Source organism: Aedes albopictus, unplaced genomic scaffold (genome assembly GCF_035046485.1).
Source record: "Aedes albopictus strain Foshan unplaced genomic scaffold, AalbF5 HiC_scaffold_88, whole genome shotgun sequence".
Classification (NCBI taxonomy): Eukaryota; Metazoa; Arthropoda; class Insecta; order Diptera; family Culicidae; genus Aedes; species Aedes albopictus.
Window position 1 is genome coordinate 3353 of NW_026917731.1, and position 72089 is coordinate 75441.

At 42.7% G+C, this 72089-nt stretch overlaps 1 protein-coding gene across 1 annotated transcript; it reads right to left on the bottom strand.

Annotated features, from left to right (window-relative positions):
* Positions 1-2417: 2417 nt before the first annotated feature.
* LOC109431460 (uncharacterized) lies at positions 2418-53197 on the bottom strand (the record flags this gene model as incomplete). Its single annotated transcript, XM_062844082.1, is given in 2 exon segments — positions 2418-2699; positions 50835-53197. Coding segments are annotated over 2 exon segments (373 nt in total), but the record flags the coding sequence as incomplete, so codon positions are not given.
* Between the last annotated feature and the right edge of the window lie 18892 nt (positions 53198-72089).

Here is a 72089-nt window from a genome sequence, read left to right on the forward strand (position 1 = left end):
GTAAAACCACAGACAAACAGATATACTACTTAGAAAAAAAATGTTTCAAAATCATCGTTTGGCATCTCACTAGCACCCTCTATAATGCTCAATCCGAAGCATTCATTTGCAGGTGTTGTTTCCCTCGGTTCGATGTAACAATTTAGCAGGTGACGACTCCCTCGTGGCATTACCCATTCATAAAACATGGATGAAGGTTCATGATTGAGTTATTTTATGTAAACATTGATCGGCGTCGCGTTCATTTCTCTCGAAAATTGAGAGGTGATGTAGGCACAGCAGCGCCACCATGACACATGCGAGCACAGTCCGAACCACACTGCATTTTTGAAATGACCGTTAAATCGTGCGACGATAGCGATTTGAGTGGTATGTCTGTTTGTCTGTGGTAAAACGGTGCAGGAATTTCTAATAAAAACGAATTTCCGATAAATAGTCGATGAAACCCAAAATTTCCGGGTAAAATTGGTGCAGTGATCACCCGTCAGTTTCAGTTCACGGTTCTAAACGAGCAGGATACCGGTCAAGTCAATGTAGCGAAAACCATCTTAGGTATCATGACTCAATTCAGCCGCTGTTGTGTCTCACTTTTACTGAATCGGTAGTGTTATTCAACAGGACACTTCAGATAAGAAACTTAACATTACGAAGTAGTGTCCGATTTTCCAGGAATTGAGTAACCTAGCGCGGAACTGCACGAGTTTCACGCTCCAAAAAAAGAGGCTTTTATCCAACAAAAACGATTTCTTTGTCGGAGAATCAGTTAGAGGGTGCCTGCTAATCGTGTCTAGATAACGTGTAGTACTCGCTCGCTGCTCGTAAAGTCAGACAATAACAATAACGCGAAAGGTAAACATTGTAGTGTCACCGTCGTCAGCCGGTGTTATAAAATGACGACATCGCAGCGACGAGGTGCGAATTGAGATAACAACACGGATTTATGGATAATGCTTCGCCGTGATAAAAAGCGACACGGCCAGCTCTCCACAATTCAGATCGAAACATCTGCGGGTATTTTGACCCCAAATAATGATCACAATATCACATCAAATTATAATCGTTTGTCTTGACAGGTCATGACAGGTGGTGACTTTCCAGTCCCGCATTCGAGCCCCGTACGGTCACACACGGCGTTATGCAGGCAACCGAGAAGGTGCGAGATTTGTCTCCCATTTGGTCTATCGGTTGCTGCTATGGCAGCAGCAGCCCTCGCACACTTCAAGGCCTCCTGAGTTACCTGCCATCCGCCCGTCCATTGCCTCACCTCGCGACGGCGGCCCCGATCAACCGAAAAGATGTCACTTTTTGCCTCACCCCTTTCGGTTGTTGCTGCGGTGCTGCTGCCCTACCCTGCCCTGACGCGTGTTTTGACGAATGAGGCACGGGTGTCGACGTAATTGTTATGTAAACTTCGGTACGCAAAGATGAATTTTTATTATCAGTCTCTTCTTCGTTGCGGTTGCGGGTCTACCGAAGGCAGTAGTGGTGGTGGTTGCGCGCTGTTCTGCATTGTGGTACGTGACCTTGTGCTGGCGATCGCAGGAGCGCAGCTGTATGGTGCGTGCGTTTCCAATTTTGGGTGTGAGTGTTTTTGAAATGTGACCGACCGCAAACAGTAGCAGTAGCAGCAGCAGCAGCCGTATAGGTCATGCGAGCAGTTAGGCCAACCATAACCCACGAGAATGATAATGCTGTTTCAATTAGCGTTTCGAACACGTTTTTTTTGTTTGGCGAGCAATGATGCACAGAAAAAACGTGTGATTAAACTTCGGCGGGTGAGCGAAAGAATCTCTGACGTTGATGTATTCAATATGATTATAATGGCTGACTAAAAGTAAATTGGTAGACCCCTCGCGCGCCGCTAGCACGCCTCCAAGTGTAGAGAATCCAAAATCTTTGATGCAAGTTTGATCAAAGTAGTCGATCGTGTTTAAAGTAACGTGGAAAATTAACTCGGAGGAACAAAAAAAGGCCAAAAGCGTGCGATTTAAAGCCTCTTAAGCAGCTTCCCGGTCAAAAGTTTAACATTGTGACTGGACACAGGCATGTGGAGAGCTGCCAAAGACCTCCGATATCTGTGGTTGATTTGAAAGCCCTGTTGAAGTTTGAGTTTCGAGACAAGCTTTTATATCGCCGTAAAGTTGTATGCAACTCATGACTGTATGTTAGTGTGTATGTACATATGTATGTATGTGTGTTGGTATGTATGAATAAGAGGCTGTTTATTGCAAGCAAACAATGGATGCAACCAACGGCACTCGGAAACAGCTGTTATTTCATCCACCATAACATTGTTGGGAAGGAGGGGGCGTTTTGGAGGTGAGAATGATAGGTTAAACCACCGGATGGACAGAAAGCGTGCAACCGAAGATAATGGAAATACATATAAAGTAGAGAATCAACCCTACTCGACTCACCTTCTGCACATGTCGCCAGGTATTTCCCATTCCGGGAGAAATCCATATCGTAGACCTGTCCGGTGTGTCCTTTCAGGGTCGTGTACAGCCACGGGTGCTGGTAGTTGGCGTCGGCCGTGCGTTGCTTCTTGACGTTGGTCGCCGCGTTGGAAGCTGCGGTTTTCCGGCTGGGCTTGCCGCCGCCGCTACCAGCGGAAGCAGCTGCAGCCGGTTCGCCCGTTCCGCTGCCATGCTTCTGCTGTTTGCGATCGTCGTTCTTTTCGTTTCGGTTGGATGCGTCATCTGCAAATTGGAGGAGAATGGGAGGGTTGAAATGGTTAATTAGATACTTGGTTGGAAGGCAGCTGGTTGGATGGAAGCTCCGGTAAGAAGAGCCCAATTACGGTCATGAACGTGTTTGCAATACTTTTCAGAATCTCTGAACTCGGCTGTTAGCTCAATATACATCGAGTCGGATGAATCACAAATGTAACGAATCAGTTTGTAGGATACAAGATAAAATGGAATGGCTTTATGTGTCGGGATTAGAAAAAACTAAACTCGGATGTAAACAAAAGGAACAGACCTTCTCATAGTCTAGTGGAGCAGGAAACCCGTACTTGGCAATCGATTACTACACGGAGAAAGTACTTAAATTTGAGTATTTTTAAACTCACTTTTGAGTTCTTTTTGTCTTCTCTCTCATCCACTCTCATTGTTGATGTTAGAGAGCGAAGAGCAAAACAACTCAACTTTGACAGTTCGGTGCGGAAAGCCAACATTGAGTAAACAGCATTGAACTCAAATTTGAGTATTTTGAACTAGCAGTTGGGTGAAAAAAACTTAGCCGGTAGGTACTTTGCCACACGGGATCAAATGTAAAAAACCCGCTTCAACATCGCTTCCACGAACTCAAATATGGGTTCCCGCACGCAACCCCGAAGTTGGGTGAAATAAACTTATCACAGACAAACAGACGTAACACTCTTCAAAACGGTTTGGCACATGCATTTAACGATCAATTCAAATTTCATTTGATTTGCGCGATTGTTCCACCAGAGGCGCTAGTGTTCGATCGCTTTGACGTTTGGCAGTGTACACGTTGCTGAATGATGCAAACGAAAATTACAGGCAATTTGTGTAGTAGTGTGCGTGTCAGCAAAACGTCAAATCGAAATCCATCATGGCCGACAGTGTCGCGCGCGGTTCTACCAACAGGTGGCAGTGTGCTCATGAAAATGACACTGGGCAAAAGTTTTTGATGAATTTCCTCTAAGAGTTACGTCTGTTTGTCTGTGAACTTATATTTGGGTTCTGTGTTGCTCTAAATCCGTCCACCAAACAATTTACGCATGAACTCGCACAAATGCAGCTTTATTGTCTGTAGTGGGCGACCGGTTGCATCATCATTGCCTGGTTCTTCCTTGACCTGCGGTTTGATGATACAGTCAGTGGTGTTATTGCACAATCTAAATTAGAAAAAAAATATACAATGAATCTACATTCATTCTACACTCATTGTGAATCAAACAAACGATTCCTCGAATCGCAAACCGACGGAAATGCACACCAAACCAAATCTATTATTTATAGAATCGATGGCACACATTCCCACGAACTTTGATTTACATCGATGAAAACGTATCTTATCAGCAAACAGACAATCTACGAAATTTGCGGCTTGGAGCATTTTTACGATACGTTTCTGTTGTTGTTGTTGTTGTTGTTGTTGTTGTACACCCAATTCCTGAGTAGAATCGGCACGTTTACGTTGGCCGTGCGTCATATTTCCTCCTCTTCAATGTTGTTCCTAAAAGTGCCTATCAACTCCTGTCACAGCGCTTAACTTAGAGACGGAGACGCAGAGAGGAAGAGGCAAATCTGTTCACAACTGCCTCGTGAATCGCATTTCGACGAGTCAACAAACAAATTTGCGCACTAATCACAACCCGCCCATTTGTTTTTATTTTTAAAACCCAAAACGTAAAAATAAAACAACAGAAAATCAGCGACGACGTCGAAGTTTTGCTGTTGCTGTTTTGGACGCCTTTCGATTGTGCGTCCGTGTTTTCGTAAACATTGCGACCTTTGAAAGTTGATGATGAAGTGCGTACGCGTACTTTGCAGTACCAGTTGTAAAACGAGTGTCGTTCCCCTTGCTTCAAGGCCCCCTTTTAAAACAATGGGTAATTGATAGCTTTCTCAAACGAAGTACGCAGTTGGAATGCGCGGCAGTTTGGGACAGCCTTCGTCGCGAATTATTTATTACAAAAATAAGTCACAGTCTGTTCGTTCTAAATCGTATAACGCTGAGGCATTATTGATACTGAAGAATCAAGTGCAGGTGGCGTGATTTGTCACACTCCTTGAATCGTAGACGACTGACGTATTGTATCGGACAAGCAGAACGTCACTGTAAATATTTTACGAGGAAAATGTGGGTGTGTTTATTGCTCATTCATTCATATCGCTAGGTTTTTGTATCAGCTGATCATTTTAAGTGCAACCACCAACACCACCATCAGGTGAGGTGAGCGAATTGGTATTGCTACATGGCTGTGATGATTTACTAAAAAAAAACAAACATCAAATCCAGTGACTCATCTGAGTAATCGATGTTAAAAGATGATGCTTTTTAACTCAAATGGTGAGCTCGTTTCATGTTTTTGTGTAAAATTCGAATCAAACAGAAAACTCCATTTAACGATTTTATGATCATTCGTTAAAATGCGGTGTTGGATATTCTGGAATTCAAATTGACGTTTAAAATTCGCTGAATTTTTTTCGATCACATTGTCGGTTTTTGTATAAATACGTAACCAACCTTTGTTTTTTTTTCGATTTTGCCTGTATGAAAAGTAAAAGTGATCCAACAAAAACCAACTCACAATAGCGGACACTGAGAGAGAGCGGCAAGCGTTCGACAGGCATCCACTGACTCTTGGTGACGATTGTGATGCAAGTAGAAGAGCTGGTGGCAGAGCTAGCTACCTATTAAGCTACCACGAGAATAATATTTATCTTTTTGGCAAACGTGCTTCTCTGCTCAGAGTCAAGTGGGAATGTCACCACCATCATCATTGACGGACTTTGACAAATGATGGTGGCCACCAAAGAGAGAGCGAGACACAGATAGAACAAGACGACAGAGTGAAAGGAGGAAGAAGTTGTGTTTGGCAAGGTTATGCAAGGAACGCAGCGAGTGATTGATGTCGTTCTAAAAATAATCAAATTTTGATTATTGCTCTTGACCTGTGCGGTTGCTCTCCTTTGGGGAATTGGGAGATTTTTTTTTGAAAGGCAATACCAATCAAATAATAAGTGGTGTTCTACATATAGTAAGTAAATGTGGAGAATCATTTGTTCTAACCATTCTAACAACAGCCAACAGCTGTTGTCAAATTCTAGAAAGATTGAGTAGATTTATTTATAATAAAAAGTGAAAGCAATCCGAAGTTGTCCATCAAGAACCATATTGCAGACTCAACATCTTTCGAAAGTTGCAACCAGATAGAGGCGGGTAGCATAGGAAAAAAACAGGTTTATACTGTACCAGGAATTGAGAGGTGGATTATGGAAATAGGAATCGTTATCGAAAATAAATGGTAATTTATTTGGGGCGATCACCGATCGACAGGTCGCACGTGTTTCTCCACCAAGAAAAATCTAGAGGTTGTGGCTAGACGAACAGGTTCGATCGATCGCGGAAAGCGTGATTGGATGAACCGGAACATAAATGTGGGAAGCGGATGGATTCTTGGTCGCATTCTCTTTCAGTTCTTTACAGTTTCAATGCACTTACGGTTTTTCAAGAATCAAACTTTCTTTATATTCTAGGGTTCCCCAGTTTACATAAAACTGCAGTAAACAACCTCTGAAATCATCCATGCACAGCACAGAAGCACGTGTTCGATAGACGACATATCGAAATTTGAATTGCGAAAAGAAATCCAAGTGCCTCGGTGTGAATCGAACTCATGACTCCCGATTCGCTAGACGGGCGCTTTTTATTCCTCCAAGCTACGGAGCCACTTGACTGTCTCTTTCGCCATTTGGCTAAGAGCTGAACTTGATTCCACAATACTGCCTGTAACTGTCGCATATTAATAGGATACCCTGTGAAGTAGGGATTTATATTGCGACATTTGCACCCATTTAGACTCGGCCGAAATTCATTTTCATCACAGTCGAATTTCGCACACGACTTCGCAGCGGCTGGTATACACAAGTTCGGTTGAGTTCATGACAGGGGCGTCGGATGCACGACAAGTATACAAAATATTAGTATGAAATTTCGCAAGGAAATGATGATTCAGTAGATTCTCAAATTATCACAGTAGTCTAAACATTAACGAGAAACACAATATGCAATTACAGGCAGTATAGCACAGGGTTTGCTTCTTTTCACAAACTTTTCGGGCTTCAAGAAAATCATTGATTGTGAATATGAAGGGAAACTCCAAACAATTTCCAAACAACAAAGATTGCTTACTAATATTCTATCCCTTCCTCACCCCATTGCCCCATTGGAAACGCATAGCCGGCACCGTATCTGAGCTCTTAATGCATGGAGTCACTGAGCTATGCACAGTGAAAATGATATTAACAAGCTGTCAGTTGATGCATAAGCCACTGCTTTGGGGAATGACGGACCAGTTGCTAATTCAATAGCTTTTATAAAGTGGTTTCCGACTGACCTATTGCAATTTCTGGAGAGATTCGGAGAAATGTAATTTGCACTGTGACACAGCATCGTTAAGTCGTCTGGTGTCCACGACATCGGCTATCCTGAAGATGTTTAGAGGTCCAGATCCTTTAGCTCTCTAGGATCCAACCAACGAAACGTTCAGAAGGATAGTGCCACAGCTTGGTAGTGCCCACCCTTAAGCCAGGTACTCACACGAAAGCTCCACGTTGCTTTAAGCCGATATCCCTTACCTACTGTCTTCAAAGTGGGGGCATAGATATAACTACGACCTAGGTACTACCAATACTCAAACGGCCCACTGGACCATCGACTACATGTTTTTAGGCCGGGACACGGTTCAAAACGTATTTGGCCGTTCTCGACGAAGTTGTGTACGCAGCAAAGGCTCTATCTAAACAACCATACCAATATTGTGTTTCTAGATATTGGGTTTCTTGTTGATGTTTAGACTACTGTGATAATTTGAGAATCCACTAAATCATCATTTCCCAGCGACATTTCACACTAATCAAACTGATTTTGTCTACCTTTTGTGCATCCGACGCCCCTGTGATGAACTCAACGAAACTTGTGTATGCCAGCCGCTGCGAAGTCGTGTGCGAAATTCGACTGTGATGATAATGAATTTCGGCCGAGTCTAAATGGGTGCAAATGTCGTAGATATGCTGAAGGCCTTCAATTGGACGTGAACAATCTAGAAACTCCACAAGCTTGTTACATGGGGTTCTGCTAGCAATGAACTTCCCCTTCTTAAGGACTTCATTACAAACAGTTTCATCAAAGTTGTCAATGATAATGAGAAAGCGGGATCCTTCCGCGAGACTAACGTAGGCTGGTGTTCTATGCAGGTCAGTAATCCGGGTCATTGTGACCTTATTAACCGCCTGTAACCAGCGGTTACAATTTTTATTTGTCGGCTCCACCGCAATTTGATATTCCCTCTTCCCAAAAGAATAACACGCCCTTTAAACAAATAGACCTCCTACTAACACTAAATGGGTCAGTGGCTGCACACAGTGGCTTGATGTGTGTAGTGATCGCTGCTCCACTCACAACACACCTTCAGTTTGTATGTGTACTTTTTGAGCATTGTAAACTACTCTCCGTGACGGGGTAACGCATAAATCCCGCCCGGATTTGTACTACTTGCTCGTAGATGGAACCCCAAGGCGATTATGGCAAACCACCATGTTAGGAGCATAAATGTCAAAAATCGTTCGTAAATTTTATTCACGAACGATTCTCGGCAGAACTTCGGCTCCCTCGAGAATTTTCAATTTCGATAAAAAGGTCTTCGCGACCAGGAAAAAATCTCTTTTCCCTGGAAATCTCGAAAGTTAGAGAAGTGCGCGAAAGTTAATTTAAAACAAAAGTTTGTGGCAATTGTTATTAGGACAATTAGTTTTGTTAGTTACAATAAAGATAAAAGAAAGCATGTTAGTAGTGTGAAAAGTGTAAAGAAACATAATTTTTCATAAAACGCTATAAATCACGAGAAGAAACCGCTACTGTTAGTGTATAAGCAGAAGAAAAAGTTTCTTGGCAGACGACGAACCGGAAGCAACGAAAGTGGAGACAGTGTACTCGGAAGTGGACAGGACCTAAGCGCATCCAGGTCGAGAACAGCACCATTCGCCCTTTTGCTGTTGGGGAAAAATCGATACCAGCCCTGGTGGCCGTCGAATGCCACCGTCGCCATCTTCCAAGCCACCAAACCTCCATTGTAATTCTCTGCTACCACCTGTGTCGCCAACCCTGCACGTGACCGGTTCCTAGTGGTGAATCCGGTACCCGAACACCATCTGCGGCCCCTACGCCGGAAAGCCAGCCCCGCAGCGAGAAAATAATCGCCGTTGATCACCATCCAGCGGCCAAAGCAACCATCCATCGGTCCGTTACCGCCGAGTGTTGTGAACGTCGGCAACCGGCCGGCCAGCCCGAAGTCATATCCTCCAAGCCCCGCATGTCACCGTAACCGCCACCAGCCCTGTCAGGATCGCGATCCGAACGCCGAAACACGCAAGTACCCCGCATGACGTCATGAATAAATTGTAACACTATTATGAAAATTTGGCCTCAGTAGCTATTTGTTCAAAGAGCATAGCCCTGGTGATTGATATTTCCACTCCTTTTCGTATCTCCGCTTTGTCGGGTTCAGAAAGGAACCAAATTGCTTCCACTTTCGGATTTCCAAAACTTATTTTGAATTTGAAATTTCTCGGTGTTGAACATTTTGGTTAACTTCCGTTTAATCGACGAAAGGTGAAGTCAGTGGGCAGTGGTTCAATTCGAGCAGTTTCTGCTTATGGTGAGTACCTTTCAGCTGTGTGTGTGTTGCGTGTACAAGCCGATAAACGACCCTGTGATCCCTTTAACCCTGAGCTGGCAAGTAACACGCCAGAGTCAGTTATACCAGCTAAAATCTTTATTTGAGCCAGATTGTAGCAACAACAGAGGAATGAATTATTGCTGAAACGACCAGGAGATTATAACTGCCGTCGGACGCCCTCATTAACTGACTTGCGATATTTTTAAAAGACTTTCCTGCAATTCCTCTAGGAGTTCTTTCTACCCCTGAACTTTCTTTTAGCATAACTTCTGCAGTTCCTTTTGAGATTTTCCAGGAACCTAAGTTCCAAATTCAGGAACATCAATTCATACTTTTCTTCTGGGATACTCGGAACTGCAGCAGTTTCTTCTCAAGGAGCGCCTATTGGGGTTCTACTTAAAGAAGTTCCGTCAGGGATTATTCCTGGAGATCGAATTGGTTGTAGTTCTCTAGTAGCTCGTTGTGGTATTCCGCCTGGAGTTTCTTTAGGGTTTTTTTTTCCTGGAATTACTTATAGAACTTCTCCAGTCCTTCTGAGATATGTCAAGGATTACTTTTTGGCATTTCTGGCAGAAAGCTCTTACGGTTCTCGTCTTGGAGTTCTTTCTGAGATTTTTTTTTTCATAATTTTCTTCTGTGGTTCTGCAGGATATTTCTTCTGGACTTCTTCCAGATTCGTCTGATTTTATTTTTCAAAAAGTGCCTACTAAGGTTTTCCCATGTTTTTCCTAAATTTCTTTAGAAGTTTCTTTTTAGGGCATTTCTGAAACTTATCCAGATCCAGAAGGTACTTCTAAGTTTCTCTGATATGTCTCAAGCCTATTTTTCAGGAATCTATGGTAGACTTTCTTACGATATTGCTCGTGCAGTTCCTTCTGGGATTTTCAGGAATTGCTTCTGAGATTCCTCCAGATATTTATTCTGAAATCCTTCTTGAAGCTCCTTTAAAGATTTTTCAAGACGCTACTTCTTGTATACTCAAGAAATTTCTTCTACGACTATTCCACAAGGCCCTTCCGAGATCGTCTGGGGTTTCTCTTGGACTTTCTTCTGGAGCTCATCCTGTTTTTTTTGCATGTCCTAGAACGAAGTACCGATGCTAGTAGCTGGCAGATAAACCGTTACCTTCGGAAGAACGATGAATTCGAGGTTGATGGAGTACTCGCCAACTCGAGAAATGATACGTGAGACGAATTTAGTTTTTGCGTAGGCTGCTGCTTGGCCGATTCCAGTTATTATGGGCAGTTGGTTTTTCTCCGGCGGCTGTGACGCGTTGAGGAAACTGTTCTGTACCTGAGTCCAGGAGCGAGCGGTAGCATTGCTGTGTAGTACCAGCAACAGCACAGCTGATTGATTCAAGAAGAGTGGCGAACGCTGATATCAATGGTGAAGCGCTGGTCATAGGTTGGCAAAGGCGATTCAGACGATGTTGGAGAATCGCTTGGTCAAAATTGCGTGTGCTGTCGACCTCGGCATTGATCCATGACGAGCAATCCTTCGACAGCTGACCCGTTCGCAAACAGTTGTGGCACAGTTGAAGACGACGCATTTCAGCCTGCTTCTCCTCCAGTGATTGTTTTGCGAAGCCCACACACAGCTAGCTTCCTCGGCAGAATGAACGATTGGGCATCGATGGTCTTCGGTTGGGTCGATTGAAGAAAGGTTACTCGTCGTTGTATGTAGCAAGTCTACTCCTCGAATGTCACCGCTGGCTTGGCGGTAGAGAATTCTTCCCAGTCTTGACGGGTTGTCGGATCTAGTCGAGTGCTCAGTAGACAGATGAGCAGAAGATCACAATGCTTGATGTGCTCTCCCAGTTGTTGTAAGACCTTGACGTTTGCCTCAAACTTCTCCCCTTGACTGTGAAGTTGATAACGGTGATGATAGTCGCCGATGCCGATGATGTAGAGTAAGAAAGGGAGCACCGTTGACAGGACGTCTTTTATAGGTCATGGGTTCTCCATCTTGTTAAGGTTGTCGGAAAAGCGGAACGCATAGCTCCGAAGGGAGCCATGTTCATCAGCCATAGTAGTTCGTGCTGTGAGTTGATTTGGCACTCACGAAGATTTCACTTGGAGTTTCTTCTCGGTCATTTTTTTCAGAAATTTATTCTGGAACTCTTCCACAAGAGCATTCTGAGATCATCCGGGGTTCCTTTTGAACTTTCTTGTGGTGTTCCTTCTGGAGATCTTTCTGTTTTTTTTTCTCAGAAGTATCTCTTCTGGTTTGTTTATTCTTTCTGGTTTTGTTTATTCTCACAAACTCGTAGGTGGTACAGTCCACTGTTGTGAGAATTGCATCCGTTCCGTTCGTTAGCAAAGCACAGAGGTTTGAGGCTAATGACTGACTCTTAGACAAGATTGATGCAATCCTCCAACAAACATTTTCGCTGTACATCAGATGCATAAGCCGCTCTTAAGCTTGATTTAGAAAATTTTGGCGGAATAAGGTGTTACCCAGCTGTCATTTTCACTTGAACGGCAACGTCCTTGTGACAGATGAGGGATGGGAAAGGAAGATAAGTTGGACACCTAAGAAGGGTATATAGAGACCTCTTAGGCCTAGGTGCACGGCAATTTAGGTATTGTAAGTGGGAGAGTTAAGTCCAAAGAATACGTTTGGTCAACGTTAAGTTATCAAAACAATGTACAGGAACAAACTCATCAAATTATACGAGGGCCAGTACACTCAAGACGAAATTGTTGACTTGCATTTGCGTCAGCCGGACAACAATCGCGAATTATTCTACTAAACACAACGTGATCCGCTAAATCGTCAGGTAAGAGAAATATGCTGAACACCGAAAGATCAATTTGCAAGCACCTTTCGAGGTAAAATTTGCAGAAGGCACCTGCCGTTTCTGAATTCGGCCGGCCGTATGCAAAGCAACACAGAGCAAATGAAACGCGTGACAGTTTTGAAAACGCAGCCGCTCGCGCGCACAGCCTGCTACGATCGTCTCAGTATAGCGTTTTGTGCAACAATTCAGCAGGGTTGCTGTTGTTAAACAATTGCCAAATTGAATTTTGCATTGAAATTTGCAAATTGAGTAATTAAGTATTATGTTTTAGCATCAATGATTAATATTTTATCGGTGCTATGATCGTGAATATATTAATATGTCTTATGACACAGAATGGAGTTTCTTTAACTTGCAAGCGTTCCATCTACTGAGAATGAATTCAAATCACATTATAATCAGCATGTTATAAAAATACTATCAATATTAAACAACATCTCCCAGTGCCACTGGGATAAACACCAAGATAAACACTTACATCGAACGTTGTTTTCGTCCAAGCTTGTCAACAGTCGGCAAACCAGTTTAATGGCGCGGTTAACTGTATCAGCATCTTACGATTCAAAGTTCGACTGCATCCTTACCACACAGGCATAACGGCAAACGGCGACGACAATTCAGATTCGGAGCGGTTTGCCAAAAGTGGTTTGAGAGTAACAAAAAAACAAAATCATTCAACCCCTTCGAAAAGTTAATGGTGATCTACTTCTTCTTAATTGTCTCTACAGCATCATATCGGGATTGGTACTAAACCTGCTGTGCAGCTTAGTGTTCTACGACTACAATGATACCCCCAAAGTTTCGTCGACCGAATTTGAACGCGATCAGCATGACTTGGCTGTATTTCCTCGGACATTACCACAAGCCAAGGCTCAAAAAGGACTTCAATAAATTGTGGTTCACAAACAATTATCATTTTCAAGAACCATACCACAACTTGACTTATTCAAAACCAAAATTTGAACCCCACTCGAAAACCCAACCGACAAACAAAACAAAATCTTCTGCCTTACAGATGTTCATTCAAATGCGGAAATCGACAAGCCGAGGAGCTCTACACCGCACCGCAAAAACCATTATCAGCGCAGCAGCGGCTGAGTTTGAGATTGAGAGCGTTACTCAGCAGTCAGTACCAACAACAACGGAACGCCACCGCCGCCGACAACCGCGCACATCTCGCGAGTTGATTAAACTTTTTCAGTGACGAGCACACAGTGCGATAAGACGTCGTTGCCAAATGGACAGAAATTTGTACCCCGTTTGAGGGGCCTGCTTCGCGTTCTGCGTATATCACTATGCGCCATGCCGTGGCGGCGAGCCCATTTTTTGTGGTTGGTCGGGTTTGCCTATAGTAGATGATTACATAGTTCCCTCTAATCTTACGCACGATTTATCGCCGAGGAAGTATCGTACGGTTCATTAGACTTGAGCCATCGCGTCGTACTGTTTCCAGTTGATTGGCTTCGCAGCAGAGCGACTTTGTGGGATTGTGGGATCGGGTTGTGGTTTCGCGCACTGGACACTGGTAGAATCAAACAAAGTGTTCCTGATTCACTCCGCGATAATGCGCATTGGTGTATCATTAAATCTTTTTGTTCCCGATAAGTGATCGTAAATCATGGGAAACTTCCGAACGAGCAACGACGTTCGATAAGGCTGTCGTCTACTTTCGCCGTCCGGTTACATTGCCAATCGCAAGATCTTTATTGAGCATCATTACCGGGCCCAGGCGTATTGGTTGGCGATTGGTGCTGGCTGGCTGACAGGGTTGGCAGAATGAACATGACGCACTCAGTTCAGTTGACCTCAAAAGCTATTTCATCTGAAATTAATTCATAAGCACGCGCGCGTGGCCGAACGAACCGTAGCGTTTTCGCGCGCGTTGCAAGCGAGAACCGTCAAAGGGGGTGGTGTTGTGCACATCTTCGACAGTAAAGGAACGGAGGGTCAGGAATTAAAAGGTACTATGCTCGAAGAACTAAACTAAGCTACAAGTGTATGACTTGTTCGAGACCCGGTCGATTTGCTTGCTTCGCGACTGTTAGTGGAACTGTGGGTCGAACATTCGGAGTCAACTCCAACCAGATGTCTGAGAAGCGATGTCAATTAGACGAATTGACGGAGAACTCATACACACTTAGTACACTTTGGTCAGGAATCACTCTCCCCCTAAAAGCTTACGTTGATCATGGACGGACCCCAATGGGCAGGAGAGAATCCAAAGATGTATCATCAGCGTATCCACAAGCGCTAAGAAATTTGACAACGACCTGGGCGCTGGCAAGCCAGAACTCCCGCTCTCGTAGCTTCAGGGTTCAGGCTCCGCTGTGAAGATATTCAAGAGTTCTCTCTTTAACAGAGGAAGAGTTTGACTTTTACGTTCTTTCATCTCGTGTACTACTCGGATAAAGTTTTCTCCGGCAGTTAAACATATTTCGGAAACCTTTTTCCCGTACAGGTCCCGAGGTCTGTCCTCCGATTCCGGTTGGAGACTGGCTTCCGGTTCACAGGCGTCCCGACGACTAAGTTCCGGTGCTTCTCAGATGGAGAAACACCCCAACAGTGGAAGTTCTCCCGACACCGATGGTTCTATCCCGACCAGTTAGGTGCCGAAGTCGGCCCGGTGAATTCGGTAGGTGATAGACTTCCGGTTCACCAACACCCCGACAACCAAAAACCGGTGCCACGTTAAGGACGACTCGGGCATGTCCCATGGATCATGCGGATCGCGGTTCAGCGCTCTGTGGTCGTTGCGCTACTTCCTCTGCATCGCGAATAGCATCCCCGTTACTGTTCTGTCGACAGCATTCCACGTGTCTTCGTCGCGACACATCTCTTCGACAACGCAGTGGACCGTGACGCCGCGCATCTCTGAGACATTCAAAGGCGGCGTGCTCCGGTGTTCAAAGACACGTGACCAAACCGAAACAGATACATCCGGAAACGTGCCCGGACAGAAACTGCGTCAGATGGAAGTTCACCTGTCCATGTATCCTGTTTGGAACTAGTCGGTGGGTTCACCTTCCGTTCTCGCAGTTCTAGTGTTCCTCCGCCGATAGTACTTAACGGTTTTTTCTAGGTCAAGGGTAATGCAGATGGGCATCATCCCAGCGATAACGCATACAACCTCCGACGAGATTGTTCTGTAGGCGCTTGCGACTCGCATAGGCTAGGCTGGCACTCCAACCATGTAGGCCAAGAGGCACCTCTTACTTCTGCTGGGACCACCCATGTTTGGCATAATCCTCGCTACTGTATTGACGACGTGCGCGTTAAAGTTCAGACGGTCGTCGACCATCACGCCCCACAGTGGTCCAGATTTGAAAATACCTGACAAAAATTGCCAAATCATAGTAGTCTGCTAGTTTTAGCCTATATGAGTGTATTGAAACATGATTTTGCGCTCAATTTTATTTTAAAGGCATTTTCATTTTTTGACGGTTTCTTCGACCAAAATCCGAACAAAATTGATGTTCTTCATACAATTTTACTATACACATGAGGAATTCCACGGAGTCATGTCAGTCGATCCTGAGCGACCATTTCAAAAATATCTGAAACTTTGCACAGTTTTTCAATTTCATCTAAATCGTCATTTTTCGATATCAAACCTTCATATTCACTCACGACTAACTTTTCAGAAGGGTGTATGCTAAAACAGCTCAAAAATATTCTAAAAGCTGTACAGCAAAAACGGATTTTTCGATTGTTATGAATTTTTCAGCAAAGTTAGATAACTAAATGATGATTCCTTAGAAAATATACACTGTAAAAAAAATATGTTTTTACTTAAAAAAAATATGTATATGGGTCACAAAAACTCAAATATCTCAAAACCCTATCTTTTTACCAACGTTAATTTTTTAGGGGAAATGGCCCTTTATATCAGCTATCTACCATAAAATTTTGGTGATGGTAAACTGATAAACAAAAAAGTTATGACATTTCAAACATTTCACAATTTTTACATTTAGTAACAAAAAAAAATTTTTTTCTGTGTAAATTATTTTGAGAATTATTTTTTGATGCTGATTTTATTGTAAAGGCTACCGCCTGAATTAAACAAGTTGTTTTCATGATACTTTTGTTTGATTATTCATAATTTCTATAGTATCTATTTGAAACTTAGACGCGATCCAGTGTTTTGATCAAAAATATTGAGAGTGTCATACTTTTTATTGTACGTGACTGGTGAAAAAATCCCTTGATAGTGTTGAAAAGCTGTTGATTATAAGAAAAATGGAATTAAACTTATTTTTAAGACAAAAGCTGTATAATAAAAGTTTTATATACGCGTATACGTCTAGTTTATCTTCAAAAAAATACCTCTTAGAGAACAGACTTTATGATCGGAAGAATGCGAGTAACTTCAACAACAACAAATGCATGAGAGTTACCTACCACGTGAAAATCCATCGCCCAGTTCACACTACCCCCACCTGGTGGAAATGTTTCACGAAATACTGCGATGTGCAATATCGTCATCAGAAGGCGCTAGTGTGAAACGTCAAACGCAAAGAAAAATGATGGGCACTCTTCTGGTTATGAAAGCCACAACCAAGATTCAAAATGATCGTTAAAGGCGTGGTCAATGAAAATTTCGTCAGTGTTACGTTTGTTTGTCTGTATACATACCATGACAATGCTCACGAAAAAGCAAAAAAAAAAATACTACCGCTATGGATATTAAATAGTAATTTTTTTCTTCAGCCAAGCAAACAACACCAAACTAGTCAGTTAAAACTAAGAAGTGATTTTGTTTATTATAATCTAACGAACAACATGAACAGTCGCTTTCTCAAAGGTCTTCAACTCAACTCTCTCTTGTAGACCGTTTGATGAAAAAAAATGATCAAAGGAGTTACGAAATCTCACCGAAAGCACCATAGATAATCTGAAAGAGACTGGTTATGCCCAAATTGAATCCAAATTTACGCATTTGCACGTCCTGCCGTCTAGACTTTGACAAACGAGCCATCTGTATATCATCGGTAAAGCAGGGCGTAGGAAGTTCGAAAACGACAACAACTGAGAAATTGCCAGAAGTGCTAAGTGCAGAGAGTCATGTCACCGTACCATCAGCGACATCAGTTTAAACAATTAATCACGCCCCTTTTCAAAAATGCTTTGATATATACTTCAACATCTATACCCATTTCAATATTTTTAACGTTGCAAAACACGCTTTCAACATTCATTTTGAAGAAGAGGGAAAACACTTGTCCTCAAATGTAACAGCAAATAATGAATAAACGACTAATACGCGGAGGGCGTGATAAAATCGGAAAATTACTGTACATATAATATACATAATACATAATAAAAACAGCTTGTTTTACTCACGCAAGGCCATTAACAATAAAATCAGCATCAAGCTGCGATTTCCGGCCGAAATAAAGGCAGGAACAAATCTCATTTTCTTCTTTTGTCACAGCGCTCGTTGACTCGTTAAGGGGGAGGATGATAAATAATAAATGTATTCGATGGAAAAATATCCAAACAATTAGGCAACATAGATAAACTCATCGGATTTATTAAGAAAGTTTCTGTGGAACTCGAATTACACCTTAAATTTGTTGATTTTCTTGAACATTTTATTTGTGCCCCCCTCAAAATGTTGAATTCCGACCAAAATTTTCCGAGGGGGCGGTGACATAAGAGAAAATCGAAATTTGTATTAGCCTAATTTACACTAAAAAAAATTATTACTAAATGTGAAAATTGTGAAATGTTTGAATTGTCATAACTTTTTTGTTTATTAGTTTATCATCACCAAATTTTTATGGTAGATTGCTAATACAATGGACCGTTTTCCCTAAAAAAATTGCGTTGGTAAAAAGATAGGGTTTTGAAATATTTGAGTTTTTGTGACAAAAATGATATTTTTTAATGTTAAAAAAGATTTGTTTTTCACAGTGTATATTTTCTTAGGAATCACCATTTAGTTATCTAACTTTGCTGAACAATAAAATCAGCATCAAACTGCGATTTCTGACCGAAATAATTTACACAGAAAAAAATATTTACCAAATGTGAAAATTGTGAAATGTTTGAAATGTTATAACTTTTTTGTTTATTAGTTTACCATCACCAAATTTTTATGGTAGATTGCTAATACAATGGACCGTCTTCCCTAAAAAAATTGCGTTGGTAAAAAGATAGGGTTTTGAGATATTTGAGTTTTTGTGACAAAAATGATATTTTTAATGTTAAAAAAGATGTATTTTCACAGTGTATATTTTCATAGGAATCACCATTTAGTTATCTAACTTTGCTGAAAAATTCATAGCAATCGAACGAACCATTTTGGCTGTACAGATTTTTGAATATTATTGAACCATTTTCACATACACCCTTTCGAAAAGTTAGTCGTGATTCAAAATAAAAACTTGATATCGAAAAATGGCGATTTAGATGGAACTGAAAAACTGTGCAAAGTTTCAGTTCAATAGAAAATCATGAATTAAAAAATTTCCTTAATTTTGATGCTGTTGCTTGGAATCGCTCACATATCATCATGGTGCTAATGTTTTGGCAGCTCTTGGCAGTTGCATTTTTTTCTAACCGATTCTGCATACATAAACGAGAATTTGAACGGAATCTACCCGCGGGGAGTAGCGGGGAGCGATTTGTAAGACAGTTTGAAGCCGAACTGTAAGAATTTCTCGTACTAATGACATGTAATGTCAATTTTGAAGCCAAAAGTGTTATTTTGATCTTTTGCTCCATTGCAGATGTCTGATATACACAAGAACTTACAAATAAACTTTTGAAAGCAATTGTATTACTAATATCAATAGACTTTTGTAGTAGTTGAGCTTGTTTGTGTTTTGTATCAAAAAATCTGCACTTTTTCCATCAGCAGCTATTCAGTGCTGTAACAAGATACAAAATCAATATTTCCAAAATTTTTAAATGCCAGTTAGTGTTCCTGGTATTATGGATGAATGCTCAATGTACTGTATCCCATATAAGACATGTTCAAAAATTGAGTTTCTGCCAGCTTTTTTCAGAATTGGACCTCTGTGGCGCCCAAGTGCTTCAAGGCACTTTGCGATGAAATTCTTTGCTCTCCAATCGTCTATCTTTTAAACTGCTTTGTGGTTACTGACAACGAGCACTTCTATCTTGTGCCCATTGACTCCGACACAAGTATTTTCACTTCTTCGATTGTTCCGCCTCATACCGCTAAAACGACGTGGTCTGCGAATCCCACGATAATGACGCTTGTTGGAAGCTTTAGTGTTAGCACATCGTTGTACACTGCGTTCCAGAGCGTTGGACCAAGTATTGACTCCTGTGGATCACCTGACTTCACTCTAAACGCCCTCTTCTCTGCGTTGGGCTCTTACACAAGGACTATGTTCTGGAAGTAGTTTCTTAGAATCCTACACAGATTGTGGGGGGAGGGGTGGCTACGGCGTTTTTGCCGTCTATCGTTACCACGACACAGAAGCGATCTCCTCTCTGCTTTTGCAAGGATGCCTTCTCAACGACAATCCGTATCGCATCTACCGTCGATTTTCCCTTGCGGAAGCCGAACTGCAGCGTGAATAGCCCTCTCTCACTCTCGTCACACTCGGTCAGCCTGTTGAGCGTATTCAACAGACGACAGATCGTCCTACGTACGATGCTGGATGTTTTTTTGGTTTTGGCAGTAGCACTAGTTTTTGGACCTTCCATATATCCTGCAGGCATTTCTGCAACACTGACCTGAACATATCTGGATCGCTGTCTCTAATGCAACGTTAGGGATTCCATCTGGACCGGGAACCTTTTTTTCCTTCATTGCTTTCGCCACGATGCGGTAACGAGCTCGTCATTGGAGACCAGTCGATTTACGGTACATTTCGCATCGCCCTCGCTGTACGGCGCTCCACGATACCCTTCAGTTTGTTTAGGTACGGGTCGATTGGCGTCATTGGGCCTACTGCTGAGCGGACATCAAGAACTGATGCCCACATGCAACCCGATCTGACCTGCCCGCAAAGGAAGGGTATCACTACCCTTCAGACCCTATCAGATGCATCCGTAGGTTGCAGACAGTAGGGTCTCCACCTGCCGCGACCCTTGCCGGGGACCCCTTTCCAACCGCGGGCTCGGATCCATTCTAGTAGACCGACGCCACGACAACACCGCTACCGGGACTTCATCTCCGCGGCCACTTAATCGCTGTAAGGGTCGATTTCGACCGCAGGGCACCGGTATGACCTACGAAGCCGACTCCGAACCCCTGGACCACCTCTTGTACTGCATCTGGACTAGCCACTCTCCGAGTCCACGCGCCACCTCCTCTGTAGCTCCCAGACGATATGGGTGATAGCCGTTGAAACGGCGTTCCAGCCAAACTCATCCCTACACATCCTCTGGACCAAGTTGTCCGGGTTTGTGTCCTCCCCGCATGTGGCAAGCATGCGGTCACGCATTGTGCGAAAACGCGAGCACACGAACAAAACGTGTTCCGCCGTTTCCTCTAAACCATTGCACACTGGGCATTCGGGAGAATCCGCATGCCCGAAACGGTGTAGATACTGTCGGAAGCAACCATGACCTGTAAGGACCTGTGTCAGGTGGAATGTAACTTCCCCATGGCGCCTATTAATCCAACTATCTACCCTCGGTAAGCGTGTATGTGTGTATGTAAGTGTGTGTACAACAAAGGTTCATCTTCAAGGCCCATCCAATTGGCCATTTTCAAAAATTTCAGCACGAATCGAACCGGAATTCCGCCCCATCTTTTCCTATGGAAAATGGTTCGGACTTGGGTTCGGATCGGCCCAGCCATTCCGGAGTTATGCCCATTTGAGTGATCCAGACCAGAATCAACGGAAGTGACCAAATGTAAAACTGCACAAACCATGCGACATTTCAAATCACACCAATTTGGGTAATCTTACTCACGGTTGACGAATTTTGTACGTAGTCCAAAAATAATCACCAGAAAATCAAAGATGGCGAACCATCATTCAAGATGGCGACTGGTTTGTGGAGTTTTGTGCTATGGGGTAGTTTTTGTGACAAATAAATCCGAAATTGTGATTCAAAATTCAAGATGGTGGACCAAAATTCAATATGGCGGCAGATTTACGGATTTTGATCCCTTCGGAAGGGAAGTAATATAAGGGTGTGGTCATCCGGACACGCTGTGGACTGTTTTTACTGTCGCCATGAGACAGAGTTTTCTACAAAAGTAAGGGTGCGGTCATCCAGACACGCTGTGGACTGTTTATATTGCCGCCATGAGATAGAATTCCTATCAAAAGTAAGGGTGCGGTCATCCGGACGCGCTGTGGACTGTTTTTGCTGTCACCATGAGATAGAATTCCTAACAAAAGTAAGGGTGCGGTCATCCGGACGCGCTGTGGACTGTTTATACTGCCACCATGAGGCAGAATATCTTAGAAATGTAAGGGTGCGCTCTTTCGGATGCGCTGTGGAATGTTTTCACTGTCGCCATGAGACAGGATTTCTTATAATAGTAAGGGTGCGGTCATCCGGACGCACTGTGGACTGTTTATACTGCCGCCATGAGATGGAATTCCTAACAAAAGAAAGGGTGCGGTTATCCGGACGCGCTGTGGACCTTTTTTACTGTCCCCATGAGACAGAATATCTTATAAAAGTAAGGGTGCGGTCATCCGGACGCGCTGTGGACTGTTTACCTGTATAGACTGTATATACCTTTTTTACTGTCCCCATGAGAAAGTATTGAGAATAGGATTTGGAACGACGGATATCTCCGGAGGAAAAGACTTCAATTCACAATAAACGTTTATTTTATGTCCGAACAGCTTGAGCACTTGAGAAGAACTGGCTAGGAAATTTTCCTAACAAACTATGTAACCAAGGGCGTTGCTAAGGGTTGCAACCGTTACCGATTACCTACTTCAACACCCTCTCTCAATCGAACAATTGCTCCTGCCCACGTCACAATTATCTGCCTCTACATTTTCACATGAACCCTTAAACTATATATCGTTTTTGCTCTTGTTTATGACTATCTGACCGCCGGTACGTCATCTTCGTCATCCGGCCTAAGATGACCATCTTCAAGCTTCCACAAAACGATCCCCGGTTCACTGATTGGCTGCAGAAGCATCTCAAACGTCCCTGTAGGTTGTCGCACGCTTCCATCAGCACCAGTCAGCTTCGGCTCGCAGACCTCATCGTGGAACACCATTAAATCGTTCACATCGGTTGATCCGTGCCTTTCCAGCTTTGCTAGTTGCTGCCTTTGCAACTCACCTACACACTTCAAGCTGCTCCAAATCCTTCCTAGTTCGAGATCCAGACCTTCAGACGCCGCACGTTTACAATTCCAACCACCTCGTTCCAATTTCGACCGTTGTCGTGCCTGGGCCCATAACCTATTGAGAATAGGATTTGGAACGACGGATATCTCCGGAGGAAAAGACTTCAATTCACAATAAACGTTTATTTTATGTCCGAACAGCTTGAGCACTTGAGAAGAACTGGCTAGGAAATTTTCCTAACAAACTATGTAACCAAGGGCGTTGCTAAGGGTTGCAACCGTTACCGATTGCCTACTTCAACAGAAAGAATATCTTACAAATATGAGGGTGCGGTCATTCGGACACTCTGTGGACTGTTTTTACTGTCGCCATGAGACATGATTTGTTATAAAAGTAAGGGTGCGGTCATCCAGACACGCTGTGGACTGTCTCTACTGTCATCATTAGACAGAATTTCTGACTGAAACCTATTTTAAAACTACCTGTTTTCCTGATTGCACATTACTAAGCAAGGTCATGAAACTACGACTGCCATTAACAGTTCAATTATGAAATAGTGCTGAAAAACCGCTAGGCATCTTACGTTAGAATAAATACATCGCTATGTACGGATATGCACAATGCAATGTACATTGCAGTCGCTTTTACCAAAATACCAACACTTTGTGTGCCTACTACCTAGATTGCTTGATGTGCATTTGACAGACCACGTTCTACCAGCATTCATTGGAAGGTTAGTCGAATAACAATGCACATTCAGTACCACACACAGGATAGTGAACTGGGATTCGAACGCTATGTTGTATAAAATATTTGGCTATGAACTATGCAATAAGGATTTTATCAAGATAAGCAAGATGTTTCAACGTTTCAACATGGTTGAAATATACTCCTAGACGGCGGACCAAGATTCAAAACGGTGGACCACATCGAAAATAGCAACTAAAACTGACAGAAACTTCCTACAGTTAGTACCACTACTTAGTCTGTTTGTTAATTTAATTTTTATCGCCAGAGGCGGTTCATCTAATTCCATCCGAAGGAAATTAGGATTGTAAAAGGGAACAAACCATGTGCGTTAGTGGAATCGAGTTCAGTTCTGTGCCTTCAGATGACGGAGATGGTCAAGTAGATCAGTAATTTGGAGGGAAGAAGCGTCCGTCTAGCAAATTGAGAGCCGTAAGTTCGAGTCTTACCGGAGCACGTGGGTTTCTTTTCGCATGAAATATCATTTTTTTTCATCTAACACGTGTTTCTGTTGGGTGCACTAATGTTAAAGAATAACATTATCGCACTAGGGAAGAAATTTTGTATTGTAAAAGTACACATGATATTTTCATATACATTACATGTTTTTTCTTCATGTTCTTATGGAAATTATGGTAATACGTTCAGGTATTTTAACGTGTAAAAGTGAAAGAATTCAATGGAACTCGAAAATGTCAGTAATGCTCAAATGAAAAATCAGTGTCGATTTTTTCTCAACAGATCTGCTGGAATTCGTTATGGAATTTGACCTGATTTTTTTCCAGATCGTGATAAACATCTTTCGGGAAACCGTTAAATCAATTTAGAAGGGACCAGTTTAATTTTTGAAAGAATCTTTTGGAAATTCCTTCAAAATGATATCCGGAATCGTCAAGTATGAATCTACCAAAACAATCTCAGAATTCTCCCTAAGGCATTTCTTACAGTTTTGATTCAAATAGTAGATATCATTAGCATGAAGGTAGTACGCACTTTTAATTGAAAACATCGTGAAACCGAGTAAGCAGCAGACACTGATGGGAATCCCGAATGTGATAAGTACACTCGAAGTTGATCTTTGAGATGCTTCAAAGAGTATTTTCCTAAAACTGTTGCGCACTTCTCGCTCCTACCCATCAACTCAAGATCTGCTCCAATTTCGCAAAGAATAATGCACACAAGTGGCCCCCTTTCACGGTATCTAACTGGTTTTTCGAATTTCTCATCTCTTCATCGGAATGCTTTTGAACTCGTTCGCTCGTTTGCGCGCGCAGTATTGTGGATGCTACTGCTGGTTGGCCCGCGAATAGCAACGCAACCCTCCGCGCGGTGGGAAACCTGACTGGCAACGTAACGTTGTTATTGTTGCGCTCCGGAGATGTATTCAAAACACATTCCACCTGACGGCGCTCCACCACTGCCACCGGGGTGGCCACCCCGCTCGAACACACGTACCTACCCTGGCTATGCGCGCATCGCACATGCACCACATGGGAGTTCGTTCTCACCGCCACATTCCGTAAGCAAGAAAACATCTCTTTTGCGCAGTTTGTTTGCTCCAGAGCCGGGCAAAATTGTTTCCAGATGAGTAACATCATCCTCCCCGGACGCGACGACGACGACGACGTGTGTATGTGACAACTTAAGGCCGGTGACCTTATCGGGATGAAGCCGCGGCGATTGAACGGCTATCTTCCAGAAGAGGGACGCACGCGCATTTCGATCTGCTGTCAGTTTCACATACGTTCTACGCAGCGGATTTTGTCCTTCCGAGGCTGATGGCCTCGATCGAAGAAATTTGCGTATTAATTCTCCGATGCGGTGGAAGTTCTTGTTTTGTTGATTCACCTCGTAACGACGAGGACGGCGACAGCGACGAGTCGTTGTTACGTATTTACGATGAGTCGTAAACCAGAAGATAACGATTCGTGGCGATGGGCACGTGCTCGACTGGTAGGTTTTAATCGCGCAGCGCCGCACCGCCTTAGCGAACGAGCTTCGACCGGAACACGTGTCGAGGGCATTGTTTCCCTTTGATAAAGGAGTTATGGATGATGAGTCAGGCAGGACGGCGTGGAAGCGTGGAAGCACCAAGTCAGAAGATAACGCTGCGTCGTTCGTTGGTTTATGAGCGTACTTCCTTTCGAGAGGGAGTTGTCAGTTTTGAGGATTGGTACTGCATGTTTGTACTCGATGAACATTGTTTTTTTTTGTCTAAAAAAGGAAATTTCTCTATTCTCCTGACGTTACGTCCACTACGACAAAGCCTGCCTCTTGGCTTCTGAGAGCACAATAATAATAATAATAATCTATGCCCAAGGAAGTCTAGGAAACTTGCTTTACGAAAAATTCCTTGACCGACCGGAAATCAAATACGTCACCCATGGTTATGCTGGATACCCAAGCCTTTACAGTTGTGGCTACAGAAGCCCTTGAATGCACCATGTGTAAAACGCTAATAAGATCAATAATCTTCAAAGGACATCAGAGGACCTTTCAAGATGAACCACGAGCTCGCTGCACTCTACGGCGAACCCAGCATCCGATATTTCAACAAAGCCGGAAGGTACGGTGAGAGGGATATGTTGCGAGAATCCCTGAAAACAATTCAACAAACAGATCCGATAGGCTCAAGAAGACTACCTACCTTACTCACACTAGGCGAGCGCTAGACGTGACCGAGTACTCAGTCGCCAACCTAAAGTTTCGGAATCCATCAAGGTAGTCTTTCATATATGAACCGCCTCGAGTCGATTTCCTCAAAATTTCAATCGATTATCGTATCAAGGCATCACGCTTATTATCAAATCGATTTATGAAAGCGAATCATCGATCTGTTCTCCTAATGATTCACAAAATTGCTCCCACACACCTGGGAATTACCGGTAGAAATCCACCGCGTGGACCAATTCGCGCGCATCTCGAAACTCGAAGATTTTTCTAGCGGTTTTATCGCACGGTTACCGGTACATAAATATGTGCCCCGCGCGAAACAATCAGAAATGAAAACGAAACGAAAAAAATTCCTCATCGTTTTCATGCAACTGCTGCTGCTGCTGCAGCAGTGCTGGAAAGCGCTCCTCATAAAACACTCTCGCTTGTTTCGTGCCGGCAATTTCGCGCCAAACGCAAAAGTATGTCGATGGTGATGATAGGCCTCCGCCACCCGGCAACCCTGTTGCTCCTCCCCAGTACCGACGACGAGCACTCTGATGGTCGTGGTGGTGGCGGTGGGCAGATTCTCACGACCGGATTTGGGCTCGCAGTTCCAACAAGACTGGTCAGACATTGCTCACGATGTCGATTGATGACGAGATGTGGCCGTGCCATTGCGGAAGCAAAGCAGATGAGTAACATTCCTTTCCTCTTGTGTCTGCTCTTATCTCTGGCTGACGAGAGGACGCTCGAAACACGTTATGCACGTATACGTCGAATTCCGTTGATTCCGCTTCGTCATCGTGAGGCAACTCAAATGTGGAGTTCCGCGTCGTATTCCCAAAGGGCTTATCATCCTACTCAGGCAGATTTAATCTGAAATTTCTTGGCTATTCAATGAATGGTATTCTTGACCCTTCGATTTCATGACTCGCAAGATTAAGGATGGCGAAATTCGTCCACGAACGATAGGCCCCTTTCGAAACTTACTCGAGAAGTGTGCGATCCACGCAAAACGTCGTGTGAAATTCGCCATTATGACACTTTTTGCTCCTGAACATGCACGCGAAAGTGTATCTCATTGTGGATGGAGGTCGATCTTTGAACAACCTCAACGACTTCCTGGTAATTGTGTCGCGTGAATTGTTTCTCTGCGATCTTCCAGCAAGCACGATGCTGTTGCTTGCTGCTGCCATTGCGGAGAAACTGCCATACCTCGCAATCAAAGCATCGAGCCATCGAGAGAGCGCTGCAGCCAGACAGTCAGTCAACCAGGGGTTTATTGTGAGAAATTTCATCATTTTTCTTTCAAACCAGCAATCGAATCGCCCCAGCCTCATTAGCATACCATCACCACCATAGCATAGAGTTGGTTGCATTCAGCTTGTGCTGGGGAGTCGAAAGGGTGGACAGTTTCACTATTCATCAAATTTCTCATCTGCTGTCGTCGCTATTGTGCCCGAGTTGGTACCGTTTTGTTTACGATCATCATCCATCGTGGATCGATGAAGTGCTGTTCGAAATGTGCATCACTTTCTACTCAATGGTGGCCAACTGTTTTCCAAAAAAAAAAGGCAAACCCCTTCTCGCGTCATACTCCTGAAATGTTACTTACTTTGAAATTCCTTGTGGGACATGATGCTTATTTAGTGTACCCCAGAATTTCAAAGCTTTATCTAAGTCGTTCCCAGAACAGTAAGCTTTAAAAAAATTGAACCTCTATCCTTAGTAGTCTCTCTTGGTCTCCAGTTAGCCTAGTGGTTAAGGCTATGGATCGCCTATCCGGAGACGGCTGGATCGATTCCTGTTCCGGTCGGGAACATTTTCTCGACTCCCAGGGCATAGTGTTTCATTGTATTTGTCACACAATGTACGAATTCATGCAATGGCAGGTAGAGAAAGCCCTTCAATTGATTACTGTGGGAATGCTAGATGAACACTAAGTTGAATCAAGGTAGGCCAAGTCCCAGTGGGGAAGTAGAGCCACAAAGAAGAAGAAGTCTCTCTAGGTACATTAGGTAGACGTTCTGCTGTTGCCTTGATCTGTTGCCAGACCAGAGTCGCGTCGAGTGATGTTGGATTCCAGTCTAATGCTGATTTGTAGATTTGAACTTCTTACCAACAACGTAGCGTATGCCCGATGAATTCCACAGGTCAATCGATGACAAAGACCGCCAGCTGCGTTTAGCTGGTAGTGCAGCCTGGGCACTGTTGTCCTTCTGACTTTAGCCAGATTGAGGAGCTACGTCCCGAGCGTCTGTTCGGTGCGGCACAGTTAGCGTCTGTTCTGGCATCCAGCGCCAGTGGCTGCATAAGAAACGCTGAATCGTATTAACTATATCTAAGGGACAGCCCCACCAACGCGATGTAGGCAGCGCGACCCCGGTAAAGTAGCCTGTTGAAGCCTCATCTTTAATGCAGAACATGGGTTCGAATTCATAGTCATCGAGAAACAGATAAAACGAGTCATGATGTGGAAGTCGATCAACGAGCGTATCTGCATATTGAGGACTCGAGGCCAATTCTTTAACTACAGCCTGAGTAATGTATATGCGCCGACTGACGACAAAACCGACTACGTGAAGGATGCGTTTTACAAATACCTTGCCATGACCTATGAAGAATGCCCAAAACATGACGTAAGGATTGTCATCGGTGACACCAACGCGCAGGTCGAAAGAGAAGACCTGTTTCCGTCCAATCATCGTTACGGGCAGCCTTCACGCCGTCACAAACGACAACGGCCACGTCCACCAGGACACGCTCGGTATGAGCCTGTGTGCCCATCTACAACGGCCTGAGATTAGTGAATTGTGCTGCTCCCAGTGAGATGGCCGTTAGTAGCACCTGGAGTAGCACCTACTATGCACGCAAGTATATCCACAAGCATACCTAGATATCGGTAGGTCGACTCCAGTGGCACGTTCTCCTCCATTTGGGAAATTTGTACCTAGATACACCCAAACGGCAAAGTTTTAAACTAAAACAACCATGTGCTGGTAGATGGCCGACACTTATCGGACGTCATTGATGTTAGAACTTACAGAACAACTCAGATCATTACCTCCGTGTTCGGTTATCAACCGTCCTGGACTCTAATAACCGGCGATCGATGCATTGCAATATCCAGAGATTTTCAGCAGACGGGAGCAATAATCTCCCCAAGTAACACAGAAAACATCTTTAGATATTTTAATTTTAAAAGATGTTTTTTAAGCATATTATAAGCGATACATCTTGTGTTAGAATCTAGCTCTAAATATGTTAGGCGATAACAAACAGCTCCCAAAAATATCATTTGGGATTTCACACATAAAATACTTTTATATTACAATTAAACAACAAAATAATCCAACAGACGAAGTAATGCAATCATGCCGCTACACTATAACGTAAAACAAGAAGAAGCTATTTGTAACTGGCTAGGGAATTTTTAGGAAGCTAATCCTGATAACTTTTCCGTTTCACAGGCGCATAGACGGTGAGCGCTTCAAGGCAGTTGTTTGAAGACCCAGTAAAGTTATCAAGAATAATCACACATATGCCGTGTTTTATTCTTGCGACTAGTGATTGCTTCTTAGTGGGGCCACCATCAACGATCCATTTATCGTATAACCTAATCCTATGATATGAACTCCGTCGCCCAAACAGCGAAAATATTGTAAAATGTAGTCAATTTACGCAAAACTAAAGCAGCTGCCTGAATCTATTTGGCCGCTCTAGTCATATCATCCTTCCAAACTGTAAGCTGTCCTGCAGCAAGATTTTGTTGATCTCATTTTATAGAATGAATCAAAGAGAACAAATTTCACATTGCCGGCACTGCGGGTATTGATTGCAGCTGCTGTTGATGGTAACGCACATTCAACCTCCAGCTGGTATGAAACCCTCCACTCAGGACCACGTCTCAGCGATCGGATATACGGCTTCGTAATTCTTCGTAAACATGGACCATCCGAGGTCCTCCGTTAACTATAAACCTCCGACGAATCACCGTGACCAACTCGCAACGATAGTGAGGTTACTGTTGGCAATGTTTTGTATTTTGACAGCTGTTGTGTTGTTATGAATGTAGTTATATATCAGTTATTTTGACGTTGTGAAGATTTTCCTTGAACAAAAATATGGCTAATGTGTAGTACGGTTGAAAACATGTATTTTTGATGTATTATCAATGCTGTTAAAACTGTCTTCCACAAGCTGTTGTGGAGTTACTATCGGAATGTAATTTAAACGTAATCTCAACTTATTTCTAAACCCAAACACTGGAATTGTTGACAAATGTTTTGTATATTTGTTCAGATTACAGTACCGATCAAAAGTATGTATACACAAATAAAAATATGTAACAAATTGGAACATTTCTCTTGTTTTTTTTTTTATGAACTAAAGAAAACTATTTTTGCTTTGACTACATATTTTTCAATCTAACTTGATTCATAGCCAGTAGTGAGTGGCTGGCTGATAAGGATTAAATTATATTTCTGACTTTGTTAGAAATTGAAATTGATCTCAATATTTTTGAACGGCACTGTTAGCCGCATAGAAGAGCTGCCATATTGCTTTTCGTGTGGATTGAGAAAAAGATTTCATCAAACCGTACTATTTGGTAGGTTCAACTTATAATTTACAATTAAATGCAATGGCGGTTGAATTTTGGATGAGTAAAATCCATTGTTTCACCATAAATCTCGAACCGCAAGTGGAATGTCTCTACTGCTATTGAGTGTTGACAATGCAATGTCATAACTTTTATGAGAATTGGTTACAAAATGTCATACTTGGTCATTCCCACATATCACTTAATTATTATTTCAAATTTGCAAGAGTATATTTTCACCTTTGTTTTGCCAATTGTTACGTAGTGCACGCATCCATATAGTTTCTATCAAAAATGGTTTGTTAAATAAATGATACCCGTAGGTTATATTACCTTCATATAGCCTAAGTACAACTTATGCATGTGATATGTTATATAAAAGTTGTGCATCCGTTATATAACGTTGACGTGACTTAATTAAAGCCAATGAGTATAATTGTATTATTAAAGCATTTTACAAGCTTTTTTATATACAAATAACTTAATTTGAGCTAATCAATGCATGAAAGCTGGACGGAACGCATTTATAAGTACTATTAGTGTATTGAGATACATCTTATATAACCTGAAAGATGTTTTATAAGCCGCAATTTTTTGCGCTGTTTTGAATATATAAGTGTTCAATATAACGTTAATAATGCACGGAAAATACAACAGAACTTGTATGAAACGTGTATTTTAAACTATTATATAGCAAGCTGTGTTACTTGGGTCAATACTCTGTGGGAGTCTATCAACGGCAGCGCGGGAGGTGACAGACACACTGCACATAGACGACCTAAGAATGGGTGGACGGGTGGACGAGGAGTGCCAGAGGGTAACGGATGAGAAGAATGTTACCAGAAGCCGTAAGGAAGAGTAGACGAAAACCGAATCCACCGCAGAAAGCAAAAAAAAAAGACCACGAGGAAAAGTGATTGCTCAGGCGCGTATGGAGCAGGAATGATATACGGAGGTTTTGCGAAACTGTCAATGGCATGCGGAGAAAAACAGTGCCGTCATCTGCAGCCACCGTGATTGAAAGTTGCTGTCAGACACATCAATGGTGGCTACCAAGTTAAGAGTGCAGTTCTAGGTACTGTTGAACTGTGGGAATGGAAGAGCAACAGATAGAATTTGAATCGACGACGACGAACAAGCTGTGGAACCTCCAACGCTAGACCAGGTCAAGACAGCCATTAGAGGGCGGAAAAACAACAACAATGCAGGGAAGGACGAACTCCCGACCGAGCTTCTCGAACACGGCAGTTAGCAGGCTGTATCATCGAATTATTTTGCATACATGGGAAGAGAAATGCCTGCCTGCTCGGATGGTCACATTTGCCCTCTATAAAAAAATGGCATCATGCACTTTAGGCGAATTACAGAAGAATGACACTTCTCAATTCAGCGTACAAAATTTTGTCCGGAATTATGTTTACCAGGTGAGGTCCTACGAATTCTGCAGGCGCTTTTATTTCTCATGGAGTATTACCCACGTATTCTTTCCGAGGTTTTTCCACGTAGTTGTTTGCAGGGATATTTGCAGCGATCCTCTCGATTTTTTTAGAACTTTTCTCGGAATTACTTTCTGAGTTGTTCGCGGATTCATAAGTGGAAATCGGTCCGGGACTCTGTGTGTTCCTTTTGAGATTTTTCCAAGAGTTTTTCGCAGAATACCTCCTGGGACAAACTATGAGATTTCATGTAAGATATATCGGAAGGAACCTAGGTGAAATCATGCGAGGAACACCAGGAAAACGAATTAGTGATATTTCTAGAGGAACTGCGAAGAAACATTGAGAAAAACTGGAACATCTCTGAACAATTCTGGTAGTAATTCCGGGACAAAGTATTGGGAAAACTGTAAGAGGAAATCCGAAAACCTCCGAAAACAATCCCGGAAGGAGCTACGAGCTCCTCTAAGAGAAATCCCCGAAAACTCTCTGTAAGAACATATGCTGAAATATCGCAGAAATCCCGAGAGAAGCTATAGAAAAGCCATTCCGGAAATTTACCAAAGAGCATGGATACATTTTAAAAGGTTCTCCGGAAAGAATCCAGCAAAACACTCTGAAAGTATATCGAGAAAACCGGTGAAAAAAATACCATGGGGTACTGCTGCAGAAATCCCATGACAAACTCGTGTGAGGATCGCTTGTGGAAATCCAACGGATAATCCCGAAAATTCCAGAAGGAACTGCTAAAAAAACTCCGGCTCCGGAAAAAAGTTGATAAAATCAAAGAAAAACTCCGAGAGAAATCGCTGAAAGAATTATATGAGAAACTGCTATCCAAGAAATTCAAGGAAAAATGTAGGATTGAAATACGAGTTAAATCACCAGAGGAATTTCGAAGTGAATTCGCAAACAAATCTCTGAAGGAATTTAGAATCTCTAGAAGAGTTCTTGAGATCACAGGTTTTCTACAGAGTTTACTAGTATCCATTGTAAAGTGGTTGATGGAGTACTGGGAGGTAATAACGCAATTGCCTGCCCTGAGATCATCGTTTGCTGTTCCAACTTCCGATTGTTCACAAACACCACCTCAGATTCGTGGTGAGCCTCTTCCAGTTACTCCTTCACAAGGGCGATCGAGTGAGCGCCATTTCCACACCTTTCAGCATCAAAACCTCATCATACATGAAATTTCACATCTTACGAACTCTGGTGCCGATTCTTCTAGATGTTGTAGACTAGTTCTGCAGTTAGTAGCAAGCGCTTCTCTTCCTACGCTGAATTGCTATCGCAGCTGTTTAAATAACAGTCAATATAGCGTCTACGGTCGACATTCCTCTCCGGAAGCCGAACTAGAAATTAAACCATGCTCTGTCTCTGTCCATACATCCAAGAAGAATTCTTCGTCCAGGCCCCTCTGCAGTTCTGAGCATAATCGGGACTTGGAAGCCTTAGTGACGGTTCCCCGTGATCTATACGGCTATGTGTTGCCATTTGAAGACGACATTTTAGCAACTAACTGCAGATCTAAGAAGTACCACCATAGGTGCTTAGATGAAAAAGATCGTTGAAGCTTGTGAATCTTTGCGTTTTGGATAATACCTGTCGAGGTAGGAACTGGAACACAAATCGACATGGTGCCATATTTGATCCAAACCAAAGGCTCAACTCTTCCACAAAATTCCTTTAGTATGCTGATAACCATGATAAGTTGAGCTAGCAAGCACTTGACAGCTGAAAGCAACAAAATCGGTCTTAAGGACAAGCGTCTTAAATCCCGCCTAAACAATGCATCAGAACTACAAACGCACAAATCTCAACGCACAAAACAACAGTGCGTTTTATTATTCTGTTCTTGCTCACTTGTAATAAGCTTAAAATAAGAAGATCAGGTGCGCTGGTTTTGTTTACAAAGAGATTTGTGCGCTCGGAATCGTGAGTAGGTGCCAAAGTCGGCCATTGTGGCGGCCATTTTGGGATCTTAACAAGTCTGTCCTTACGGACAGATCACGTTTTTGTGCAACGTTTTCGAGAAGCAAAAACGTATTTGGTGCTGCTTAATCGATGGTGATCCACCTTGATATTGCGTTACTCAGTAAGGACCCTAATGACATGATTCAGTTGATAATCATTTTGTGCTAGAAACAGGACTCTCAAATAGTGTTCAGATACAGTAGAAGTTCGATAACTGCAACATGTTTACGTTTCACTTAGTGAACGAAAATTCGATAACTGCAACGCCTGTGTCAACAAACCATCAACTGACGTAAAATGAACGTGAACTTCATCCGACTGTTTATTTGGGATAACATGGTGCACCATTCTGACATTTGGCGGTGCGATAACTGCAAATTTGTTGCACTTACCGGACTTGCATGCAGTTAATAAGCATTGCAGTTAAGCCGTTTGCACCGACCGAACGTCTACTGTACACACAGAGTGCAATTGGTATCTGGTGAGTGATTGTTTTCCAGATATTGGTGACAGTTCGTACTCTTCAGAAGGGTGTTTGAAAACATAATAAACGTGTGAACTGTCTTCATCTCTGTCTATTTCTTCTTCTTGGCCTAACTTACAGACCTAACTTGGCTTGCTACACGAAGAAACGATGAACATTTTTTTCTGTATTAACGAGATTTTTAGCCCTAGGCTAGTTCATCTCGGGACCCTTCCCTTCCGAAAGAAGAACTCACATTTTTTGTGAGTTTGTGAGTGGGATTCGATCCCAGGTCCTCGGCGTGATAGTCAAGTGTCTAACCATCACACCAGGTTCGCTCCGACGATGCACATAACTAACCTTCAGATAACTGTTTATTTCATAATGTATTAATATTTGCATACTATGGCTGGTGTTCTCGTGACCAGCAGATTATTACCATAGAAAGTTCACCGGTATGACCTTTGTCACCGAACGAACCCAGATGATATCAAAAACTGAATGTCCAGGAATTTAATGGCTTAATAGTCACTTTATCGGTGACTTGTTATCCGGTAAGAATCAATCTATTCTGTCTCAGATATGACCGCAGAATTGAGGCATAATTACGCCGTGCCTCTGTGTGATAGTGAAGCTTATTCTATAGTGTTGCTTACCATACATTCGTAAGAACTAGAATCTTGACTCGAATAGACGGAGGTCAACATACCTGGAAGTAAAGAAAGAATTAACATAATTAGTAAAAATAATGAAAATCAACTATTTGTGTAGCAAGTGAAGTTTTAAGTTTATCTGTATCTGAAAAGATTTGCTCAGAACGACCGTGAACAAGCTCCATGTAACGAACACCAAGAGAATCCGTCAATCCTGCAAACAGCATCTCCGTCCCAAGTACCGTAAAGCCCGCTAATTCGACAATGATTGCAATCGAATTACCAGGGTAACCTTTTAATTCGACAAACTGGTCAACCTACAGTGCCGTGTTCATTGAAATTTTGCAACTCTATTATTGTTTTTGTTATTAAACAATATTTCAACAAATATTAGTTCTGTTTAGCGACGTGGGTTGAACTTGCTCGAAGTTGCTGCATCCTACTCTTACCCATTTCAGGCCAAACATGTCTAAAGGTCCTATCTGCAGAAGAGAGGCTCTCTTTGGTTTCCCTTTCTTTCGTTAATATCTCAGCTGTTTATTTGTATTTTGATTGTCTCCTTGCATTGAACGATGGTCAAAACAATCGTCTTTTGATTTGTACTGCAAAAATAGTTGAAAAGTGTACCATCACATTGCAATAATTGAAAGAGAAAGTATACAAAGAGAGCCTCTCAAATGTAGATAGGAGCTGTTGAAATGTTTGGCCTGAAAATTTGTCAACAAATACACTGAACGAAAACCCTCGCCATAAATTGAATGATTTTTGCTTCATCCGAGCCCCATGCCTATTTTCCGACAAGATTCGGATGATTTTCATCCGATTGAGCTTCCTTCAAAATAACAACAATATGAATGTTTACTCCCTCGAAAAAAGATGATTGTCATTACTTCTTAGGAAGCGGATAAAAGAATGATTATCATTCTTTTTCTGAGTTAATTTAGTGTGGAGTTTTTTCATGCAGTACAAATTTTATAAATTAAAATAAATAATTAAAACACCAATTTCGAACAGATTTTATCATTTTATTACCTAGTTAATTAAACTTTTTACACAATATGTACTTAGAACCCTAGGTCCATTGGATCCAGCCATATCTCAGGATGTGATTTTGGACGCATATTTCCTGTAGAAAAATATAAATTTTTCGATCAATAATATTTATAAAATTCTTTGATAATCCTAAAATGATTCATTCTTACCTTGCGTGATGTTTAATTACAACACTTGTATATTCCCTCCTCCTGCGGATTAGTCCGGAACCAAAAATCAAGCGAAATAATTTTTAAACAAACTATCAAAATTCGCCATACTGGTTTTGAAGAATGACATGTTGATCTAGAATTGAATGATTCTCGGTATGGAACATAGAGAGAAAAGCTTTCAGATGTTTTTGTGGTGATAATCAGTCACAACAAACCCCAAGCGATAAATCATTCATTATCTGTGTCAATTCTAATATGATAACAGGATGATTTTCATCCTGTAGGAGGGAGAAAAATCATTCTGAACTGTAATCATTCAAAATTCGGGTTCTGAAGATTTGCACCTCATTGAATGAAGAATCATTCTTTGTACGGCGGGGGTTTTCGTTCAGTGTAGGAAAGAGCGGGATGGAGCAGGTTCGAGCAAGTTCAACTTACCGTTGAACAGAACTAATGTTGTGGTGCGAATGGGAAGCTCGTTCCTTCTACGATTGTTAATTTCCGGAATTCATCCCGGTTAATCTAAAGGTGGTTCGGGTGGAGGATAGCATCAACTCTAAACTTCCGGAAGAGGAGCTACTGCGGGAGCGAGAATAAGCATACTATCGGATCATTATCGCATTAACCGTGTACTTCGCTGTGACGTTTGATCATCTTTTAATTCGACAACTGTCGAATAACCAGGTTACGAATAAAAAGTGTCGCATTATAATGCTTCGAATAAGCGGGGTATGACGGTATTCGAGCGTTGGCCACGAATGTGACCACGTAAGGATGCAGATCGGAAAGGGAAATACGGAAACATGGGAGATTTCCAAAATCCAAACATGGCGGCGTCTACGCAAGTGCACGCGAATGCCGGCAGTTTCATCCGGAGAATAGTGGCTGCTGTGGTACATGTTCGACTTTGGTTAGCGTGTTGCCATTTTAATAGATACAAAGAAGTGACAGGTTGGAACGATTTCATTAACACTGTTTGTTAAACATGTCTAGTATTAACTTAACAATACCTTTGATAAATATTAATTTCAATTTCAAGCGGTTACTGAAAAGTGTCAAATGATATCATTGTTTGTTTGCATGATGCTATTAGGAGTCTCCTATTACATACATCGTTTCCTTGAGTAATCAAACATTGGTACAAGAAAATTAGCACCTTTGACAGTGCTCGCAACACATGCATCGATAAAATAAAACGATTCCTCTACCCATACCCACCACTCAACAATATTGTAAAGTTCCACCACACTACGCTGTCAACGTTGCTGTTGGTTGGTTAGCACCCGAAATCACCTGACATTGATTCGTCTAATTCGCACCGGCATGGCAATAACGGAACAAACTTCAACCAACCAAACCACCATCGCATCGGATCGGATCGAACTTCCAGGCCGCAATTTTCTTCGCCACCCATTAAACGTAATTACATAGGTAGGTGTACATAAGTAAGTAAGTAAGTATATTGAAGCAGTTTCGCATCTGCCGATGCCAACCGGTGCGGTGTGCGATTCCGCCGTCGCCGTAACCGCCACCGCTGCCGCCGCCGGTGGAAACAATAACACATGTTCGGAAATAACTTTCTTCTCGCCGGGTAGGTATAGGTTGGTAATACCGATGCCGAACACCCGTCGACAGTGCATTGGTGGAATCACCATCGGGCAATCAGCCAGCGGCAGCTGTCGATGCAGCATCGAATGGCTTCGTTTACCGGGGGGACTGGCAAAATTATGCAGCTTTTGTGGTGCAGTTTTGCGATTGTCACATAATTGCATGGGAGGGTCGGACCGGAAATTACTCCTTCGTATCGCATTCTTCTAGCACAACCTCCCTCATGGTTACACCTGGAGATCAACACGGAGGACGGAATCGCAAAGCGACCACGGTATGAGTGATGAACGGCGCATTATCAGCACCAGAACCTATCGAGGCGCTTGCATCGATTCTGATCACTACCTAATGAGATGGTCAAGCCACGCCCAAAACACAATGTACGGTACCGACGACCTGGATGGCCTGGAGTGACTGAATCAACCGGACGTCTCCTTGGCATTAGCGCAGAATCTCGAAGCAGCGTTGTCGGACGAGGGTGAACTCGTCGTGAGCACTGCTGGAGTATACAGTCATAAAGCAGAACATAAACCACACAGCCGCTTAGGTATGGCGGCCCGGCGTGGGGTACCGCGCTAAGTACTGAATGCTACCGACGACGGAAGCTGGAAAGTACTTACAGGCTTATGGGTTGCAAGCGCGTACCTACCGTGTCACACGACGCTCTCTGTGTTATTACTGGTATGGTGCCCATCAGCATTCTTATCAGTGAGGACATGGAGTGCTTCGAAATGCGCGGCACAAGAGGCATACGCAAGACTGTCAGGATGGCCTCTATGGTCAAATGGCAGCGCGCGTGGGACAGTTCCACCAAAGGAAGGTGGACCCATAGGTTGATACCGAGGGTAGATAGTTGGATTAAAAGGCGCCATGGGGAAGTTACATTCCACCTGACACAGGTCCTTACAGGTCATGGTTGCTTCCGACAGTATCTACACCGTTTCGGGCATGCGGATTCTCCCGAATGCCCAGTGTGCAATGGTTTAGAGGAAACGGCGGAACACGTTTTGTTCGTGTGCCCGCGTTTTCGCACAATGCATGACCGCATGCTTGCCACATGCGGGGAGGACACAACTCCGGACAACTTGGTCCAGAGAATGTGTAGGGATGAGATTAGCTGGAATGCCGTTTCAACGGCTATCACCCATATCGTCTGGGAGCTACAGAGGAGGTGGCGCGTGGACTCGGAGAATGGCTAGTCCAGATGCAGTACAAGAGGTGGTCCAGGGGTTCGAAGTCGGCTTCGTAGGTCATACCGGTGCCCTGCGGTCGAGATCGACCCTTACAGCGATTAAGTGGCCGTGGAGAGGAAGTCCCGGTAGCGGTGCTGTCGTGGCGTCGGTCTACTGGGTTGGATCTGAGCCCGCGGTTGGAAAGTGGTCCCCGGCAAGGGTCGGGGTAGATGAGATCCTGCTGTCTGCAACCTACGGGTGTAGTGAAACGACTTCAGTAATTGGCGGTTGGGAACAGAATGATTTATTAACAAAGATCCTTCTATCTGTCTAATCCCTAATTCATGACCTACTTGATTAATCTATACATGATACTACACGGGTGCATCTGATAGGGCCTGAAGGGTAGTGATACCCTTCCTTACGGGCAGGTCAGATCGGGTTGCACGTGGGCATCAGTTCTTGATGTCCGCTCAGCAGTAGGGCGCGGGCGGGGTTGACCCTGCCCGCCTTCCGAGGACAAAGGGAGTGGCGAGGACCACTCGGGAAACTGGCTAAGCGCCAGCATGCTATCGTGATGGACTCTCCAGAGCGAGTCATCGATGTTCGTTGCTGCTAGGCTACGGTAGCTAACCTAAAGGGTGCGATATGCACTAGCCCCTCTCTGAAGCAATACCTTCTTGGTGGTTCCGGAGAGACGTAGGGTTTGGCGACCATAGGAATGTGTTTTAGTGGGTCGAGGAGAGAGTAGTCCTGGCTTCTACCGGCATTGTAGAAGACGGCCTTAACCCCACACTACCCTAACCTTCCTGTTAGGGTGTCTGATGAGCAGATTCATCCCCCTATGGTTTAGAAGGGAAAAAAAAACCACACAGCCGAAAGCAATCGTCGTGTACGTATAGCGGAGGCGACGGAACGAATGATTCGACTAGGACCTAGGAGTGCAGCAGAAATGCATTGAGTCAGAAGAACGTAGCGCGGGCAGTAATGCTGCGGCATGAAACGCGGCAGAATGAGAACTAACAGATCCGCCTCTTGCGGAAGGCAAGAACGCCGCCTGGAAGAAGCAAAGTGTGAGGAAATGGAACTGCTGTGCCGTTCTCAACAAAAATGGAAGTTCTACCAGAGGTTCAACGCATCCCACGATGGCTTCGTGTCGCTAATCCATGTGCTAATCAAGATCGAAAGGTGGAAGCAGTGTTTCGATGAGCACGAGAACAGGGGATCGCGGGGAACGTAGGCACTGGGGACCAAGGTTGTGGATGATATGGCTATGTCAGTGCTCCACAAGACGGGGACGAACCAACTTCCACGATGAGGGAAGTTGAAGGTGCCATCCAACAGCAAGGAAACAACAAAATGTTGCGAGACAAGGAACATCCGGATGACTAGTAGGAGGTTATCAGGCCGGCTTGGTAGACGGCCGGTCGACAACGGACCAGATCTTCACCGTACCAAATCCTCCAAAACTGCCGTACATGGTTACTCGGTCTCAACACATCACCTGTTCATCGACTTCAAGGTGGCGTACGACAGTGGTTTATGGCTTAGACCTAAGAAACATCATGGACGAGAAACGTCACCCTGGAAGGTGCAATGCGTTGAGCCGGACTCAACAGTCGGGGTACAATTTTCATGAAATCCGGTCAATTTGTATGTTGATGAATCTTTCTAATGAAACATGTTTGAGGTTCAGTACATCGTTCGCACCCTGCAGACTCTGGCGCTTTCATGATTTCCACTTGATTACTGAACCTTTCCCATGAGTCAAGCAAAGTAACGCAGAAAAGGGCGCGCAAAAGCCTTCCACATCCTACGAGTTTCTCCGGGCGGCCGGTCGGCCGAGGCCCGAGAATGCGAAACATGTGGCCTAAAGCCCACAAAGACAAAAGTATGTAGGCTGAGCGCGGCAGCATGGCACGGCCAAAGAGTTCAAAACGAGAGAGTGAGAACATGGACGAGCCTTCGGTTTTGGCGTGGAGTGGACCTGCTGCAGTAGAAGTAAAAAGCAAAAAGCAAAAAAGAAAAAAAAAAAACTATAATGAAACAAGTTTCCTGGAATCTGGCAGCATGGCATTCCGTGAACCGCAACCATGTGCGCGGCCGCATCTGCGCTGCTACTGCGGCTGTTGCTGGCTGCGCTCATTCTTAACCCGTTTGCTATGCGTTGTTTTTACGTGTGGGTCTTTTAGACACACCACAGACCAGCAGACGTCGAATTTATTGACGACCAACAAGCTAAAGGCTAACCTAGAAGAACTAGCTAACGGTTCGAGTGCGGCAACATCAACCTCGAATGCAGGCGGTGTGTGCGCCACGAGTGGTGCGTCCGCTTATCTGTGACTGGACATACCTACCATGATCCATGAAGGAGGCGCGTAGCAACGCGAGTATCAATGAAATAAAGAAACCAACCCGCGCGTCAAACGAACAACGGTTCGTGTTCGTATGGAGGAATCTCTTGGCGCGAAAAAACCGCGTGTTCTCCGCACGCAGTTCAGAGGTTGGCTACGGCTAGTACCCACCTAGTTGGATGGAGCCACGCGGTTAAATGTGAAGTGGAGCCTGGTACCTGAATCCAAAGCACTGTGATTCGTCTTTGTTCGTTGGTAGTATGTGTGTATGTGCTAGTGTGTACGAGTATTGAAGGTAGATTGTTGAGGATTACAAGCAGATCAATTTGGGTTTATGAGATGTGCGAGAAGACCTGCCGCAATCTGACGAGTCATGAAAAAACACGTGTTGGATCGTATGATGGGGTGGTAACAGTCAAGAATTTATTGTACCTGGACGATACGATAAGCATCCGGAGAGCAATGATCTTGCAAAAAATTCCGATCCCAGATGAGTTTTATAAAGCTCTTATGGTATCAATTTCGATTACTGAGAGATATCTTCGCCTATTACACCATTTTCCTATGGAATATGTAGAAAACTCGCTCTGCCTCGGGATACGATGGCACAGACAAAGGAAAGGCCTCTTCAGGACACCGAGCAGAATGATGGCGAGGTGTTGCGAGGAGACAAAGTGTTTCACTGACTGTCCGGCCATAAAACGCATGCCTGCCTGCCTGATAACTATTAGACATACCCGTGTCCTCGAATGGACGCACGTACTCTTACTTTTTGTTACTTTCATGCTTACGACCGAGTAGGTACCTACTTCACATTTTTTTCCACTGGCATACTTATCGTGTCTGTCTTGAAAAAGCACTGCTCCAACTAGTGTATAGCATTATTGTCCAACTGCATTTATTGGCGCTGTCGATGTAGGATTATGAGAGCCTGTTGTCATATTATAAATTAATCTATTTTACGTTCATCCTTGGAGGATCAAAAGAATTTTACTGTAAAAATTATGAGAAAAATCAACAATTTTACATTTTTTAAATAAATCTTCTATGTCAAAGAAATGTTGAAAAATATAAAGATATTTAGTATTTTCGATGCTTTTCAAGTTCCACATGATGTTGATCAAATATTAATGGACGTAAAAAGATGTTTAAGTATAATCGTCGATTGTTTCGGTTCATGGGTTTTGAGTTCATGAGTATTTTTCTTTCTTTTTTTCTTTTTTTTTCTCATCTGGAAAAGAACTTTTGGATTTTACTATTCAAATGCATCTATTTGCCATTTCGAAGGGATATTTCGTTTCCTTTTTTTACTTATGAAATGCCAGCGTTCAACTGTCTTTGTGGATTTTTGTTTTTTTCTACAATTCTGTGAAACTTTTTCATTTTTATTTTTTTCAAAAACCCTGACACATAATGTTTAATGTAGGATCTAAAGTATTTTGGAACTGTCTTTTATTCAGGTGAGCCAGTACTTTGAAGATCGTCGTCAATGATAACTGAGACGAATTTTAAACATTTTCAAATGGTAGCTTATATAAATTTAACAAAAATACTAGTTATAGTTTCAAGGGCTCTTACAATACCATAATGTATTTCCAACGAAATAATGCCCTTTCATAGTCATCGATGTATGTTTCTAAGTATGCCAGTCAGCTCTATAACAACTAAAAGTAAAGCTGGTGGAATCAATATTTGTTTAAAGGAAAACAATCTTGGTGTTCGATTCATCAACTACAACTAAAACCATGTTGGTATTTTATATATTTATTTATTTTTATTTTTGACTAACGTGAATTTTAATCTACGGATTCTTCACTCAGGCGATTATGTTATCATATCAATTTCTTCATCTGTGAAGGAATATTTTAATGAATCTTAATATGAAAGCGTTCCACTTTATTTTTTTTTTATTTTTATTTTATTTTTTACATTTTTTTTATTTTATTTCATCTGTCAAGGATCATTATGAATTTATTATAAAAAGGCCATTTCCTAGAAACTCAGATACCATATTGTACACTACTGAAAGAGTTTTCAAATGCCCAAAAATGTTACCGACATTTACACCGCTTTTCATTTAAAATACGTAGAAGTTTGTTTCATATATGAAAGGCGAACTTGAGTGTAATTTTATATTTTCCATAAATTTAGCATTACTATTACATGATAAGCAAAAAAAGCCATGCAGTATAGAACGTGATAGTCGTCATTCAAGCAACATAACCCTCATCGCCCGAGCAATGCTCGAATCAGAGAAACAGCGACAAGCCCCAGCTTGTTTCCAAGCTATATCACAGGCAAACATTTGCAATTGCCATACCACAGTGTTATTAGTATCAATAACTGACCACCGTCGTCGGTCGGTCGACGACGATTACAAATACGACGAGCGACGCCACTTGATACTAGTTACTTGCGCCGCCAACGCTGTTGTGGTGACAACTGTTGTGAGCGATAGATAGCGGGGGCCAATCACCATCTATAGGACCTATACGAACAATCTTGTCATCGTATCTCCCCGGTCGGTCGTTGCTGCTGCCGTTATTGTGTCGCGTCGCGATAGTCACGAGACTTTCCATGCCCATTATTGAGGATGACAGATGGTTGCTGATATCGGTAATCTGAGCAGAATTGCCGAGCGAAATGAACGTTGTGTTCGTTGACTGATCATCGTGGAATGAAGCACCTTTGGAACTTAAATAGCTATTGTTTCTAGTTGGTTCAGAGCAAAGAGGCGTAGAATGAAGGAATGGAGAGTATGGGTTCGAGCCTTGGTATGGCTGAAGATGCCGATTATTTTTATCTTTTTAGCAAACTCTGTGAGACTGCGACTTCAACACAGTCTGCGCATATATTAGGTTGTTGTCATCCGTAATATGGTAAAACGAAAATCGGAATGTAGCTAACCAAAACACAGCTTTTGTGTTTTGAAATTTATGGCAAACTTTTTTATTTTTTGTTAATTTAGCCTTCAGAGCGCAATTTCGCATCAAACATAAAAAAAAGATAAACAAATCATCTTTGAAAGTTTTATTATGAGCACACGTCTATGAATTTACACTTAAATTTCAAAAAATAAACACAAAGCACAAAAAGTAAGTTTTGAACAACAGAGTAATTATTATTTTATTCCTCTTCACTTGTATTAGGCTGAAAAAGAGAAGATCCGATGCGCTGGTTCAGTTTTTATGAAATTTGTGAGCTCAAAATCGGGAATAGCTGCACAAGTTGACCGTTGGGCCGGCCATTTTGGAGCTAACAAGCACATAGTTCACACTCTGCCTCAAAACTTCGCCAATAACAATATGGTACTGAAACATTGCTTGGAAAAGTTGTGACCATTCGAAGGTAGATGGTTAAAACCATGCTAAACATACCTAACAAACAAAAGAACAAAACAATGAAATAAAAATAAAAATTATTAACAAATTCTACTGAGTTAAATTGCTGCATCAAACGTAAAACAACAAAAAAAATACAAAAAATGTATTTTAACATGATTCAACATGACGATTCATTCTACGAACTATTTTCAAATATATACATTGTTTTATAATTTTTTTTTATTCATATACTTCTAGCGAAAATGTTGGCGGAAAATCTGAGAATATTCTGGAGTAATTTATGCAAAAAAATATGCAGAAATGCAACCAATTCTAGTGATTTCCTGATGAAAATTATCAGAAAACTTTATGATAGTTTTATTAAAACTTAAAATGTTATCGTTTGAATCAAGTTCTGATATGATTGTGCAATGTTGAAACACCCAAAAAAAAAGTTTCTAAAAGGAAGACGGAGCATTTAATCCTTTGGAGACGGCATTTTCATCAACAAGTTTATCGTTTTCAGTCGAGTAAAAAAATAAAAAAAGTTCAAAACAAACAATGTTAGACAGAATTTTCAATAGATATTTAACAGATCTTTAAAAGATATCCTTGAAGAAATAAACAAGAATACCACTCGGAACCTTTTCCACTCTCATTTCTGAAAGCTTTGCTGACAGAATTTCTCGTAACCTTTCTCAAAAAATTTCGAAGTTGATTCCCATATAAACTGCAATTATTTTTTTTTAACGAACCAGCCTTTTCCAGGAATCCGAGAACAGAACTGTTAAATTAAAACAGAACTTCCGAAGCAAATTTCTACAGAAAATCTTACTGAGAATAAAAAGCCATTTCAGTAAACTTTTATCAAAATTTAATAGTTCATCATTTGAATCAAGTTCTGATGTGATTGTGTATTGCTGAAACATACATAAACAGTTTCTGAAAGGAATCGGGGCATTTTTAATGAAAAATCTGGTAGAAATTCTGAAAAAAATCGTTTGGCAGAATTTCATGGAAAATTTTAAAAAAATAAAAATATGAGGAGTAATTTCTAAAAATAACACCTTTTTATTTTTTCCCAGATTTCATTTTTTTTTGTTTTTAGATTAAATTACAATTACTAATTAAGCGTCTCAGGCATCAGTAGGTCGGCTCCAGAGGCACGTTCTCGTCCATTCGGGAGATTTGTGTCGTCAAATCACGAGACAAAAAAAAAACTCCCTGAGTTTTCCCGGTTTTTCCAAGGGGAAATTTTGAAAGTTATTAATTCAAAAGTTAGTCAATTTATTTTTAAAATTTCTTGACTTCTCAAAAACTGTACAGCAATGTCCTCACAACTTAAGAAAAAATGCGCAAGGGATCATCACGAGATACCACTAAATTCCTGAATTCTTCTAAGAACTTTTGAGGTCTGTCGAATGTTACACAAAAATTGGTAAGGAATTTACTAGATTTTTCACATAGTTTTTTTTTTTGGTTTGTTGGGTAGGAAATTGCATTGAAAAGCTTTTCTACAAACATTCTAAAGAAATAAGAAAAAGAAATTCAGTTTAATCAGTTATTCCACAGACCATATATGACCATTGTATTTTGAAACTGGACTTTGATGTCTGCTCTCTGTACAAGGTAGTGTAGCAATGTTGAGATTTAGCAATTCAACCCACGATTCTTCCTCGAATTCCTTCCAGAACTAACTTCTGCTTGGATTACTACCGCAATTCCTCCTTTTAATTCTTTCCCAGTTTCTAACAGAATTCTTCCCGCCGGCTCGACCTTTAAATTATCAAAGTTTTTTCTCCAGTTTTTCCAAATATATCCTGAGGTTTTTACGTATTTGTTTCCCCCAATAGTTCCTGTTGGGATTCCTGGAATTTCTACCATAGTTCCACCCAGGATTTCAGCAGGAGTTTAACACAATGGTTCTGCAAGAGCATGTATGCCTTCTATAGTTTCGGAATATCTTCTATAGTTTCTCGTTGGATTCCTCCGGAAATACTGCAAACACTTTTCCAAAGTTCTTCCAGGAATTTGTCTTAGTGGTTTAGGGATAGTTTTCCCAAAAGTTTCTCCCGGGATTTCTGCAGAGTTTTTCCCAAAATTTCACCGAGATACCTTCAGATATTTCTCCGGAAAATGTGACAAGAAATCTCATAATTTCTGATATGGATTCCAGGAAGATCTCTTGGAAAAATTGCGAGAAAATCAGAAAAAAAATCTCGTGTGGATCACTGCAAGAAATCCGGAAAACAACTACGAGGAAAAGGCTGAAAAAAGCTGCAAAGATCTCAAAAGACACTGTGAAAAAAAATATAAGGGTAAATTCAGAAAAAAAAACTATGAGAGAAATCGCAGGACCAACATCGAAAGCAATCTTCTGAGGGAAGTCCCGGGAGAAACTCCAAAAGAAATTTCGGGTGAAACTTTAAAAGAAATCTCGCGAGAACCTTTAGGAAATATCCCAGTTCAAACTTCTGTAGATCTTCAAGAAGAAACATTGAAAAGCAATTGGAAATTTCTTGAAGAAATTCCTGAAGAAAATGGGTGAAAAACTTCATAAACCCCTTTGAGGAGTACTTATAAAAAACTTAGGAATAACTACTGTAGCAACGCCGGTAGAAATCCCAGAAAGATTTCCTAGAGTAGTCCCAAGAGGAACACTGGAGGGAATCGCTGCTTCAAGAGGAATCCCTAGAGAAACTCTAACAGATATTCTGCGACAACTTATGCGATATATCCTGAAAGGAACTCTTGTGGAGATCTCGGAATAAATCCTGGCAAAAACACCTGGCTACTGGGAGCAATACCGTAAAAAACTCTGGAAGAAGTTCTCTAAGAGTTCCAGGAGAAATCAATCGGAATCTAGGAATCCTGCAAAACTCTCAAGCAGAAATCCCAAAAACAAATGTGCGAATATTGGAAAAATGCTGGAAGGAGTCCGGAGAATCTTCGGGAGGAGTTTAAAAAATACCAAGAAAAATATCGTGAAAAAATACGGAAGGAATCTTATGGGAAATCCTGGGAGGTATTCCAAGAGATATTTCCAAAGAAATTCCAGAAAGAAAATCTGGTAGAACTTACCTGGTACAAATTCTTGTAGCCGATTTTCTAGATGGATACATTAACACTAGATAATCGAATACTCTACTTCTGAGTAGATCTACAAGTAGTAAAGTTTACCTTTTTTTATTCATGCGACCCAATGTTTATTAAATTTCCTTGAGTATTCACAATATTCCCTGATTATTCTCAGGATGTGCCCTGTTAAATACAATTCCGCAAGGATTCCTGGTTTCTCAGGTTTTTTTTTCAGGTAGTAGACACCCTGCTAAAGCAACTTCTGGCAGAAACCCACGATGAAGTTGTTACTTAATTTCCGAAAGAAAACTGTGAGATATTTCAGAGAAATCGATAAATTCTTGGGAAAATTAAAATTGAAGTTTCAGGCGACACTCTTGGCGTTTCTATATAGATTGTTCTGTGAAACATTAAATACTTCAATGATTTCTACAGGCATTCTACAGTCAATCAGAAATTCATCAGAGAAATCGCCTTTCTTCAATTCCATTTAAGAAGTTCTCGGTAAATTTTACCATATTTTTTTTATTTATTTTTTCTTAAGAACTGTGTCAGACATTTGCTCAGGTATACGCACACCAAAATATATTCATCTGTTAGTTGAATTGCATGTGCCTTTCACGCTAAGGACCTGGAATCGAATGCTTTTCCCGAGACACCCTGACTAAATAGGGAAAAATCTGTGGCATACTGATGTGACGAAAATCTTCCCAGATGAACTAGCCAAGTACGAACAATCTTGTTTAAACAGCAAAAAAACTAGCAAAAACAAAATAAAAATTAAACATATATTCCAATTTTCAAGTAGTACAAACTCTGTCTTAATTGGAACAATATTGCGGATCTCTACAGTGACGACAAGCTACTGTGATAAACTAGCCTGGAGCCTTAAATCTTGTTAATATAGTTATAAAAATAAAATAAAAACATTTTCTCCAATGAAATACGACATCAATTTTTCTTTCAGATATCGTGTCTTAATTGAAACAACATTGTGGCTGTCTGAATTGATATCAAAAATCTCTGAAATGAATTGGTCAAGATCCTGAAATATCGTTTACCTACACATTGGAAAAAAATAATAAAAAAATCAAAAAAAAATATTCTTCAGTGAAGTACCTCATCATTTCTAATTCTAGGATTTTTTTTCAGACTATCTCGCCAAAGAGTCACGTAATAAAGGCAAAACAAAAAATGTATTCCAATGAATGATTTAATTTAAATCTCCAAAAAATAAAAAAAAAATAAAATAAAAATTCACAAATAAAAAAAAAGTCCACAAATTCCACAAGCATGCAAGAAAGAAAAACTTTCTCCGATCGTGTTGAGTGAGACCCATTATTATGTGTATAAAATCATCACAGATAACCAAATTAGTCATTTTGTGCCTGTGGTCTGTGGAAATCAATGCATGGACACAAAGAAAACGTCTCGTCTCACATTTGCACATTTTTCCCATTGCTTAATTGGCGATTTTCTCATTCTCACTTTCATTTGCCAAGAAATGCAAGCCCATTATTATGGGAGAAAAGTGAACTGGCCTTGGCCTGCTGTCGTGGAAGGAAAGGAAAGACATTCCGGTTCCACAGTGTTGGTGTGGTAATAGATGCCGATGCAGATAATTTAAATTCAAATTTACGGTGAAAGAGGTTTTTGAAATACAGTCAATTCTCCGTGATCTGTTATTGGAGGGTTGATTGAGCTGGAGAAGTTTTTTTTATTTAAAATTTAGTATGAAGACACCAATCACAAAGGACTGGTCGCTTTAATGCGTGTAACACATCTCCAATGTGCTGCAAGCAGTAATAATGACGCGAAAGAAAAAAAATATGGATGTGGCCGAATCGATATTTTTCAAGGATTCTGTAAAAGGTTGCGTATGTGCAGACTAGATTAGACTAGACTTTTTAAGCATTGTAGGTACTTGTTACGAAACATTCTTATTCAATTCTACTTTCAACATTTACGGAAATGCTGAAAATAAAATTAATTGACCCCGTTCCATTGAAGATAAAGAGTCGAACATTCGTCATCGGACACTCGAAATAATTGTTTCTCAACAGCAAATGGGAAAATTTCGATCATCTTCTTTTGCTAAGTGAAGTATTTTCCCCTTTTACTGCCGTAATTGTTGTTGAAATGCGATTATCGACTTCTACTGCGAAACGATTCTCACGCTTCTCATCAAGTTGCTATGGAAACCACACCACCACACAAAGCCTACTGCTACTACTGCTGGGTGAAAGAAGTAGCACACAAACAAGTGTTGGACTCGCTGGGGTGAAATGATACACCACAATCAATAGCTCTTTTATCATCAAATATTTTTATATTTATTGATGGCAGTTTCCTATCTTCCTAATCACTAAAACTTGGACATTTTCGCTCAAAAAAAAAAACATAAAAACAATATAAAACACGTTTTAGCATATTTGAAGAACCGAATGGATCAGGATCAATGTTTGTACTGGAATTATGATTGCAGTAACCCAGGTCGAAAATCAGAACCTTACAAATGCGCACTAATTCCATTTGAGGAGCAGAAACCGTCGGACGCAAGTTGTTAAAAAAACGAAAAAAAAAACGCATCTCATCAAAAATTTCTCAAAAGAACATATCTTCGCTTCAACGACACGATTTGATTCACAATTTTCAGTAATTGGAAGAAAGCATATTGAAGTTTTATGTGCCGGCAACTAGAATAAACATGTTCATGCCTTTCATAGCAAAAATCGAGTCATTCCTTAGGAGGCGCATAGTACCCCAATCTCTCCTCCACTTGCCCCTCTCAACATCAGGGCTTCACTGCAATTCGGCACCGATTCGCCAAACCTTGTTGACATAAATACTTTCCACGCTCTCACTGCAACCAACTCGGATGATGTCGTCGTCGGTAGGTCGCTTAGTCGCCACCGGCGGCGACTCCTCAACCAACACCCGCGCTATTTCGAAAGTTGTTGTTTTTATTTTTTCGTGCCTCGCTACGGCAACGACCGACCAACCGACCCCATTACGTCAGCGCGTGTGTTCGAAACACAGCACCGTAGTAGTAGTGCGAATGGTTGTGATGATGGACTTACCCTTTTCTCGCATCCGAATCCGAACGAACAGAACGTAGCCAAACACGGCGACGACCACGGCGGCCGCCAAAAACACCAGTTCCAGGGACATTTTCGCGCTTCGGTTTCTCGATACGGGGGTTTCACTGTGCTATCAACCGAGTGCCAACACTTTTCACATTTGAAAACAACCGTATTTCACCGCTTGAAGTTCACTTTCACACCGAGGCTTTTGATTTCTTAAGGCTTTGTACACAGTCAGCCCGTGTTACTTCTTCGGTTAGCTAAGCCACTACTGTGTAGTCTCTGGAGATGATGATGCTCTTCTTCGATTATATCATCACTCACCGACGGCAGTACACTCTTCCGTATCTTCTTCCCCGCAAAAGTGAAGAGCTTTTGTTAGGATTCACACACTGTCCACACTCCGCGATGGTAGCTTGTTGTTAGCTATTGTATTGGCGGAGAGAAATTCCGCTTTGTTGTTGGCGCGTCGACACACTTTCACGCGACGCTGATGGGTTTCACTTTCTTTCGGGAGGCCCAAGTGTCCCCCCGTCGAAACTGTCGTAGCGCTCTCAGCTCGGTTCGACAGACACGACAGAACGCCCGCCCGCTCACACAAGTTGCAACTCACGACGACCGTCAACCACGTGGTTCTTGTGGCCCGTTCTGTATTCTTCAATGCTTGTGAAATAACTAAAGAGATTCTCCGTGGGCAAAGCTCTCGTTCGTGGTAGCTGCTGTAGTCTTGAATGTCTTGGTGATTGTGTATCTTCTGCGTCTTTCGTTCTCTCTGGACCACTCTCCCGTCCCTTCGCTGTTCAGAGATGCGAAGCAGAAGAGAGGGAACGTGCAACGGCAAAACGGAGATGATGTTCTGTTAGGTGGATATCCCCGTGAAATTTCATTCACTAAACATGCAATCAAGCTCGATACGTGGTCTGCCCTGATTCGGTCGGTCCAGGGAATTGGGAGTTTGCGCAGTTCCAGCCTTTTATTATATCTTCTTCCTTCATACACTCAGTCTCGGTTCCAAGTTCGGTCAGATATCTTAGCGTTTCCTTTGTTCGTCGAACGATTTGCAATGATGATGCTTAAATTTATTTTGTAGAATACTAGTTTGTCGACAGGTTTTGGCTAATCTATTCCTTGATATTCGCTTTGATCGCAGGCCGATGTTTGCCATCGCTTCTTGCCTGTCTGTCGAATTGTGAATTCAGTGCAACTATTTCAGCGAGGGTTGGCTAACCGTTGCGGAAATGATTCCACTTTCTACTTTCATGTGCCCACACCACTCTGAATCGAATCCAAATGCAAATGTCGTGAATTTACACTGCATCCACAGATTGCAGCTACGAACACTCTGCAGCTACAATCGCACCAAGCGTAATTTTAGCTCAGCTTTAATCCACTCACTCTCCGTCGTCTTCTAGTTTCATGCACCGTTCACCACCGCGTATAAAAATCGATTGATTACTTTTTATTCCACTTTTCCTCCTTACTGGTTACGCGAACAACACTCAGAAGAGGAAAATCTATATTTAACTACATAGACTCTTCATTTTCTCGCTGCTTGAACAGTTTTTCGACCTTTCTCCAGCTTGAGCACTCTTTTTATATCCTCATGGAGAAGCTCCGTGACAAAATGAAAACCGAACTCAGCAAGCCATGCGGTCTCCACGTCCAGCGGCTTATTCACCCTGGAAATTAGACGCCGCTTGCTTCAATTGGATTCCGTAGCCGCCACTTCCTCTCGGGCCGCTACGAGCCGCAAGCCGCAAACCGAAAAAGAATCTAAATCGCACTTAACCGTAAAGGCGGAAGAAATATACCGCGAAAATGAGAAAAAAAAAACCGCGCGCTTCTGGTACTAAAACGAGTGGGTGTGACGACCGACTGCGGTAGTAGAAGGGGGATAAACCGAATGACATCAACGAATAAGCAGGCACTTCTGCCCTCGACGAATGCTGCTGACAGACTGAGCACATGCATTGCGCAAAGCAACGTCCATATACACCATTCGCTCGGTTGAATCTCACGGCGAGTCGAACCCGCTCGCGGTGAGCGCCACGGAACCCTACAAATGCTCCGTTTCCACGGCTAATAACGGTACCAAAAGCGGCGGGAGCGAATCTCCCCAACCGCGCGAGAGAATCCCAAGAAAAAAACTCTCCCAACATAAATTGAGATCCTTTCAGAAGGTGCATCCACACCGCGTGTGCGTGACTCGTGAGCGGAAAACCACATGGTCTGTGTTGCTGCTGCTGCTGCATAAGCGGTGGAGCTCCCCGTTCTCGCGCGCGCGTCAGCACCAACAGCTAGATTTACTACCCACGTATGCTCCCCATCATACACACCTACAATACTAATTATTACGTCGGCCGTTGGCGACCGTCGCGTCGGCGACGACGACGATGACCGGGGGAGCCGTTGCTCGTCGTCGGCTTCATTATTGGGATAGGCTTGTGGGAAATCCTCTTACGGGCGCCGTGCGGTGCATTGAATTTCTTGGGACGTCGATTTGCACCTACTCCTTAGAACAGGCCATCAGGTGGGAACGGAGTTCCAGAACAGGTTACGATATTATCGCGTAGCCGTTTGCATCCCAAATGGGAAAACCCGAATATTTTGGAATATCGAATGTGGTGCTTTATCAATCTGAGCCGGTTATGTGGGGCTGGTTTTTTGTGGGTTATATGTTGTTTTGATACAGAACGATGACGCACAAGTGGGACAGGCAGCCACAATCAGGGTGATGAAGCAGTTACCGAAGAGGCGAGGTCAGGGTATTTCTATAAAAAAAAGTTGACTACTACGCATGAGAGAAACTTCTAGTGATATTAAATGTCAACGATCGATCGTGAATGCTTTCGGTTAGTTCGACTACAGAATTTAATTCAGCGCCTTTGATAAAGCAAACCAGTGCTGCCAGTTCTATTGAGTGGTCTGGATACCTGAAATTTATACACCAAGCGAACTTGTCGGTGGAGTGAATATGCTCATTGTGATGAGTTCACGACGCCACAAATTAAGCAAGGCCATTGAAATCGTCTTTAGCCACTATAGCCTCCAACGAATGTCGGGCATATAATTTGAGGTCAGGACGCATGGTGGACCGAATCCAGCTCTACCTTTACTGACTCAAAAAACACCACAGTACCCAGGGTAGTGCATGACTTTTTTATTGATCCGTGGTATTCTGATGAATCTAAGACCCACGAGTCTGTAGGAATCACAGTTGCCGGATAATTTATCCCGACCTTTCAGAATTCTACTCTATTTTTATCCGCAGAGACTGTAGCTCTATTTGTTGCCACTTCACATCCCTCCAAAAAGCCAGGATCAGATGTGACAAAATGGAGAAATAACACAATTCGCGAGGCTTGGGCACAAAAGTGGCATTGCGGAAGAGACGTCTTCATGCGTAAAATAAAGCAAACGTTGGTAGATGGATCGATACATGGCACTTGAAGGACCAATGGACTCCTTTACGACTTTGAAAATTTTCTACATGGTGTCAACTTAGTGAATAAATAGCCGAGCTGCTCAATTGTAATGTTTTTAATCAGAATACAACATCTCAGATTAATAAAATTTTCTAAGGAACACCTGATTAGTACTGATTGCAAATGTGAAACATGATCAAATCTACCCAAATTACATATCTCACGCAAGAATTGAGAACGACTTTCAGTTTACTAAGTGTACTCGAAGATGCTTGCATCAACAAGAAATCACAATTAATAAGGAAAGATAAAATTAAGCTTTTGAATAGCTTTAGCTTTATGTTTGTAATTGGTTTTACAAGCTTAGATGGACAGGAGTTCTTCTTCTGAAAGTATTACTGGGGTGATCAATCCACCACTAATGAGATAAAACAATATTATTTAGCATTGTGAAGATAGTGTACTGATGTCTTTATGAAAGTCGTAGGAAGGATCAATATAAGAAAATTTACCTATTTTAAAACATATAGGTCATTTCCTGTAAACGACCCCTAAACATCAGTTTTTTTTTCATTTTTCAAGAATTTTCAAACGTTCTGCAAAATTAATGTATATGTTAAAATACATGTTTTATTTAAAGACGACAAAGTTGTATCTTCAATATTTTTTCAGCTTATATGAAAATTTCAGTTATGAACTAACATAGTTTAGGGTAGTGGACGTATTTTGGCCCACCTTGGTAATTTTATTAATTTTATCATATAATCTCTACAAAATCTAAGCAAATTATTATTGAAATCTTGGAAAATTATTATTCGAACTTCCAATAAAAATTTGCCAAGATTTTGTAAAGATTATACATATGATAAACTTAATGAAATTGCCAAGGTGAGCTGAAATACCTGCCCCGAGCCAAAATACGTCCACTGCCCTATATCTCAATTTTGAAGTCAAGGACGCTGTATGTAAAATGGTGCCAGTATGAGTTGCAACAAAATAAACACATATTGAAAACTTCTTTCATAATAAATTGAAGAATCTTTCCACATTTTGCTTCTGTAATTGTAACATTTACAGAGGCAAAATGTGGCAAGATTCTTGTGACAAATGGCAGTTATTCAGCTTAAATAACTTAATATGCCAAAAATACACAAAATACAAAATAAACTGATATTTTCTACAACTTAGCTGAAGACATAAACACGCTATCTTCTCTTATAAAGAAAAATCTATATCACTTCTAGGTGGAATAATCACATCACTCACTTTAAATAAAAAATGGCTCTGATATATTGAACAACTTCTTCGAAGACATTTTCCCTCTGAAATCGCCTTTTCATGCCCGAAATGGTTATCCTAAAATCGTTCATGCATCTTGATAAACGCCGCCTTAGAAAGTGTTGAAGACTAGATCAAGAAGTATAGGTTCTGAAGTATCAGTATAGATCCTGAACTTGCGGAGACCAGAACAACGCGGAGGCGCACCTCAAACCAAAACAAACTGTTTGGTCTCAGATGCGTTTCATTGCATTTTTGGGCGTCTTTGGAGGTTCCAGACGGTTTTTGAAGGGCTTTACAGACTCCCCGGTGTGCTTCAGGGACGTTTCAGGGCATTTCAATGGGTTTCCGAGGCGATTCAGGCGTCTTAATAGGCTTTCAAGTGAACAACACGGAGATTCAAAGGGAGTTTTGGAGACGTGTCAAGGCGTTTCAAATGCGTTTTAGGGTGTTTGAGAGAGCTAGTCTCTCAGGTGAAATTCAATAAGACTTCAAAGGGGTTCAGAGACATGTGCGATTCAGGGAGATTCAGAGATCCTTCCTAGGGATTTTGGGGCCTCACTGGCTCTCAGCTGAGCTCTAGAGGGTGTTATATGCGTTTGAAGGTGTTCAGGAGGTTTTAAAAGGTTACCCAAGCAACCAAAAGTTCGGATACCACTTGAAGAAAGAACTCGGAAGTTTAAGTTTGGTTTAATTCCAGTTTCGTTGAACTCAAATCTCCAAAAAGTTCCTTATGTATTAGTTATGAACTTATAAGTACATGTACAAGCTTTTTACATCTCTTCAAAACGACATTAAAGTCGAAAAAAGGTTCAGAAAGAACTTATGTTGAACTTTAAAACCGAGTTCAATCAAATATTAACCGAACTCATGTTGAACTTTTTCGTGCCTTTAAAACTCAAATATAGTTCATTTCGGCATATTACAACAACTTGAAATGTTCCGTTCCGAACTTGTTTCGGACTTGTTTTGAACTTACTACTCAAAGTTCGGATAAATATTAACCGTACCAAAAGTGAACTTCATTTGAACTTCGGCGACAGCGGGGCCGGGGAGAAGTTCTCATTCAATTAAATCACTTGGAAATCGAGCGGAGCAGCCACAGCTTGTGTTAATTTCACAAGTACACTTTGTTTCACTATAATATTTCAACATACTTACTTGTAATCAACCCAAAGCACCCGTATTGTGTGGCTCAAAGGCTGCCCCCGCAGCGGAAAACTATTCTGCCCAGGATTCCGCCGGAGTTTTTTCGGCTGCGGAATAAAGTCCTCCAGCTTTGCTGGATGTTCCAACCCCGTCTCACTTGTCGCACCAGCGTGCCGGTAATCGACGCGATCGTTGTCACTGAAAACCTATAAACTTTTCAGAATGATTGGCACTGGCACTAATTTATTACTTTGCACTTGATTCAATTACGAACCAAAACAAACTGAAAATGTCAAACTATGTAAGTTCACAAGAAGTTCCACGTAAACTTCTTTCGAACCTTCGGCTTGAGGTTCAGAGAAAGTTCACACGCGAACCTGATTGAGCTCTTCTAAATGATATCAGCACATTGACTAAAATCTCGCAGTGCCTAACAACACATACATGGAGTAGTGGTTAGGCGCCGGCTTTCAACGAAGAGAACTCGAGTTCAATTCTCAGTAAGTAAAAAACAATAAACATTATTTCAAGGTATTAGTCAATTTAGATTTCACATGTACTAATGTCTCATAATAATAAATTAATTTTGAGGACTAATTTATTTTTTTTATTTTTTTCGAAGCTAATTTTTAAGCTGAATAGCGTTCCTTTCAGCGACACAAGTGTACTTTTTGTGAACTCAAGTTCGGTTAATTACTTAAAAAGTGAGCTGAATAGAATGCTATTCATCTTCCTTCGAATAGCTGATTAAGCCCAAACATGCTATGTTGCTTGGGTAGGCTCTCAGGTGAATTTCACCGAGTAAGCTTCCAGGCCAATTTCAGCATTGTTTCAAGAGGGGTTTTAGGTAGCTTCACAGTCCAACAGATGACCTTCAGGGATCAGAGGTGTTTGTTGGGACTCCAGGCAGCCTAGTGGTTAAGGTCGGATCGCCAATCTGGAAAATAAGGGACGGCCTACTGTGGAAGTTAGAGAGAGGCAAGCCAAGTTTCGATGTGAACATCGAGCTATAAAGCAGAACAAGGAGGAGAAAGAGAATAAGAAAAAAGAAGAAGAAAAAAAAGAACAAGACGAAGAAGAAGAAGAAGAGAAAGAAGAAGAATAAGGATGAGAAGAAGAAGAAGAAGAAGAAGAAGAAGGTGTTTCAGAGCGATTCAAGGCGTTGCAGATGAGCTTCACGGGGGTTTTAGGGTTTCATGGAGTTTCAAGGCGTTTCAGGAGTTTTCAGAGGAAACGTTTTTAGGGAAGTTTAACTCTAATAGGATGTTGGGGTCAATTTGCACGCTGCAGTTTGCTGGGCACGCTGCAGTTTTCTGGGTACGCCACCCGAACAGAAGGGCATACCTTACAAATACCATGCCAAGAGCAACATATGCCCTAATATCTAAAATTGCTATAGCTGCGTTATTCTATGAAATGTTATGAGAACATCACAATAACAGTTGGAGGTATTTGAGCAGAGTTTGGTATTGATATAGTATTTGTTGGATTAGCAGTGAAAATAATCGAAGAACAAGATTTGCTATTACAACATGAAGTCATCGAACAAATGAAATATTTAATAAAAAGACATGTTATTAGTTTGTTATTCAATAACCTTGGGATAACAAATACAGCACTTGAAATTCTTGGTATGCATTCATTATTAAAATAACAAGATTTGTTATTTTCTAGGTGTTATTTATACAAAATTTTGGTATTCGTTTTTGTTATTTTGCCTCTTATTACCACCTAATGAAGGGCATATCAAGGTATGGTAGTATTGAAGATAAATACCTTGATATGTTATTCTCTTGTTATTTTCTTCTGCTCGGGCATCGTGATACAAAAACCTAATATCTTAGAAGGATTAAATATTTCCAACACCTCATCAACAAAATCATATTCCGTTCAGCTAATACTGACCAAATACGACTTTTGTGTAAACACTAGATAATCTCATTAAAAAAAAATCTATAAGGCAATCATTTGGAGATGGCGCAACCATTTCTTCCATAACACTTGAATGTAACTGACAAAAACAAAACACAAAAGAAATACCTTCCAGATGGCAGTTACAACAGCAATTTGTTATATAGATTGGAGCTGTGAACAGGGCATTTTATGTTTGATGTTTACACAGGTTTTGAAGTAAAGTTTGTTCTAGATTAAACATCTCTTGTCTGTGCTTCATTTCTAAAGAACCATTTGATATGTTCAACAAAAATTCTTCAAAAATGTCCCTCTGGTCTCCTCATTTATTTTGAAGGCTCGTAAAGGATAGCAATCTCTAAGTTATCAAGTGAATCAGGTAATATGGAATGTTATAAATTTGAAATCTGGTCCCAACTTATATTAAATCTTGCGAAGAATCCGTACTGCATCCGTACTTCGTTTCGCGACTCTCCCCCAAACCATTTGCAGGCACGCTATTGTTGTTCTACAAAAATCGGGGTGACGACAGACTAAGGGGTCGCGAGAGCCAAGTTTGGGAAAAGATGCCGTACTGAATGCATAACCCTTTCGTGACGAACCAGCACAATTGTGCTGTTGAGCTGTAATAGTTTTGCATATTTGTTTCATCTTTTTAGACTTTGTTTTATGTGATGTAAACTGTTTCAATAATTCAGCCATTACTTATACTTATTTGTGTGTAAACAAACTTTTGTTTACATTTCCTGTGAAATTTACCACAACAAGGTAAACAAAAAGTGGGCAAAAACCGCATGTTCCCGATCGTCAGAACAAACACCGTTCTTTCAGTTGCAAACTTAGCAGCTACAAAGCTGTAATTTATTTAGTTTAGTTTTGTCGGATGTCAGTTTACAATTAGTAGCAAATACTTACGATTTCAGTATTTTTCGGTCACTTTTCTGGTGTGTCGGTAACCGGGAATAGCGTGGACAGTACAATCTATAGAATTCATTTTAGGTTATGATACAGACAATAACATTTTCTTTTAACTAGCAGGAAACGTACCTCAACTGATTGATATTTTCACAAACTGTGCGGTGCTGACTCTATCCAAAAAACTACGGTAATTTATCACTAAATCGAACAGAAATAAAGTCAGTATTGAATGTTATTTAATTAATTCAGAATCTTACTTCATACAACAGAAAGTTTCCTCCACTAATTTTCACTATTAAAGTTTGCCAAAACTGCTGACTAACCGTGCACAAGTGAAGTCTGAATGAATCTGTTTTTCTCTGTTCTGTCTGCCGCTGTCCGAACTGTCAGTCCACTCGGTGACAACCGCTCAGTTGCGAGGGAACGGACGGTGGTTTCACCGCCGTTTCGCGGTCAACAGTGTTGCCGGTAACACCGCAAAACATGAAAAAGTTTTATCTGTCGCATATTTTTTATTTCCGACTTATCTAGGTAGTCAAAGCTAGAAATTGAAAGATAAAGAGTAGTTCTTTCAAATGAGGTAAAATAATTGTTGCTTTTTTGGAAAATCTAAGAGTTCTGGGGAGCCACAGTTGAGCAATTTGTATGGAAATTGTACTTTTTTGCGCTCCGTCACAAAAGGGATAAGCTGGCTGAAAAAAAGTGATAGCTTTAAGAGGATGCCAGTGAACCTATAACAATTACATATACAGGGGATGGCCAAAATGTTTGGGATAGGCAACTTTTTTTCTCCCACAAAAAAAAATCAACATGCTGTAACTTTTCATAGAGTGCATCAAAAAATCTCAAATTTTGGCTGTTTGTCAACCTATTATATGTGCATCATTGGTACAAATTTGGGCTCGATTGATTAATTTTTCGCGAAGTTGGAATCGTTCTGGTAAAACACTATTATTTAGACAATTAATTTTTGAACTGTCATATCTCGGAAACCAGTAAACCGAATTGAATGAATTTTTTAACGTTAATCAACAATATATTGATACTTGTTACGACGTTATAAAATGTTATATTTTCTCAGGACGAATTAAGTTATACCGGATTGAAATTTTTACCCTTATAGAGAAAAATAAGTCAAATTTACAATACCACACAAAAATTACTAAATGTGTTCTTCCTTCAATCGAAATAAGCTCTAATATATCTGATTAGAGATAACTTGAGAACAGAAGTGGAAAATCTTTGAATATCAACACTAAAAATTAATGACATTGATGTAAAAAAATTATGTTTTTTCGAGAAAAATCCAAAAAGTGTCAATCTATGATAACTGTTTTCAACGTTTATAAAATATCTATGTTTTTATGGTTTGTGAAGCATCTACATATTGTTAGTGTACGTTCAAATTTTCATTCAATTCGGCTAACTGGTTTCCGAGTTATGACACCTCAAAAATGAGTTGTCTGAAAAATAGTGTTTTACTCGAATCGTTCTAACTTTGCGAAATATTAATCAATCGAGCCCAAATTTGTACCAATGATGCACATATAATAGGTTGATAAACAGTCAAAATTTGAGATTTTTTTATGCGCTCTGTGCAAAGTTATAGCTTGTTGAACTTTTTTGTGAGAGAAAAAAAAGTTGCCTATCCCAAACATTTTGGCCATCCCCTGTATATGTAATTGTTATAGATTGGTTTTTCATCTTGAAATCATGAGTAGTACCCTACTAACAAAAGTAGCTGTGTAAGAGCTTATAGAGCAAACGCATTCGGAAGAAAGCTCTTTTAAGCTTTTATCCAGCAAAAATGTTAGTTGGGTAGGGCACGATCGGTGAAGTACTAGATTTGTAGTAATGAGCTGAATTTTTGTAGGGTGAGAAAGTCAATTATTCGTTTCTGCAATATTTTTTTTTTCAAATAGCATGAATATTATGCTTCCTTATGCCTAATTTGATGCTGTTCCAGCCAAACTTTGGGTAATCGTGTTGTTGTTTTCTGCATTACTTGTAACTTAGACAACATATTTACTCAAAGTTTTTCTCAAACAACATTAGGCATGGAATCATAATACCCACACTTTTTGAACCATTCCATTGCAGAAACGGAAAATTTACCTTCTCACCATACAAAAGTTCAGCTCATTACTTCAATTCTAGTAATGTGTCCTATAGGAAGCAATCAGTAGAGTACTAAATTGAAAGTAGAGAGCTGGATTTTAATATGGTGAGATGATAAATTCTCCGTTTTTGGAATGAAATGGCGCATACACTGTTCTACGCAAAATTGTCCCATGTCATATGGGATTCCCATATAACATGGGACAGTTGGGCGTAGAACGGCAGTACAGCGTGGCATGATTTCTTGGCTCATTCAAGGGCTAATTTGATGTTTGAGCATTGGGTTACTGTGTAGCTCTTCAACTACAACAAACGGAGAATACAACAATACAGTGATCCAAAATTTTCTCAAACGGCATCAAATCAAGCAAGAAATCATAATACCCACGCAGTTTGCACCATGTCATTGCAAACACGGAAAATTAATCATGTCACCGTACAAAAATTCAGCTCTCTACTTTCAGTCTAGTACTCCACTGATTACTTCCTATTGTAAGAATGTGGTTACTTACCTTACCGGTCAGGCTAAGGCCGGGGTGGCCTCTGCTGTACATAGTAGCCGCCTCCATTCCACTCGGTCCATGGCTGTTTGTCTCCAGTTCCGCACTCTGCGTAGGGTCCGCAGATCGTAAGAATGTGGTGTGTACAACGAATTTCCGATTGTAAAACTAACCCTACTTGCAGAGTGAATGAATAGCAAAAATAAATTTAAAAAAAAAACATGAATAGGTAGTCGTCTTTGTTCGGGAATTTTGCTCAACGCTACCTGATTTTGAGAATAGAAGCTTATGGTTCAATATGTATCCTGTACATAACCATAAGCTAACGATATTAAGGCATATTGTAACAAGGATTCCTTCCAGGATCATTTTTATCAGGTATCAGAAGGCCGGCTCCAGAGGCACGTTATCCTCCATTTGGGACATTTGTGCCATTTGTGGACAACTTCTCACAGTAGATTGATTGCTCATAAGATTTTCCGGTGATTACGTCATTAATCATTGCATGTACTTCCGTTCCATGCACAGTTGATCCATGTTATATGGGATTCCCATATAACATGCGACAATTGGGCGTAGAACGGCAGTGTACTTCTCCAACAATAAAAAAAAACAGATGGAGACGCTTGGTTGTTCATTTCGTGTCGTAAGCTTTCCATGCTAAGTGGCATTTATCGGGCATTTTCTCTACTACACCTAACTCGATACCAATTCAGAGCATTAATTTTTTAAATGTCTGTCTTGACCAGCATATATAGAACAGTTTCCGTCTGCACTTTTAAGTCTTGTCATATGTAAGACTACATTCCCCTACCGTTCTCATCGTCAAAAATAAGAACATAAACGAAACCTCTCCACTTCTAGGTAGTTTACACAAAGCGGTCTACATCATCCGCTTAAAACGACGGCGTGACGATTACCTTCGAATGACTCAAACGGAGAATCGTTCACTTCATGGAAAAGATATTGAAATTCTCGGAACGTGAAAATGAGACATCTCGGGGTAGACCGTGTGGGCATTGAGCACGCTGCTGAGTAGCACTAACAACGACGACGAGACGTCCGATGATCACCATCGCGCACCGGTTTTAGCGGTGAATGGTGGCTCTTCTTAGCTTATAAGTATGCGCAATCAAGTGGGGAAAAAAGTCGGAATAACAGCAACAGTCTTGCAAAGAGAGACGAAGGCAACTTGCTATATGTAGTTATAGGTACCTACCTATACTCTGGGGTCGGTGATTGTTGTTTGGACAAACCGCGCCATTCGGCATCCACTTACCAGCACCGTAGTGGCTAACAACAATCGTGAATGTGCTGTATCTTCTAGTATAGTGGAATGCTAATGTTTAGAGATGAATCGATAATTAATTTCAAGTGATTCCCGTTTACAGAAAGTATCGGCTCATTGCTATGCTACTTAATCGAGGGTTACAAGCAAACTAATTACGTTCTGCTAGGTTTGTCATTGACGCAGGGATGGAGTCGTTCCTGAACATCTTTATGTAGTTTTGGCGCAAATACACTGGGAAGAACTTCACTGTTTTGCTAAGAGATTAGATTCAGAGAACCTGATCTAACAGCTGACGATGTCGTTCGATAATCTCAATGCCGTTTAATCGGATCGCTCCATTTTCACTTGGCATTACAAACTATGCAAAAGCTCCTAAGTCAGAAAGTAGGAAATACATCAGAAACCTTGAACGGAATCAACAACGTAGAACAAAACACGGATGTTATGGATGCTGCGCACCGTTTGGTGGCGTCTCAGTCCGATTGCGACGATAGGAGTGCATCTTATCAGCCATGCGACTACGTCTACGAGCGACGACGACGACGACGTAGTAACGAACCAACAACACCGTGCATAGGTGCACTCAGCTGGGGGAACCGTGCAACAAAGATGATGACACGTTCCATGGGTTAACCTTGTTCGCGGAAGTGGTTTACCTATGTCCCGACGCTGGCTGCTGATAACGCCAATACTGGCACAACTCAGCACATTTCTTTACAAAACAATAAACATGGATGGGCGATCGCCGGTATTGCATCGTCTCTCTCTGTTATCGGTTGATGAGCGACGATGGTGTTACCTTTACCTAGCTGGAGGCGTAACACAAGCGAGGTTGCCTTTTGGACATGGCCTTGATTTGTGTCTGTAGGTACCTCAATGACTAATAAAACATTGCGAATCTCCTGACGATATCAAAGTTTTATTCAACATCAGATGATGCCATACAGTAGACAATTCCGAAGATCGTAGTGAGTCACATATTTGGGACAAGAATTCCCGTACATTGAACTGCTGGAAGAAGATGTGGTGCAAGAGCGGCCTTCCATTCAAAGGGCACAGCCCGTACGACGAACGCAGAGCAGAAACGGCAGTAATAGCAATCACCAAGGTCATGCTGCCACCCGCCAATGTTGCTGTGGTTGATCGACGTCAGTCACTCACGTTAGCAGGCGGCCCGACGGCAGCGGATCATGTGGACGAGGGAGGTGAATATGTACGTGATTCGCCGCTATTTTGTCTGCACGAGGAGTGAGACGGACATGTTTGGCAGATCAGGGATGCTGGAAAGCGCAACTTCGAAAGCGCAAAGCAAAGCGCAAAGGGACTTGGGAGAAGAGAGGAGAAAATCGAGCGATACGTCCTGTTGGATGCATCGAACGCAAGTGAGAGTTGTGATTTGACTGCACCCACGGCTCCAGAACCAACAGCGGATATACAACGACAGCAACTACGATATGAACTAGCGCTCCACATGACCACAGCAGTCACGCAGTTCCATGGGACAGACCCCATGTTCCGACACCGAATAACAAAGCTGCTGAATTCCTATCGGTTAACAAATGCAGTAAGCATCCTAAACCAGGATATTCTACCACAGTACTTGGACTGCCGTACAGATCTGCAGCTTACTGTGTATTCACCGGCGGTTCCTGTTGTCAAGATGCTGGGATTACCGCACCCGCAAGGAGACGATGAAGGTTGCACCAGGCCCAGCACACAAAAACCCGCGAGGATGCGACGTTTGGAGAACTGAATCGCTACACTGCGGACCAAGATTAGTCGAATAACACAGCACAAGCAGGGGAGTCGGATAACACCATATAGCTCTGCGGTGTACGCCAATAAGCGCAAACTTCTGGCTAGTGTCGCTACGTTCATGCTAAGGTATTGCAACCCGGCGCGGCGTGGGCTTCTGCGCTAAGTACCGAATGCTGCCGTGGTAAGCTGGAATGTACTTACAGGCTGATGTGCCTGAAGGATGCGAGCGTGTACCCTACCGTGTCACATGACGCGCTCTACGTCTTCACTGGTATGGTTCCTGTCGGCATTCTTATCAGAGAGGACTTGGAGTGTTTTGAAATGCGCGGAACAAGAGGCATACGCAGGACTGCCAGGATGGCCTCTATCATAGAGGCTCTATGGTCAAATGGCAACGCGCGTGGGACAGTTTCAGCAAGGTGGACCCATAGGTTGATACCGTCCGACACAGGGCCTTTCAGGCCATGGTTGCTTCCGACAGTATCTACACCGTTTTGGGCATGCGGATCCTCTTGTTTTTTTTTTATAGAATGAGGAAACCTGTTGGTTAGCAACACCGTAGGAAAACCACATTCTGCACTACCTGACCTTGCTCCGCGGCACGCCCGATAGGGATTACTTGTAGAGGAGAGGGGGGGGGACTGTGCTTTCGCACTCTCGCTATCATCTGTCAGCCATCACATACGGCATATCTCTAGGGAGCCAACTCGACTAACTGTTGGTCGGCCCGCCATTTCCTCTGGAGGTGGAGCACGATTGTGGATACCGTGGTCGACACGGCATTCCACTCGTCCACCCCCGTACACATCCTCTCTATAATGTTATCGGGAGAAGTATCCCTGCCGCATACCTCTAGCATGCTCGACCTCTGCTCCGCAAAACGCGGGCACTCGAAGAGCACATGTTCCGCCGTTTCCGCCCTGTTTGTACACTCCGGGCATGAGGGTGAGTTTGCATGCCCGAACCTGTGCAAGTACCACCTAAAGCACCCATGGCCCGACAGGAATTGTGTCAGGTGAAAGTTCACTTCGCCATGGGGCCTACACGTCCACCTACCCTTTGTTGAAGAGTCCCAGACTCTTTGCCATTTCAGCATAGACGAAGTTCTGGCGTTTCGTCGTGCACCTCTCGTACCTCTTTCGTCGTAGCACTCAACATCCTCGGCCAACACCAATGCTATCGGCATCATGCCCGCTAGCACGCATACCGCGTCTTTCGAGACAGTCCGGTATGCACTGGCCACCATGAGGCACATCAGCCTATGTACACTCTCTAGTCGGTCAACATTCCTCTGCAGCTTGAGCGCGTTCGACCATGCGGCGGCGCCATACCGTAGTATGGACACCGCTACTGACGCGAGCAGCTTCCGCTTACTCGAGACAACTGCCGAACTGTTTGACATCATCCTAGACAATGCCATAACCGCTACACTCACCCTCTTACAAGCATACTCGACATGACTACTGAAGCTCAACTTGTCGTCGACCACTTGTGCGAGTGTCAGTTGCCTCGACCTCATCCAGCCCTCCACTATGTCAATCGCATGCACTGCCGCCAATTCCACCTCTTCGAGCGACTCACCGTATACCACCAGGGTAATGTCGTCAGCGAAGCCAACCAATTTTACTCCCGGTGGCAGTGCTAGCCTCAGTACTCCATCGTATGCCGCGTTCCACAGTACCGGACCCAAGATGGATCCTTGCGGTACCCCCGCAGTGACATTGTACTGTTTTTGGCCTTCCTCGGTGTCGTAAATCAGCACCCTGTTCTGGAAGTAACTACCCAGAATACGCTTTAGGCCAGCCGGGACACCTAAGCGAGTTATGGCGCTCTCTATGGCGGCCCAGCTTACACTATTGAAGGCGTTTCTAACGTCTAGCGTTACGATCGCGCAGTACCGTATGCCTCTTCTCTTTTTCTGCAGCGCAATTTCGGCCAATCCAGTCACCGACCTAATGGCATCCACTGTCGATCTACCTTTGCGAAACCCGTACTGGCTGTCTGATAGCCCCGCGTTGTCCGACCTCTCGGTATAGACCAGTAACCTTGACAGAATGATCCGCTCTAGGAGTTTCCCGGCCGTGTCTAAGAGGCAAATTGGTCTTCAAGCCGACGGGTCGCATGGTGGTTTCCCGTGCTTGGGCAGTAGAACCAATTTTTGCCTTTTCCACCTCTCCGGAAACTCGCCTCTATCCAAGCATCTCTGCATAGCCAATCTGACCATGCCAGGGCTAGCTTCGATGGCCGCTTTAATAGCCACCGTCGGAATGCCATCCGGGCCCGGGGCCTTGTTCAGCTTAAGTGATTTCGCAATTGCGGCTAACTCATCATTCGTCACTGGGGGAACCTCACTCGGACCAGGATGGTCTTGCGGTGTGGGTGCGCATGGTCTCACCTCGTGGTGCGGGAACAACGTTTCCACAATCCTCTGCAGCATCACGGGAGAGCGTTCCGGTGGTGCAGATGTGCCTTTCGTTTTGCACATGACTACGCGGTATGCATCTCCCCAGGGGGTTGTGTTGGCCGTCTGACAGAGATCGTTGAAGCACGCCCGCTTACGCGCCTTGATCTCTTTGTTCAGTGCCAACTTTGCCGCCCTGTATGCCACCTCTCGCTCCATTCTCGATTCATCGGTCCGGGCTCTTTGCATCCTTCTCCTTGCCCTGTGGCAAGATGCACGGAGCTCCGCGATTTCTTGACACCACCAGTACACCGGTCTTCGTCCATTCCTGGGTATGGATCGCCTCGGCATTGCCGCATCACACGCTCGTCTCAAGGTACCAACTAGACCGTCGCTAGACAAGTAGTCTGTATTCTGCTCCATGAGCAGCCGCTCCACAAATGCCGGCTTATCGAAACTCGAAGCCATCCTCGGTGAGTGTCGGTTATCCTCGACTGCTGCCGTCTACCGCCCTGTTCGATACTGTATCGAATCGCCAGGTGATCACTATGCGTGTACCCGTTATCAACTCTCCAGTCTGAGCTAGGGTTAAGCCCTGGGCTCCAGAAGGTCACATCAATGATGGACTCCGCACCGTTTCTGCTAAAAGTGCTTACACTGCCGACATTCGCGATCTCAACGTTCAATCCCGCCATAGCTTCGAGTAGAGCCCAACCTCTCTCGTTCGTAGAGCGACTGTCCCAATCGACCGCCCACGCGTTAAAGTCCCCACCAATGACCAAGGGGCTCAGTCCAGCTAGTGCGCTTGACAGCAAATCTAGCATGGACGAGAACTGACCTATCGGCCACCTAGGTGGGGCATAGCAGCTGCAGTAGTAGACTCCGCCGATCTGCGCAATCGCGAAGCCCTCGCACGTCGTGGAGATTATCTCCTGGACCGGGTACCGACCGGTCGTACAGATCGCCGCTTTCTTGGCCTTATCCGCAACCCAGTTCCCGTTATTTGGGGGGATGCGGTATAGGTCCGAAAGAAGCGCGATGTCTATATTCGACTCCGAGGCGGATTGCCACAACAGCTGCTGCGCGGCTTCACAGTAATTCAGGTTCAACTGTGTGACTTGCGTCATTTTCGGCCGATACGTCCACTTATGCTTGGGCACTTAGGCCCACCCGTCGCATGGCCCTTGTTCGTCGTGCAAATCAGACACGGATCCTCTCGAATGCCCTGTTTGTGCTGGTTTAGAGGAAACGGCGGAACACGTTTTGTTCCTGTGCCCGCGTTTTCGCACAATGCGTGACCGCATGCGAAGAGGACACAACTCCGGACAATCTTGTCCAGAGGATATGTAGGGATGAGTTTGGCTGGAATGCCGTTTCAACGGCTATCACCCATATCGTCTGGGAGCTACAGAGGAGGTGGCGCATAGACTCGGAGAATAGCTAGTTCGGATGCGTTACAAGAGGTAGTCAAAGGGTTCGGTTTCGGCCTCGTAGGTCATACCGGTGCCCTGTGGTCGAAATCGGCCCTTACAGCGATTAAGCGGCCGCTGAGAGAAAATCCTGGTAGCGTTGCTGACGAGGCGTCGGTTTACTGAGTTGGATCCGAGCACGCGGTTGGAGAGGGGTCCCCGGCAAGGGCCGTGGCAGGTGAAGACCCTACTGTCAGCGACCATCTGGAGCATCTGATAGGGCCTGAAGCGAAACCCTCCATTACGGGCAGGTCGCATGTATTTCTTGATGTCTGCAAAACAGTTGGGCGTGGGCGGGATTGACCATGCCCGCCTTCCGAGGATAAAGGGAGTGGTGAGGACCACTCGGGAAACTGGCTAAGCGCCAGCATGCTACCGTGACCGCTTTGGAGAGTCATCGATGTCTACGCAGCTAACCTTGAGGGTGCGATGCCTTCCGTGTTGGAAAATCCGTTTATAAATAATTTTGATCAAACTTGTTAGTTCTGTATTATGTTCCATAAATATATGACCTAAATCCTATCATTCTTTCAATTGATTTATTGTGCATTTTCACTGATTTCGTCCAAGCAATGCTAATCCGTGTACTGTAGAAATGTGCCGTCAGCTAAGCTAGGCCAGTGAAATTTCATAATCGCTATTTCTTCGAACCAAACTGCAAAAGTCAAACAAAAAACTGGAATCAATCGCCTCCAAACAAATGACCCAATCTGACATTCAAAACGAAAAGAAAAACGCAATTTGGAGCAATGACCCGAAACCACCTCGCGCCCAAATAAACCCAGCCAATTTCCAAAACAAATCTCAAATCACGAGTGACATTCGCCTGCATCGTCATTCGCCCGTCGACTCCCAACCCAAACTAGGTTATGCTAATTTGTGAAACCAACGAACGATGACAACGACATCTCGACATCTGAGGCGAGGTGACTGGTGGCTGACTGCTGAAACTCTGCGGCGCAACATGATGCTCTTTTCTCGTGTTGTGCAAAACCCAATCTGACTGACTTACTATCTAGGCGCGCGCATTGGTGGTACCAACCAGGCTAACCAGGTATGGCTCAATAGTAGTGCGCTTCGAGAAAGAAGCAAAAAAGAAGGTAAAGGATGCAAAAGGTTCGTGTGGCCTTAAAGCTCTCTGGAGCCAGCACAGACCAACGACGACGACGACGACGTATGACGTAAGATTTCTTTTTTATCTCGTAACCGGAGTCGATGGTTTACTTTCACTAGGTAGGGGCTGCTGCAGCGGCCCATTTACGAACGGCTTTTAATCTGACGGGGTCGCGTCGTCGATCTGTGCTAAAATTGTCTGTGCTCGGGGGGCTGGGGCTGCACCTCCCGTGCACTGACTGGCTGTTACTCCAACTACGGTTGGGACACATGCGATTTGAGATGGCGCCGCCTTCACCGGCTGGCTTACAGGTTTTAGGTAATTTGTGTCATGTGTTGAAAGTAACAAGATTTACACTAAGAGGGAACGCAGATTTGCCGGCGTTGGTCAACTTTCTAGAGTTTCGTATTTTATAACACGTATTTATTCTTCTTCTTGGCGTAAACGTCCCAACTGGGACAAAGCCTGCTTCTCAGCTTGGTGCTCTATAAGCACTTCCACAGTTATTGACTGAGAGTTGCCTCTGCCAATAATAATGTTTTCATGTGTCATTGCGATAGTTCCACGTACACGTTTGTATTGTGCCAGAGGAATTCATCAGAAAAGCGATTTGTTCAGAGCCATGTCTTTGGGAGTCGCAATTGACAAACACAAGGACAAAAGCTTCTAACGTAAGCTGATTGAAAGGTGGAACCAGTACTTCAACGAACCCTTGTATCAATGAAAGAGTCATAGAAGAGAACTTGTCGCCACGTGCACGGATGTTAAGCATGCCATTGGTAGGTCAAAGATGAGAAGGTTTTTTTTCGAAAAGATGTCAAATTTGGTTTTTGCATCAAAGCCACGGAAACAGCCTATAACCAATAACCATACCGAGCAAATAAACCGCCAATTTTACGTTCGTTTATTCATTCGCACACACACTCCAGTAGCACCTTCGAAACACAGCCAAACCCGGCGAGGTCTGTGAACAGCTACACGCAGCGCGACCTTGACTGACTGCGTAGCCTAAGTAGCGTATGGTCGGTGAACGCGAAGAATGTATGCTCGAATTAATGCAATGTGGTGTAGGTAGGTAGGTAAGCAGCCAGTTATGTTTCGTCGTTTCTACAAATGGACGACGACACGGTCCTTTGGAACTCGTGTGGCGGTGGCGGTGCGGTGGCCAATTCGGTACGGTGCGTGACGGTCATTGTGTAGTAGGTACCTACGAGCATTAAGCACTGGCCAGCGGCCACCACGATGCTGACAATTTCGCATCCATCATCAGCATCCCAAAAGCGGCACACTTGGGGCAAAAGGGGGGACCATGAGGTCGAGAGGTGGCGCAAAAAGAGTCGAGTGTGTACAAACAAACCTTAAAGGTCTCCGAACATCATCGGCAGATCGCCACATCGCGACCATTCACGTTCGTGCATGTTTCGGGGGGCAATCGGTGTGGGATGCGTCACGTGTGGTGAAACGATTTGGAGCAGGGGCTGCAGAATGCAGATATACTAGCGTAAGCGAAGTCATGTATTCACGATGGATAGGAGACCTTGCTTAGAACAACAACCTACTGTTTTCGAATCTCAGAAAAAACCGATCAAGAAACCAACAGAGAAAGATCACAAACTGCTTAATCGGCATAGATTTTTGGCATGTAACAACGGACAAGAATTGGAACATGGAATGGATAACGCTAGCTTAGCAAGGCAAGCTCAAAATTCTGGGACTAAGGGCCGATTTCTTCACCCTGGCTTAGGCGCTAAACCAGGTTTAACTATATGGGTAAGCCTGGCTTACGAGTTAAGCCGAGGTGAAGAAATCGGCCCTAAGTGAAGTCCGGTGGGCTACCTTTAAGAACACAAGCGACCATCAGAATAGGTATTGTTATATTCCTGTATCCTAGGTGGAAACGCTCCCCGACACCAAGGGGTT